The sequence below is a fragment of the Panthera onca genome, chromosome C1 (genome assembly GCF_046562875.1).
Source record: "Panthera onca isolate mPanOnc1 chromosome C1, mPanOnc1 haplotype 2, whole genome shotgun sequence".
NCBI classification, from domain to species: domain Eukaryota; kingdom Metazoa; phylum Chordata; class Mammalia; order Carnivora; family Felidae; genus Panthera; species Panthera onca.
This window is the reverse complement of record NC_138346.1, coordinates 209,298,710-209,353,377: the sequence shown is the minus strand read 5'-3', so window position 1 is coordinate 209,353,377 and position 54,668 is coordinate 209,298,710. Positions and strand designations below refer to the sequence as shown.

The 54,668-nt window shown below is 55.0% G+C and overlaps 1 protein-coding gene and 1 non-coding gene across 2 annotated transcripts; both read right to left on the bottom strand.

Annotated features, from left to right (window-relative positions):
• Window positions 1–6,100: 6,100 nt before the first annotated feature.
• Window positions 6,101–49,313, bottom strand: PADI2 (peptidyl arginine deiminase 2). The gene is made up of 16 exons (XM_078452322.2): window positions 49,116–49,313; window positions 36,060–36,243; window positions 35,055–35,127; window positions 29,483–29,544; window positions 27,275–27,392; window positions 26,696–26,821; window positions 21,372–21,550; window positions 19,549–19,652; window positions 18,723–18,834; window positions 18,099–18,206; window positions 15,205–15,356; window positions 13,163–13,307; window positions 12,377–12,470; window positions 10,586–10,671; window positions 9,761–9,889; window positions 6,101–9,113 (listed from the first exon to the last, which is right to left on the bottom strand). Exons 1-16 carry the CDS (start codon window positions 49,205–49,207, stop codon window positions 8,880–8,882), a joined length of 1,998 nt encoding a protein of 665 aa, XP_078308448.1. The 5' UTR covers window positions 49,208–49,313; the 3' UTR covers window positions 6,101–8,879.
• On the bottom strand, window positions 41,188–41,323 carry LOC132674075 (small nucleolar RNA SNORA72). The gene has a single exon (XR_009608385.1). It is a non-coding gene; the product is annotated as a small nucleolar RNA SNORA72 (small nucleolar RNA).
• Window positions 49,314–54,668: the final 5,355 nt, after the last annotated feature.

The following is a 54,668-nucleotide window of genomic DNA, read 5'->3' as shown; positions in this document are numbered from 1 at the left end:
CAGCATAAATAAGATGCCAAGGGTTTCGGGCGGCTTTAAAAAATTATTTAAAACTACATACGTAATTAAATTCTCACTATGTAAAAATTTCAAGCAACATAGGTAACGTGTAAATCCCCTCGTCACGCTACCTTTCGCAGAGGTGATTAGTATTGTCAATTTCAGGGATTGCTTCCCTATCTTTTTCTCTGCATGTACATACATATGTATGTTTCTATAGAAATCCATGGCTTTGCTTGGCGTTCTTTTTTTCTTTTTCTTTTAAATGCCAACATCACATGCTCTGCCTCGGAGCTCTTCCCGCATCAGTGTCCAAAATCTATTTCATCTCCACGCTGCCAACTGTTTAAATGTAGGGATGTGCCACAGTTTGATCATTCCTCAGGTGGTTTCTTAAAAAATGATTTTCCTATTAGCTTTTAATTTTTAATTTTTATTTTTTGAGAGAGAGCAAGCAAGTGCACGTGTGTGTGGTTGCATGCTTGAGCAGCCAAGGGGCAGAGGGAGAGAATCTTAGGCCCCATACTCAGCAAGGAGCCCATTGTGGGGCTCCGTCTCATGACCATGAGATCATGACCTGAACTGAAATCAAGAGTCAGATGCTTAACCAGCTGAGTCAGCCAGGCGCCCCATCATCGCCATTTCTTAAACGTGTCATACATTTACATCCGGTTGTGTCTCTGCTCAGTTTGCCAGCCCTCCCTTCTCTGACCAGGGGAGGGGCAGAGAGAGAGGGAGACACAGAATCTGAAACAGGCTCCAGGCTCTGAGCTGTCAGCACAGAGCCCGACGTGGGGCTCGAACCCATGGACGGTGAGATCATGACCTGAGCCGAAGTCGGACGCTTAACCGACTGAGCCACCCAGGCGTCCCCACAGCTCTTTGTACCTTATTCATTCCTCCATTCAGCAAATATTTGTCAGGTGCCTACTCTATCAATCTGCCTCCTTGCTCTCCTGTCTCCCTGACTTGGCAGTCAGTTCCTGGGGAAGGGGGTGAGCTCATGTCTCACGCATAGGGGTTTCCAGGGAGAACAAGTATCCTGGTTTACCCAGCACGGCTCCAGTTTTCATCAGTTATCTGGGTGGAGTTATTGGTAGCGCCCCCTTTTCACTCTGGCTTAGATGAAAAGATCACGCGATCACTTGAGTTTTACGCATGATAGACGCTTACCGTAACTGTTCGTTGGAAACAAGAACGGATGGTGGATGAATGAATGTAATTTGCCGCTCGCGATTTGAGATGCCGCCTTACTCTGAGCTGAAGACTGGAGGGAACGCGCTCCATTATGGAGAGGTCATTTCAACCTGGGCTCTGTTGCCTTTGAGGGGTTTGGTTTACGGAATCCTATAATCCCCAGACAGCTTGCTTATAGGTAGTGGGGCATTCTTGTTGTAAGATTCTAACGGGACATGCTGAGAAGTGACTGGCACAAAGGCAGCATTTATGAATGAAAGACGACGACCCATTGAACTGGGGTTAGGAAGCTGTTTCTTTTTTTCTTTTCTTTTTTTTTTTTTAACGTTTATATATTTTTGAGACAGAGACAGAGCATGAACGGGGGAGGGTCAGAGAGAGAGGGAGACACAGAATCCGAAGCAGGCTCCAGGCTCTGAGCTCTCAGCACAGAGCCCGATGTGGGGCTCGAACTCACAGACCGTGAGATCATGACCTGAGCAGAAGTCGGACGCTCAACCGACGGAGCCACCCGGGCGCCCCAGGAAGCTGTTTCTAAGACGAGGTAGTGCAGAGCAGAGGTTCAGCAGGTGAGCTGAACAGTTGTTTCATTGTGTTTCATTCAGAACATATTTGCCGGGGCGCCCGGCTGGCTCAGTCAGTAGAGCGGTTGACTGTCAATCTCGGGGTCTTAAGTTCGAGCCTCACGCTGGGCATAGAGATTACTCAAAAAAATAAAAATCTTAAAAAAAAAACAACCCCAAAAAACCGCAAACGTATTTGCTGAGCACTAGGTGCCAGGAATCGCAGGAGGGAAGTAAAACAGTCTTTGAACATTTTCAGCAACAGGGTAGCAGGGAAGGAGGGCTCCAGAATGCAGGTCCAGAGACTGCTCTGTAAGACTGCCTGGCCGGGGGCGCCTGGGTGGCTCAGTCGGTTAAGCGTCCGACTTCGGCTCAGGTCATGATCTCGAGGTTCGTGAGTTCGAGACCCACATCGGGCTCGCTGCTGTCAGCCTATCAGCGCAGAGCCTGCTTCGGATCCTCTCTCCCCCTCTCTCTGCTCCTACCCCGTCTGCGCTCTCTCAAAAGTAAATATTAAAGTCATCTGGCGGTATGCCCCATGACGGACAAAACGGGCCTTAGCTGACAGAGCATGAAGGGCTGAGGCAGAAACAGGCTTGACCTGAACCTGGCACTTTGCTTCGAGACTGGCAAGAGAAGCCCAGACCTTCGCTTTCTCAAAGATCACGGCTCAAAAGGAGCCTGGGCTGCCCAGAGGTGAAGCACAGGGGAAGAGGCTGATTTCTCACAGCAGACAGGCTCGAGACAAGGCTGTTGAGCTGAGCTTTCTGCCTGGGCATGTCCTTTTTGTGGTTGTCCGGCTGGAGACGAGATTCCACACACTGTCACTTGATGTCACTCGCTATACTTAGTTACCAATAATATCGCCGTTAGGCCCCCTGGACCTGATGCCACTTGCAAGGGTCAGGATCCTGGATAAGTTCCACTTTCAGGCAGAATTCGTCCCTGGCTGCTCTTTTTTGGCGGGTGGGGTGGGGTGGAGGAGGGATCCTGCTTCTACACCTTTCGGCCATGCCGAGGCGTGGATTGGATCCCGTGTGGAATGAAGGGTTTGAGCTGAGGAGGACCTCAACTCGGCTCACCCGGGACTTGCCGCCCACATCCTAGAGTAACACACAGAAGCAAGTTGTATCCCAGGCAATGGTGAGGGGAAGGAGGCTAGAAGTGAGGGAGTTATATTTTCCCTTTCACGGGCATGGGGCCAGTGGGGGTTCTCATCTTGACAGGGGGCAGAGGCGACCTGGCCAAAGGCACTCCCCTGGCTGAGAGAGAGGCCAGTTCGGGCAACACAGCAGCAGCCACAGGCAAGAGGACCTTCTGGAGGGACAAGGCTCTGCACACCAGGGCTCTGGAGGGCTGACGTCTATTGTATACTTCTCTTTTCGGTGTTATAATAATAAATTTTTGTTAGCCATTGCAGTCAGACTAGCCAGACTCTGGGGATTTTAGGAATGTGCCTACTCTTATAAATGGGGCTCAGCCTGGCAGAGAAGATTCTAGAACTATGCTTTCAAACCTGGTAGCCACTTGTGGCTATCGAACACCTAAAATACGGCTAGTCTGGGGGCACCTGGGTGGCTCAGTCAGTTGAGCATCTGACTTCAGCTCAGGTTATGATCTTGTGGTTCGTGAGTTTGAGCTCTACACTGGGGTCGCTGCTCTCAGCCTGTCAGCACACAGCCCGCTTTGGATCCTCTGTCACCCTCTTTCTGCCCCTCCCCCGCTTGTGCTCTCCCCAAAATAAATAAATATTTTAAAAGTATGGCTAGCCTGAATGAAGATTTTAAGTACAAAATATCCATCAGCGTTCAAGGACTTACTATAGAAGAATGTGAAATGATGTGGTTCTGGGGGTGGTCTGGAGTTGACAACCAAGAAAGAATTCTTGAGATGTCTTTGGTGCAAAAAGGTATTGTTTTCTTTTTTTTTAATTAAAAAAATGTTTTTAACATTTATATATTTTTGAGACAGAGAGAGACAACATGAATGGGGGAGGGTCAGAGAGAGAGGGAGACACAGAATCCGAAACGGGCCCCAGGCTCTGAGCAGTTCAGCACAGAGCCCGACGCGGGGCTCGAACTCACGGACCGTGAGATCGTGACCTGAGCCGAAGTCGGCTGCTCAACCGACTGAGCCAACCAGGCGCCCCCAAAAAGGTGGTTTTATTAAAGCACGGGGGGACAGGACCCGTGGGCAGAAAGAGCTGTCCAGGGATTGTGAGGAGTGACTGACTGTATACTCCTTGGGAGTTGGGGGAGGTAAAGGCAAGGGGAGGTCTCCAAAAGGACTTTCATAGGCTACAGAGGACTCACAGGGTCCTGGAGGCCTAGCTATTGTCAAGCTAAGGTGGTTTTTCCCTGGAGGAATGTCCTACTCTGCCTGCCTCAAATATTTGTCCATGTGCTGCAAACTATAAGCAAACTTAAATTTCTCTACCATTTCCTTCTTGCCTTTGTTCCCCACATCACTATGGAGGGGAGGGTGATGTTGGGGCTCCAAGAAACTGAGTCTACAGGATTCTGGAGATGAGGCTATTGGTAAGATTGCCTTTTTCTTGTAATTTACTAAGACATCTGCAAAGTGATGGAGACTCAGGTCCCACATGACTGTGATCTCTATCAATTAACCACTGGTTTTTCCCTTTCCTTTGTTCCTGGGCAGCCAGGAGTGCCTGAGGAACGTCACACAAGTCCCACCTGGGGAGGACAGGGGGTTTGTCGGGGTCAGCTTGCCTTATGCTCCCTCACCATGAAATATTTCGCTGATATTTAAAATTTTTAAAAAATGTTTATTTATTTTTGAGGGAGAGAGAGAGAGAGACAGAACGTGAGTGGGGGAGGGGCAGAGAGAGAGGGAGACACAGAATCTGAAGCAGGTTCCAGGCTCTGAGCTGTCAGCACAGAGCCCGACATGGGGCTTAAACTCACGAGCTGTAAGATCATGACCTGAGCCGAAGTCAGACACTTAACCGACTGAGCCTCCCAGGCACCCCGATATTTTTAAATATTGATTACACGTTGAAATGGTGATAATTTGGATATATTGGGTTAAAGGGAACATATTAACTTCACCTTTTTTTCTTTTTTTTACTTTTTAAAACATGGCTACTAGAAACTTTTAAAATTGCATGTGTAGCTTGCATATTTCTATTGGAAAGCGCTGTTCTAGAAGTCTCAGGGTGACTTCCAGCAATCCTGAGGTAGGTGAGTAGCCAAGATATGAAAGTGTCACTAGACTGGATTTAACACACCAGCATCCTCTGGGGAGTCTCAGAAATGGGTGGGTCAGGAAACCACAGTGAAGATTGCCTTTGCTATGGCTTGGGCCACATTAGTTGGGTATAAAACGGAGGACTGACCTCAGAGGGCTGGACCCATGGGTTAAGTCTGGGAGTATAACTAGTGACTTTCATTTTGCAGTGGCTCCTTAAAATGGCATCACCAAAATATCAGTCCAGAATTCCAAGGTGGGGCTGAGGGGTAAGACCTCCTGAGGTATACCCCCAAAGAATTGGGAGTGGCTTCTAGGCCCAGCAAGCAACTAGGTGGCTTTATTTTAGGGCTTCAGAGAGTTTCACGAAGTTTCACGAAGACCGTGTTAGACCATGGCTATGTAGTATGGATTTTTCTACCATGGGTCAAATCACAAATATCTACATGTAACAATTCCATATAAGAATATGATATTATCTACAGTGGATACTGTTGGTGCCCTGCCAGATCGTCTTCTGGTTAAGAGCCCATTCCCCAGCTCCTGTGACTTTGCTGCTCACTGCAGCTGTGATCCCCTTTAGATGATTGCTCATGGGCTACTGGTGTCCCCTTGCCCATTTGGAGAGCCACAGTCCCCATCGCCAGTGACTGCCTGGTGCAGGTGTACAAAACTCTGCCCCCAGTTGGGACGACTCTGAGCTGCCACGTATGTTCCAGAGCTCTTCCTTCAGTGAGCAGGCTGAGGCTACACCTCAGGTCACATTCCTGTTTGGCTTCTTCCCTTTCCTCATCCTGCTTCCTCTACCCCCTTCCTGGTTTCTTTTGGACGGACTTAATAAATAATAAATCATTTGTTCCCAAATGCTTATTTCAGGGTCTGCTTCTGGGGAACACCACCAGAAAAACATAGCCAGACTTTACTATGGGTATTGGTCTTGACCTTGGGTGGTGGCCATGTAATACATATGCATTGAATGTGTAGGGGGTTCTAAACTCGAGATTTCCTTGCTGAACCCTGACCTTGAGCCCAGAAGAGCAGGGGCTGAGCCCACCAGGACAGGGCCCATGTGTGGACTGCTTCACTCCAGGCTGTGTCCGTGAAACAACAATGAACATCACACCAACACGTGACTTCCCCTCTGATGGTTTATTTTATTGCTATTTATTCAGGCTCTTCCCCAAACATCTTTCGATCTCCATCATGGCCTCGTCCAGAAAGTTGAAACTGTGCCCTGCTTCTTGCCCTCTTCACAACACCCCCCCTTCCCTCTTACACAGAATATTTCAAAATAAAGATCGAAACAGGAACTTAGCTGAATTTTGCAACACAGAAGTGTATCCTAGGCCTACATTTAGAGAAAGTGGGGGGCGGGGAAGAGCAGTGAGTCCATGGGGTGGGGGAGGTGTGCACGCGGAAGGCAGTCACACGGGGTGGGAGGCAAACAAGATAATAGGTATCTGAGTCCTGGGGGCTCCAGAATCATCAGAAATTACCGACTTCCCGATGGGAAGTTTTAGAAAAATCTGTAACACACACTGTCTCCACATGGGAGGCGTTCACTTCCCCTTAAGGTAGACTAGAAAAAAATGAAAGAAACCCCAAACCCCACATTAACCGAACACACACACGCAAACACACACACGACAAACTCTAAGTCTCCAGATAAACTCCTTCAAATAGGCACTCTGGGGTGGCAGATATCTGGGGCTTTGGCCCCAAAAGGCAGGGGGGCACGATAGCTTCTGAAAGCTCTGAGGTCTGATCTGTCGGGGGGTACCGGCCCAGCTGGATGGGAAAGGAAGCTGGTTTGAAAAAGAACCTTCTACCTTCATCTAAAATAGTGACTTACAGGAAGTTCTGTGCCCTGTGCATCTCCTGAATGTAGCAGGTTGGCATTGCTAAAGAGCGCATCACTGAGATGGCAAAAGCTGGCCATTTAGATGTGGGCATTGCATCTGGAGACCTGACCGGCTCCACGAAGCAAGGACAAGGTGCAGTCTGCTGCTAACCACCATATCCTCAGAGCCCAGCACTGTGCCGGGCACTTAGTAGGCCTGCAACAAATGCCTGCTGATAGAATGAATGACATAAGAAGAAAAATCCTGCTCTCTCAAGAAGACAGATGTATAACCTTTTCATGGGTTATAAATTGGCTCTTTTTAAACTCTCAAAGTGGAATTATACTTTACTTATTCTCCTGACATCAGCTGGCCCTACACTTTTTTTTTTTAGTTGAAACTGAGTCTTTCTGGTTGGAGCCAGGGAATTAATCTAGTTATGTCCAAATTAGTGGTTGCTCAGCAAATGCACTGGTGAACTTCCATGGGACAGACGGTCCGTCTGAGGCCAGCTGCTGGCCCAGAACTGGCTGTTCGGCTGGAGGCCAGGCCAGGTCCTTACACGTTGAGTCTAAGATCTGGGGAGGACAGGTGGGTCTTTCACTGTATCCTGGGGGGCAGGGCTGAGCTTGGCTGGTGGTGAAAAAGTCCTTGTCTAGCTGCCTGGAGGGATGGCGTCAGGAATAGGAAGTAGAGGCAGGAAAGGAGGGAGGTCAGGGATTGCCCAGAGACTGGAGAACCAGGAAGCAGAAGGCTATGGTGGAGCCCAGGTGTCTTCACGCACTGTACTCTTGGGCACAAGGATGCTGGTGTGGGGGGATCAAGCACTTGGGGGAGCCTGTGTCCATCAGAAAGACGAGGTATAAGGAGCATCTTGAAAATGGAGAAGGCTGTTCTGATAAAACCCGCTTCCTGGGAAGGTTCTAAGGTAAACGATTGGACCCTCAGGGAATAGGGAAGCTAGTCAATGGTGTCTACACTGCAGAGAGAAAGCCAAGGGGATCGGAGCGAGGCAGGGAAGGAATGACTAATTGGAGGCAGCCACCTGGACACCCCAAGAGTGCTGAATTTGAAATGATGTCAGCAGTTCAAGGTATGTCTGGGGCGGGGGGGCCCAGGGTCCCTTTCCATGGGATCTAACTTGACCTTCAGGGCATGGCTACCAGAACTGGTGATCCCAGAGCCTCCAGAACCTCCTTCCCTTCTCCCCTCTTTCAATTTTGGACAAGAGACTAAGGACTCTTTGGGGGAATGATTTGGGTACAGAGTTTTGGTTTTCTTTTTTGTTTTTCGTATCAGGGTTATACAGACACTGGCCAAGTGCACGGCTGTTTTCAGGAAGGACAGAGTTGAGGCTCACCAGGGTGGTTTGGGTGGATGCTAGGGCCCTTCTGAGAGATGACAAGGTACAGATATCCCAGATTCCTCATCTCTTGCTTCCAGTGGGACAGAATCCTTGTCAAGTCCCTGCCGGGCAAGGGGAAGCTCTGGGGGGTTCAAGGAGTCTGGAGAAGGAAGGGAGGAGGGAATTGTCAAGGCACCTGTAGTATAAGCCCTGACAGTTGGGTTTTCTTTTCGGTGGCTCAAGTGCCTGACTTAAGCTTTGATTGCTGAGGTAGCCACTTTAGAGAAGGCTATCTCCAATAGGCATATTGCCAGCCACAGGACTAGATAAAAAGCCAGGCTTCTTCCTCCCCCCAGGCTCCTTTGTTTTAGATTTGGTTGGTTTCTATAGCTGACCATCTGGGCCCCTGGATTTCCCTCTTCCTGTGCTTTAAATTCCAGCTCTTATGTTTTAAGCTCACCAATAGGAGCGAGCCCGCAAAACCCGAGGCCCCCACCCTCAACCCCCCCCCCCCAAAAAGCAGAACCCCAGGCCTGTGTGGTCTCTCTCTCCCTGTGACCTCGCTGTGTGGCCCCAAGTGTGCCGTCCCGCAGGTAATAATCCTAAAGTTTCCTGACAGTTACTGCCAAAGGGTATCTTGCAATCGTAAAGAACCACGAGGGGGGCCCAGCCACGATACGGGTTATGGGTGAGCTGAGACCCGCACACCGCAGCCCCCTGAGATCAGGGTACCATGTGCCACCACTTGAAGGTGAAGGGCTTCCTGCGGACGTTGGTGCCGCAGTGGACTTCGCCCAGAAACTTGTGGTAGGCCGAAATGTCATCCACGAAGGTGCAGCAGAGGCCCAGGGGCTCCAGCAGGGAGCGCACGTGTGTCTCCAGGCAGCATACCTCCTCCACCTGGGGCCCGAACGGCTTAGGGATGCCCAGGTCCTTGTCCAGCACAATCATGTTCACCTGCCACGGGGGTGAGGCACCAGCTCCGTTTAGTGAGCGCCTACTACTCGCCTGGGCCCCGTGCGAAGCTCACTGAACCTTCCCAGCTACCCTACGATGCGAGTGTGGTGATTATCCCCACTTTACGGATGAGGAAACCGAGGCACCGATGGGGCGAAGCAACCTCCTACGTGGCAGAGCTGAAGTGGAAAAACCAGGCAACCTGCCTCTGCACGCACGCGTGGGAATATGCACACGCACACGCACGTGGTCAAATGTGTACATATCGGCGCGTGAGTATTTGCGTGTGCATCGATAGGTATCTGTGTGTGTGTTCTAACCTCCCTCCTTCTCATAGAAGACTCTCCTGTATGACGACAAGCATCCCTCCTGTCCATAAAGGTCTTTTTAACTCGGAAAGCCCTTTCCGATCTGTTAAAGGATTTCCCGGGACCCCCGTGAGGCAGCTGTAGGAGGGGCATTCTCACCCCTACGAGGGAACGCGGCCCCGAGAGGACAGGTGCCTGGGGTGGATGGGCGAGGCCACGCAGCAGCTCATCCAGGGCAGGGACCTGGACTTCCCGACCCACAGACTTAGCTGAGGGGACCTTCTGGCTCTGGCTGCCCCTGGTTGGCCCTGACGAGGTTTGGGGCCCCGCGTGCCTCACCATATTTGGGAAGTAGGCTCTGGCCTGGCGTTTCTCATCCATCTTGAACAGAGCGGGCAGATCGATGATGTCCTGCTCTGTCAGCCCCAGCTCCTTCTTGAGGATGTCACGGTTCCAGTCCAGGCAGCGCTGGGGGGGGGTGGGGGGGTGGAAAGGGAGGGTAGGCAAGTCCGGGGACACTCCTGCCATCTGCGTCGACCCTGCTCCTGTCTGCAGCATCACACCTGGGGCCCCAGCACTCCAGGGAGACTTCCAGCACCTACCTAGCGCCCCGCCACCTCTCCAGTGCCCCTCCCACCAGGGCTCAGTAACGGTGGGAATAAAGAGAACAAGACAGAAGAAGGTCACAGAATGACGCTTGGTGGAAATGAGACAGGGACTCAGAAGGGGGGATGCATCCATAGCAAACTTCAGGGAGCGCTGATCCCCTAAGAAAACATTAAAATCCAGGGCATATATTTACACACGCATTTCCTAGAAAGCAAGTCCGAGGCTTGCATCATATTTTAAAGGCGTGCGCCTCCCCCAATGTCATGGGCCTTACAGAACCCTTGGTTCTTTAGCGCTGCCTGATGCACCTTCCTTCCCAGGTCTCCTGTCTGCTCCTGGCCTCCGCGGGCCGCCACAGCCTGCCTTTGTCCCTCCATTTAGCTCCCAGCTTTGGCACAGCAGCAAAGCAGGGAGGCTGGACCGGAGGCTCATCGAGGCCCTTCCCTCCGTCTTGGACCCTGAACCCTCGGTCGTTCCCTATGGAAGCCCTGAGGACGTGAGAGGCGTCACTGGGCACAACCCCATCCCTCCCAGGGTCCCCTGCTCTGGCCTCACCTGGAAGTACTGGTTCTCTTGCACGAGACTCTCGCTGGACAGAATCTTGTTGATGGTGATTCGCTTGCTGCTCATCCCGCCCAAGCCTGTGGAAGTCAGAGGTCCCAGGGGACAGTCGAGCCTCCGGTTCCCAGCCTGGGTGCTCCCCTCTGTCAGCACCCACCCCTGCCCCCAGCTATTGGGCTAACTGCTGGGAGGGAGGAGATGGGGCCGGGGACAGGCAGGGACCCAGGAAGGTAACCCCAGGGCAGGGGAGGGCAGCACACACACTTCCTTCTCCAGGACAGGCCATGTTGCTCGAGCCAAGGAAGGCTTTATCTCTGGCCAGAGGGTGGAGTGGTCCAGGTAGGTACCTGGGTCTCCCCCCGCCGGAGCCTGCTTCTAAGGACCAGCAGCTGCCCAGGGTGAGTGTGGCGAAAGCAGGAGGCCCAGAGGTCGCCCTTGCTGTTTTCTAGAGCTGCCTCATGCTTGGCCCCTGCCCTGGTGTGTGCCTGCACCTGCCTCCTCCTATTCCACGCACGGCTTTTGGTCTGATTAGTCCTGCCTAACGCTCGCTGAGCACTCTTCTAGCTGCTTTACATGGATCGACTCAGGAATCTTTCCTGTATTCCTAGGAGGTAGCTGTTCGCAAGAAAGATGAAGAAACTGAGGCACCGAGAAGCTAAATGACTTGTCCAAGGTCTTTTAGCTTTGGCAGACCCTGTATGCAGACCAGGCAGTCTGATTCTAGAACCTAAGCTGTTAATTCTTCTTCTTCTTCTTTTTTTTTTTTTTTGGTGCCTGATCTGGGAAGAGTTGGCTGGTCCATCGCACTTCCCAATCTTGCAGCCTGTCAGTGGCAAAGAGACTGGGGCTGTCACACCCTGTACCTGTGCTGCCTCCACAGTGCCGCTTTGACCTGTCCGTATAAAGATAATGGCTCCTATATCCTATGGGTAGCTTTGGGGGTGTTTTTACTGTATAAAGAAGCCTCTAGGAAATCCAGACTCATGCTGGCCAAGCCAAGAAAAAAAATTCCCCATCGGTTGGGAATAAAAACAGGACAGTGGTCTTAAATTGGCTTTGTCTGTTCTGGCCCCTAGTCACTATCAAGAGCACTGCCTTTGGATACGGAGGGCAGTGATGTACGTAAGTATCAATGAGCCTTAGGAACGCAGACTTTTGGGAGTAGGCAGACTGGAGATACCAACCTGAAAAGGGACAAAAAGTAATTTAAGAAAAACGTGTAAGAAATTGTTACGCCCTCTGTAACCTGGCTCGCCGTCTCCAGCCGATCAGCTTTCCCTCTTTCCATAATAAATTCAAGAGCACACCTAGTCTCCGTCTGCATCTGTCCCAGTTAAGTGCATGCCTAAATTAAGCAGATAATTTCTCACTCTGGGACTGATAGTGACGACGTCTGGCTGTAGATCATGTCAGGCTATTCCCACTTTTCTTCCTGTCCCCCAACTGCATTACGTATATTTTTCTCTATCTCCCTTTCAAGCTCCTCAAATCCAGATCACAGGTCAGTTAGCTCTTTTTGGGTTCTGGTGCCACTTAAAGTGTCCACTTTAAACGTGTATGCTGATAATAGGGAGCAGCGGGCAGCTCGATGGTCCAGCTGACCACGGCGAAGGTCACAAGAGGCCGGGGCTGCTTCCCACCATGGTGACCTCACAGCCCGGAGCCGTCTGGACCCCCAGAAACTGGAGCCGGATGCTCAGGGGCAAAGTGCTCTGCCCCCTCCTCCTGGGCGTCTCTCTGGGGGCTCAGCTCCCCACTCCCCGCCAAGGGGCCGTGGGCACTCACCTTTGAACATGATGGCCTCCCCGTGGCCCTCCCTCTGCTTCTCTCGGAAGAGCTTGTAGCAGGCCGAGGTACTGGCCATGAGCAGCCGGAATTGCTGTGAGAGAACGTCCAGAGGGACGGTGTCCACAGAAGGGAAGTGGCCGAGGAGCACGAGGGAGCCCCCCCCAGGGACTCGGAGCCCTGTCTGCCTCTGGTCTCAGGCCTCCCCGTGCCAAGTGGCACAGACGGCCTGGCAGGGTTTTCTCCGCAATGCCGTGGAGTCCAAGCTCAGAGTCCAAAGTGGCTTCGGGCAGAATGGAAGAGCTTCTCCACGTGGCCAAGAGGCCGGGCCATTTGTATAACATTCCCAGGGTATGCCGCTGCAGCCATTCCTTTCCCTTCAGAAAACAAAAGAGCCCCAGGCCCACGCCCCACAGCTCTCCAGAGCATTACGGTAGCCCCTAGCCCTGTGATTATTGGACACTTGAACTCTGTGGCTAGGTCTGAATTGAGACGTGCTGTTCCGGGTAAAGTACACACCAGATTCTGCAGACTTGGTATGAATAAAAAAATGTAAAATCTCTCATTAATAATTTTCAGATCGATGACATGTTGAAATGCTAATATTTTGGTATATCGGGTTAAAAATTGACCCTGCCACAGCGACAACGTGCAAACTGACTTGAGCCTACTTCCTTCTTCCTCTCTGCGGTGCACTACCTCTAGATCCTGCCCTCTGCTGACGAGAGCTGGTAGCACACGAGTTCTCCACTATCCTATTCACTCAGGCCTCAGCGGCCAGCTCACCTTTGTGCCTGGGATGGGGACGAAGGTCATGAACTCATCGACGTGGCCCACGGTCAGCCAGTCTGAGTAGAGCTCCACGGGTGCCTGCACCTGCTGGGCTTGTAGGAAGTCCCGCACCACCTTGGTCATCCTCCGACCACCGGACCTGGGGTAGGGGTGGGGACGAGGTAGCTCTTCAGGGGATTTCCCGCTGTGCCTGCCTCACCAGAGGGCCTGCAGGAGTTCAGCCTCTGGGACCTAGCCTGTACCGAGGGCGGCATCAGCCAAAGTCACGGGAAGGAGCCTGAGGCTCAGGGCTGAGAGATCCTGGTGCAGGCACAGGAAGGCGTTTGTGCCCAGAGGCAAAGAAGGAGGCCGTGGCTGCAGCCGTGGCCTGTATGAATGGATGGCACGGAGCCCAGCCTTCAGCCCCTTCAGTTCCTGAGGGTGTCACGGGGAAGAAAGAGGCCAGCTTCTGTGCTCAGGGGTCCTGCCTGGACTGCTGGAGGGGGCTAGGGCACAGGCACAGTTCGAAAACCTGCCCTAGCCCATGTGCCTCTTTGTTGCATTAATTTCTACTGATCTTCGATCTTTAATCAGTTTAAGCAACACCTCCTCCAGGAAGCGCTTCCTGTTAGACTCTCTGAGGGCTTCGATGTCCCCAGTACCCTGAGACTATGACTCCAGGCCTTTGCAGTGGCCAAAATTCCTCTCTGATCTGGCCGCTGCCCGGGTCTGCTACCTCCGTTCCCTCCCTTCCTCCTTGCTCTACTCGCTCTGCTCGCTATCCCCCAAGGCTTTGCTTTTGCTGTTCCTTCTATCTGAAATGCTCTTTCTCTCCGATCTTCCCATGGTTGTTCCCTTCTCCTTCAAGCCTCAATTCCCAAGTCATTTCCTTAAACCCACAGAAGCTAACTTTACTCTTCACCACGTAGCCCTATCCTATCTCCTTCATTGCACTTATTAGCCTCCAGAAGGATCTCATTTATTTGCTGGCTTCCGTGCCGATTTTCTGTACTCCTCCGACCCTAGCTGAAAATTTCCCAAGGGCTGGGCTTTGTCTATTTGGCTCACTGTTGTATCCCTACAGCCTAGAACAGTGCCCGGAAGAGGAGGCCCTCAAGAAGTATTTGTCTCTAAGGAGCCCTCCCTGAACTCCCCGAGGGGGACCTATCTTTGGGTTCCCCTGGCTCCCTGTGCTTCTGCCTATCACTGTATATGTCCCTCCTCTGCCCCTTCTGTTTCGTGTCTGTGATCTCCACTGTCTCCCTGAAGGCGGGGCTGGGCTTCATGTTTAGAACGCCATGACTGGCACAGGGCTTGGCACTTGGCTGCTATTTGGAAAATACCTGCTGAATGGATGAGTGACTATGGAGTGGAGGGTGGCAAGAAGCTAGACCAATGGTCACTTCCTGGCCAGTGGCCTCCTCCCAGAAGGTAGAGCATCCTGTGTGGCTCAGAGGGACTTGGTGGCCAAATCCTGGCTGGTCCCATATAGGCAGGTTCCTGGCAGCCCTTTTGTGAAATGAGGACCGATAGCTCTTCATTGTGAAATGAAGACCGATCGCTCTTCCCACTGACTGTCCTGATCAAGAAAGAATCTGCCTTTTCACTGGGAAGTGGGTCACCCGGGGAGGGAGTGATGGTGTTACGGACAGGCCAGGGAGCCAGGGACTGGTGCTTTGGGGTAGGGCCCCGTCTTCGCAGCCCTCTTTTATGCGTGGGCACCCCCAAGGACTTATTGGTACTCTCCCGCTCATTCTCTGTCAATTACCTTCTACGGACTCCTTTGTCCCTTCCCTACCTGGTTTATAGTCTCGCTACACACCCTCCCATTTGGGGACGAGCTATGTATTTAGTTTTATATTAGATCCTAAGTCATGCTAAGATACAAAGGCCAACTCGGTTTCATTTCCAAGCGTGTCTGCATCTTTTCAGAGTTGTGGAAGGGGTTCGTTCTCCCAGCCCATCACTCCACGCGTGAGCAGCCCAGGCCACTCCTAAAGAGAAAGAATAACTCCTCCACCCCTGCTCCCCCCCAGCCCCGCCCTGGCTTCTCTTACAGAGGAAAGCTGCTTCCGATGAGGATCCGGCCCAGGGGGTATGTCTTGCCGTTGACAGTCACTGGTGGACTGACCTCCAGGTTCCCAAAGGAATCGAGGCTGGTAACAGGCTCATAGAGGGGCTCCCGGGTCACGTAGCCGAAATCTGGGCCCTGGGCACGGGACACACACCCATCATTAGTCTCCTGGAGCCCGAGGTCCTCAGCCCCCTCTCAGCCACCATCTGATGACTACTCTTTCACCACCTTATTAATCTGCCACTTAGCGTCTAGAGCCTTGCCCATGGTCTTCTTATTCCCGCCAAAGAGCGGGGGCTGGGCACGGGGAGGCTGAGTTCGTGGGCGCGCTGGTGTAAGGGTGGGCATGCCTGACGGTATACAAGTGTGTTTTAGTGTGTGTGTGCGCCCTGGGTCTCTGCATGTGCCTCTTTTTCTCAGACACAGAGACATATCGGTGACTTCAGAGTTAGTTCTCATTTTGTGCTGTTGAAATCCCCGCTCATTGCTTCATTTACCTGACCCTCGGTTTCCCAAGCTGTAAAAAAGAGGCATCCGATTAGATACCGGAGAGAGAGGGTGGTAGATTGTATCGTTGTTCCCAGCAACTTGCTACCCTTTTCCCAGTGAGAAGACTTTGCATCCTGAGCCGTGGCTGGTATGTGGGTATCTCCCCGTGGAAGGAATAGAATTCCCCGCCTAGTGTTGGACTTGGTCGTGTGACTTGCTTTGGCCACTGGCACGTGAGCAGAAGTATGCGTGCCAGGGCAGAGCAGAGGCCGTGAGATCCACCGCGTGTGCCGGCCGACTCTTTCTCTTCCCCTTGTGCTAGGAGAATGGCATTTCCCAGGCTGGGGGCCGCCCCTGCAGCTGGGGCTCTAGAAGGCGGAAGGCGTGAGGAAGCCGGACTGCAGGTAACCAGCCAACAGTCACTGCCGAGTTCAAGCAGTACATGGACCGTTAGTCGTTAGCCATTAAGATTTGGGAGTTGTTTGTTACTGCAGCCTTACTGAGGAAAAGCTGACCGATACACGCGGGAATGACGGACACGCAACATGTAGACCATCCCACCCATTCCCAGCCAACCGTATCTGTTCACTGAGCCCAGAGGCAGCCTCTGAATCCTTCTTAGCACAGAGCTCCAACGAACTGGAGTTGACACATAATATAGCCCTCTAGTGACTCTTGAATTTTAAGGTTCCTGCCCTGACTTTTTGGTGAAAAAGTAGGGGCCTTGCTTGGAGACTTGCCTTGGGGCCGGGACGAAGCTTGCCTGACAAAAATTCTTGTTTGAAAAGAAAACAATACCGTGGGGTGGGAAGATGTGGTTTGCCCTGGCCCAGCCGAGGGCTCAAGGGACGGCCGTGCCCAGTGGGGTGGATGGCTGCAGCTTAGCGCTTTCTCGCCTGGGAGCCCCAGATGGCAAGGTGTGATTTGCCGGGAGCCGGAGCAGTTGGGTTTTATGGCAGCACAAAGCCGGGCTTGGCCCAGGCCTCCGGGAACAATGCAGCCCGGGGCCTTGGAACCAGGCCAGCCCGGAACAAAGAAGGCAGGTGGTGACCAGGGAAGAGTGTGGGAGCAGGAGCTGGGAGGCCTCGGTTCTCATGGCTGCGGCCACCGTTGCTGGCGGCCAGTTTGATTCTACCCCTCACAGTGTGGGAAGAAGTGGACAGTCCTCACCGAGGACGATGTCTAGGACTGGGGACTGACAGCCATAATGATGGCTAGTAATGACCACTGTATTAGGTGCGCCAGGATGCCCCAGATGTGCCTTCAGTCCTCACAACAATACGGTTTCTATCCCCGTCTGCAGATGCGCGAACTGAGGCTTGAGGAGGGTAAGACGCGAGGCCAGGCTCTACCATTTCACCGTGGCGAGGGCCCCAGGTCAGGGAAGGTTCTCGAGAAGTAGGCGTGACCCTGTGGCCCTCTCGGGACTCCAGGAGAGGCTGCCATGCATGTGACCTTGGGAAAGCCCCCTGACCTATCCCCGTCTCTGCCTCTTGCTCCATCCAAGCATCCCCTGCCTGTTCAGGGTGGAAGGTGAGGACAAAGGAGACAGGTTTCGGTTCTGCCCTTATTCTGCCAGTGGGTCAGGGCATAACTGGGGTGGCGATGGCCTCTAGAATCAGGGGGTCGGATTGCTTTCAAGAAACACATACACTGGGGCACCTGGATGGCTCAGCTGGTTGATTTCAGCTCAGGTCATGATCCCAGGATTGTAGGATTGAGCCCTGTGTTGGGATCGGCATTGGGTGTGGAGCCTGCTTGAGATTCTCTCTGTCTCTCTCTCCCCCTCTCTCTCTCTCTGCCCCTCCCCTGCTCTCTCTCTCTAAATAAAAACAAAACAACAACAAAAAACCACACATAAGCTAAAAAACCACAGCTTCAATGAGCTTTGAAGTTGGAACCATGATTTTCGACAATGGCTTCACTATAATTTTCCTCTTTGGAACTTATTTTTCTGCCAGTGGGGGGTGGGGCAGGGGCAGGAGTTAGGGTTCTTGCCCCGCCTCTTTCCCATAGCTCCCATTTCCTGTGAGATAACTCTCCTACGAGAAAACTTTTTAGCCAGGGGATCAAAAAAGTCACGTCAGGGTGCTTTTCACTCCTGCCTTCCCAAGTGGGTGCAAGCGATAACAATAGAACATTTATCGAGCACTTGGGGTGTGTCAGGCCCTGGGGTAGTGTCGCACTTTCCTATGAGAAAATTCTCCAAGGAAAGGACCTTGGAGGTCACTATCCCAACTGACCCATTCTGCAGGGGAGAAGATGGAGGTGCTGGGCCACAGTCTAATTTGTCAAGGATGCCCAAGGTCTCCTGACCATTCTGTGCTGTAAGAGTCCTCAGGATTGTTTCCCCTGCCCCTCACCCCAAGGTGGCCCTCAGCATCTCACCAGAAGCTGCTTCATTGGGAAGTCCTTCAGGTATCCATCTCGGGGGGAGTCCAGTACCACGGGGAAGCCTTTATGGGGGGCCTCTATGTAGCCAAACTCAACTTCATCCTGTGGGGACACCAAGGAGAGCTGTCAGACAAGCCAGCCTCCCCCGTTCTTTTCACTAGCAAACGACGGCAGTGGTTTCTTACATATCCTTCTTCAAATAGTCTCTGCATGCTCCAAGCACGTTTGTACTCATATCAACCCCACTTCTTAAAACATAATCAATAACATCCTATGTACATTTTCTTGCAAGTAACATCTTTGTTTGAAGTGCATTCTGTATATATAGGTTGGCTTCTTTTTAGCTGCTGTATAGTACTCCACAGTAAGGCTAGCCCATCATGCCATATCCCAGTCGCCGGTGGATAAACATTTAGGTTGTTTTACAGTCTTTTGCTGCTATAAGGAGCAATGCTGCAGTGAATTGCCTTATACATTTATATCTCTGTGCACATGTGCACCTATGAGTTGACAGCAGAATTCCCATACGTGGAGCTGCTGGGTGCCAGGGCCCTGACATGAAGCCAGCTCTCCCTGCGTAGCCATGGCCCACGTCCCTCCCAGCCCGGGGCTCCTCACCTGGATCCAGCGGTCGCCTCGATTTACATACTGGAAGCAGACCTTCAGTTCACAGTTGGTTTTCTCAACCAGGTTCTTCACCTCTTTCAGGAACAAGTAATTGTCCTTCATGCTGAGAAGTTTGGGGCAGAGAGGGAGGCCAGGGGGAAGGGTGAGGAGGGACAAGGGCCAGTCCAACCGAGGTGGCAACAAGCAGCTGGCACCTCCGGGCTGTGCTGGGCAGATGAGGCCACAAATGCGTTCATAGTGACCTTTGCAAAGGCAGAGCCAAGGCCAAGCGAATTGCTCTAGTCGCGGCGTTTGCCAAGGTCACAAACAAATAAAACGAGAAAGGGGACTCTTGCCCCCACCTTCCCAGATTTCCAAAGAAAAGCTGTGTCTAGCTTAGAGGCAGGCGATGGGTCCGGGGCCTCAGGGTCCCATTGGGCTTGATCGGCACCCATGCAGGCCCTGCTTTTCCTTGCCTCTCCTTTTGCTGCAGGTGCCTAGCACATAATAGATGCTAAAAAAAAAAAAAAAAAATGCTGCCTAAGATGAGCTGAACACCCATGGGAGGTTCCCAACCAGATGACACGGGCGAGAATGAGAAAAGAAATGATGGCTATCGTATTTGAAGCACAGACTGTACCAAGACCTTGGATTAATACTTTGCCTGCTTCTTTTCATGCCCACGGTGACTGTGTGATGTCAGCATTTCAGAGCAATGGAGGCACAGAGAGGCCCCGCGGGTCGCCCAAGGTCACACGGGTGGTAAATGACAGAGCCAGGATCTGAACTCAGGTCTGTCTGCCCCCAAAGCCCCAGCGTTAGCCCCTTGCTTGCTTACCAGCACACGAACACTGACAAGGGAGGCAGGATGTTGGGGGTCATGATCCACGGAGCAATCCGGAACACCACAGTGTCCGTGAAGATAGGTGTCAGGGGAATCTCCTGGGCACGGGACAAAGGAGGGGATCACAGAGTCTGGTCAGGGTGCGTCTCAGGCCTGCCTCGTAGAGCGGGTGGAATCGACAAGCAGCCTACATTTGTTGAACACGCGCCGCGTGCCGGGCCCTGGGGTAGCGTCACATGTGCCCTCTCCTTTCTGCCCCACAGCAACCCCAGGGGGTAGATACTATCATAACCCCTTGCTTTGCAGGTGGGGAAACTGAGTCACAGACCTCTAGTCACAGGCTTGTTATGCGGCTGCCCACGGGCACGTGATCAGCAAGGGGTAAAGCCTGGATTTGAACCCAGGCAGTCACTATCAGATCCTGCCCCATCGAAGTCCACTTCCTGAAATTGGCCCACAGGACGGCCGAGCCGGCCCCGGGCCTTCTGCTTCTGCTCCGGGCACCTTGCCCTTTTCTACAGGTGAACGTTTCAAATGTTTGGGGGGAATTTTGCAACGTCCAGGTTGTTCTTTAAGGAAATGTTCAGAAGGCTTGCCTGGAACCTGAGGGAAAACAAGCGAACTCCAGGGTTCCTTTGCGTACTTGGCTTTGAACACCTACAGGAAACGGCGCCTGCCCTTGGCAGAGAAGGCGGGAGCGGACGGGACTATGGGCCTCGCTGGCCTTTCCTGCCTGGGTCTGCTTTTTCAATCTCTGCTGGTTTCCACTAGGGGGGCCGGTCTGACACCCCGATGGTCAGGCTACTCCAGGCACAGGTGGGAACAGAAGCCTTCTCCTTACCTCGTCCGGTGAGCGTCACCTTTCCTGCCTTTCTTCTTCTGAGGGACCTGAGGGATTCTGAGGAATGGGTTCCTACAAGTTTGGATGCTCGCAACGGCTCCAGAAGGAGAAAATTTGCCGTTTGTTTCATAGACGGGGAAACGAAGGCACGGGGGCAAATTCACCCGCCCCGTGTCTCGAGGGCTCGAAGCCGGGCAGTCTGACTCGGGAGCCTGTTCTCAGAAGTCTGAGCTAGACCCAGCCTCACCTTCTACAGAGCCCATTGTGTCCTGGCCCGAAGTGGTCTGGACCTGACAGTGGGCACGAGAGCCAGGTCCCTCCCTGTATCTGAGTAAAGCGGGCTGGGCCCGAGAGGTGGGAGTCTGGGCCTAAGATCCTTGTTAGCAGGATACATCTAAGTGAGGGTCGCTTCTCCTCCAGAGGGGCAGGTGCCCTCCTTCTCGTCCGGTTTCCCAAAACCAAGAACAAAGATGGGTGACATATGTGGCCATAGGGTGGGGGTGTGACCTGGGGCTGGGATTTGGGGTTCAGCCTGTGGGTCAGAGTTGGTGTAACCCACAGTCAGGTGAGGGGAGAGAAAAGCGGGGCATACGAGTAGTCGATAAACCTCACGTGTGTGGCCCAGTTTGCTCCCTGCGCTAACCAGGAGGGATCTGTGCCTCGGAACCACGCTACTGCAGGGGGGAGGGCAGACCAGGGGACAGACGTGGGGGATGTCAGAAACGTCACGCACAGGGAATCCTGGGGAGTCGGTGCGGCAAGCCGGAGGGTCCCCAGCGCACGGCTCCGAGGACCCTCACAGACACGTGTGCCTGGCAGGGCGGGGGCGGGGGGGGGAGCATCTAGGTCTCCAAGCTTGGGGTGGTCCAGGCTTGGAGGGCAGTGGAACGAGTGGGGGCCCCGAGACGGACCCTCTGGAAGAACTCCACCTGGTCCCCGGAGGCAGCCCTTCATGCTGGAGGCCTGGAGCCCTCACCTCGGCCATGTACTCCAGCAGGCTGACGTGGATGGACACCAGGCCCGGGAAGCCCTCGTCGGGAAAACGCAGGCCTTCCACAAAGAACAGCAGCTCTGCGGAGCCGCCCGTGTACTTGACCACGTGGTAGAGCTTCCGTCGGCCCAGGATGTGGATGTAACGCTGGCCGAAGAAAGGGTCTGGAGGGAGAAGGGCCGATGTCAGGTCCCCGCCCCCACCAGGGAGCAGTGTCAGTGGGGCAGGGGGCGAGACGGCAGAGAAACTAGTCCTCTAGACTTAGGGAGAAAAGCACAAGCAGAAAAGGCCACCAGAAGGGCCATGGCCCGTTCGATGTCCCAGCACTGTGGCCCGCTCGCCATGTGGCGTGGAACCAGACGACCTCTCTGGCTCCTGGCTTCCTCGCCTATGAAATGAGCTAGCCCTCCCCGCCATGGTATACACAAAATGCCAGCAGATGATGGCTGAGCAGCTAGCCGCGTGGAGGAAGGACATTACGTCCCTGAGTTACAGATAAGGAACCCGAGTCTCAGGATAGGGAAATGGCTTCTCCGAGGCCACGCAGCCAGTGAGTGGCCAAGCTGGGACACAAATTCATGTGTAATTCTGAACCCCAATCTCCCTTCCCCCTTAATAAACAAAACGTCGCTGTGCCCACTTGCACCCCAAATTCCTGTCTGCGGAACAGAAGTCACGTTGGCATGAAGAACCACACGTGGTCTCTGGCTGTACCTTCTCGTGGCTCTCACGCTTCGTGGGAAGCGTCATAAGTGAGCCACAGGAGAGAGATCCTGGCAGTTACTGGGGTAGGGAGGGTAGGGGAAGGGAGGCAGGGCAGGAAGCATGTGAGCAGAGGAAGGGAGACTTTGAGAGGCCCTTTAGGGTGGCAGAGGTGGGGTGTGGCGAGGAGAGGAGATACTTGCATTGCCAAAGGCATGGAGGTAGGACCCTATGCAGAGCTTCCACAAGGAGTTTCTTTATGCCCTGCAGAGCTGGAAGGGCAGAATCAGGCTCAGCTTAATACTCATCGTCAATAACAATGGTAATGATGAATGACCAGTCACCCATGGGTTAGAACATGTCACCGGGACAGTCCTGGTACAAATAGGTGCTTGATTAAAACGTGTAAATTAAGGGGCACCTGGGTGGCTCAGTCGGTTGAGCATCTGACTTCGGCTCAGGTCATGATCTCAGGGTTCGTGAGTTCGAGCCCCGCGTCGGGCTCTGTGCTGACAGCTCAGAGCCTGGAGCCTGCTTCCGATTCTGTGTCTCTCTCTCTCTCTGACCCTCCCCTGCTCACACTCTGTCTCCCTCTCACAAATCAATAAACATTAAAAAAAAAAACCCTTGTAAATTAAATGGAGGAATCTCCGAAGCCCGGGTTCAGGACAGTTCCTCACATTAGGACAATATGCTCAACTAGACCCTGGTATAGGTCTGGTTAACCTATTTATCTCGCTGAGGGCAGGTGACCCTAGTGGTTATGACCTCCAGAGTCAGAGAGACCTGGGTTCAAATACCGCTCTAACTTCACAAGCAAAACCTTAGGGAGTTCACTTAACCTCCCTGAGCCTCAGTTCACCCGTTTGTTAAATGGGGATAATAACACCGACGCCACAAAGTCGTTGCAAGATGAAAGGACACGGCATCAGTAACTTAGGGAAACCCAGTAACCCCGGGTAACCATCAGTAACCCAGCTGGGGCCTGTTGGCATTTGTATTACAAGAGCCCGTCAGTGAGTTGGCACCGACCTTCCTGCGAACCTCAGGGCCTTTTCACTGAACGGCTTATGAACAGAAGGCGAAGAAATAATACCTCACCTCACCTTGCCTTGGGTGGGCCCAAGAAACGAGGCAGATAGACTCAGACACCGGATGTGCCAAGGAGCTCGTCACGGCCCGACCCGGAAACGACGGCGTGCGCCCTGAGTACCTCCCGATCACCAAGTAGATCCAGATGGGTGCACGTAATTGAGAAAGTTCTCTTCCAGGCCCTCAGGCCCACCCGTACGTCCCAGGTTGAACTTGCACTGATGCTCAGGGGAGAGGGCTCAGGCCTAGAAGCGGACCTGTCTTCGCAGGAAGCTCCAAAGCTTCCCCAGGACTCTGGGCACTTGGGCATTCGGCCTGGGCCTGGGCAGGGAAGGGGTCTGGTCAGGTAGCTGGGTCAGGTGCCAGGACACCTTCTTGCCCATCTGCAGGTGGTATTCTCCCCCTCGAGGCCTGCAATTTATGTTTCTCTCTTTCTGGTGACTTGGGTCAGCGCCGGGCGGATCGATTCCTTGGTGGGAACAATCCAGCCGCTGTCCCAAGGAGCCTCCTTCCCCCCCTGTCCCCAGCTTGGTGCGGGCCGCCTGGGCATGACCGGCTCTCCCTGCGGGACGCCACAATGCCCTTCTGTTGAGCAGCCCACATGCCTCGGGCTGGGCCTGCCAGCCACCCTGACCTCTCCTTGGCCCCAGGCATTGGCCCTACCGGCCGCCGCGTGGTATGGGTTGGCATAACCCTTCTGGTCACTTTGGAGCCACTCCACCTCCCAAGGAGGCTCCTTGATAGTGCGACCAACTGTCCTGGTTTGCCGGGGACTGAGCGGTTTCCAGGAGGAGGGATTTTCTGTGTTAAAGCCAGGAAAGTCCTGGGCAGACTGGGGCACGCTGGTCACTGTATCCTTAGAGGACGAGGTCAGGCCCCAACGTTGGGGTCCTGGGGCAGAATCTGAGGCTGGAACACAGATACCTGTGTCTGCCTGACAGCACTGGGGACCTCTGTCTATGGCAATGATTGTAATGAATAATCGTCAGAATAATCCCAACAGAAGCAACAGGTGCCATCTTTAGAAGCATTCCACGGGCCGGCTACTGTGCTGAGCACCCGACATCTGTTCCTTGTTTAATCCCTGCCGTGAGCAGGGACGGTCAGGCCTCTCATCCCTGACCCAGGGATGTTCATGAACCCGTAGTTCATCCCTACGTCCCAGATGAACTCACAGGGCGTGGGCTTGTGAGCAGACTTGCCCAGATGCAGGGTTTGAACCTCCCAGGCTCCAGAGTTCCCTCCTGGGGTCCCTTGGCCTCCAGCCCGGCCCCCAGCCCTTGGGGGACACAGGTGAAACACCGCATTCATGTAACACAACACGTTCTCACCCATCGCCGTACTCAGATTTTGACCAAACCCGAAAACCTTTGCCCAGAAGGAAAGAAAACCGTCACAGATGGATTATTCCCTTCCCCCCACCTGTTCTTTCCAAGATTCCACATTTTGTGGGGAACTATTCTGGAATCGTCGCCGTGTCAGGAACGGGCCCCCCTCGCCCCTCGGGACAGCAGCCCAGATAAGACAGACGGGGCGACGGAGCCTCAAGGTGCTTGTCTACACAGGGCCCATCTCGGATGGCAAGTGAGGGGCCGCGATGTGATCGCGGGGCCAGACGGCGACCCGCGCCCACTACCAAACAGGGCCCTCTGGATAACGTGCAGGTGTCACCGCCAGCAAATCATCCCGCGTTACAATTCAACGTCACGGTCGAGAGGCACAGGTGGAGGCCCGGTCCCGCCGGCAGCCCCTGTCGCTGTGGCAACCCTGGACTGGACGGGGTAAACATCAACCTCTCCGGCCCCCTGGGGCAGCAGAGCCGGCCTGACTCTGGGGTCGTTCCAACCTGTGTGAGGTCACTGTCCGGGCCCAGGGTGGATCAGAGGGAGGACTGGCTTTGGGTGGCCGCTGTCCACTGCTGTCCTGGTTAAATCACCCCCCGCGGTGAGGGTCCAGGGCCCCCGTGACCAACTCCTCGTGGTTCTAGCAAGCCTGTCCAGAGGCGGGCCCCAGAGGTAGGCCGGAGATCCGGGGCCCCCCAGACAGCTGGGCACACAGGGGAAGCCCCGCCCCACATCATGGCAAATTGCAAAGCAAACTATTTTGCTGAGAGAGGCTTTTAATACATAAATCAGATCTTGACAGCCCCTTGCTTAAAACCCTCTAATGGCTTTCCACTGCACTCAGAATAAAATCCAAGGCCTCTCTCTGCATGCCCTGGCCTCTGCCCAGATCGCTGACCTTGACTCCAACACAGCCACCACTTCTGGTCTCCCTTTTGCTCCTCCAACGCCCCAAGCTGGTCCGCTCCTCTGGGCTTTGTATGTGCTGTTCCCTCTGCTTGGAACACTCTTCCCTCAGCTCATGAATGGCTATTTCCTCCCCATTGTTGATTTGGGTCTCAGCTCAAATGTCACCTGCTCAGAGAAGCCTTCCCAGACCTTCCCAGGCTAGCGAGGCCTCCCCTCTGTCTCTGATGTTCCCTATTACTTGGTGGGTATCGTTTCCTCCAGTTGTGCTCCTTATCAGGTCTCCCTCACTAGGCCATCGCCTCCCCCACGGCGGGCCGGGACTGCAGAGGTCACTGCCAGGACCCCGGCACTGAGAATGGCACTTGGCACTGAGGGGGCTCAACGTGTATTTCTAGAAAGAATGAGACAGAGCGGGCAGCTGTGAGGGCTAGTTCTGCGGTGGAAGCAAGCTCCCTGCACAGCGGGGACCCAGGGTGCCCTGTCACCATCAAGAGGAGCAAGGGGTCAGCTCTGCAAAAGTGCCCAGAACCTCATCGGAGACCCTTGAAAAGTTAGAAGGCAGCCGGGGCACCCAGGTGGCTCAGTCGGTTGAGTGTCTCACTTTGGCTCAGGTCGCGACCTCACGGTTTGTGAGTTTGAGCCCCATGGGGGGCTCTGTGCTGTCAGCACAGAGCCCGCTTCGGATCCTCTGTCCCCTGCTCTCTCTCTCTGTCTGCCCCCCTGCTTGTGTATGCACATGCTCTCTCTTTTGAAAATAAATAAACACTAAAAAAAAAAAAAAAGAGTCAGAGGTCGTTTTCTGCTCCAGAAAGTCCGAGATGGGCAGAAAACACCCAGGGAAGTGATGGGTGCATATCATGAAGGTGATGTGGCTCTAGAAAGGTGATGGACCTCAAAAGCCCTGCCTCCTTTGGTTCATGGGGAAGGGGGGACTCTAGGTTGTACATAAACCTGCGTCACTACCAACTCCTTTGAGGCGGGAGAGGCCCATCCCTGGGGCCTCGTGACTTCACAGGACAAGAGTGCTCCCAGTGGCTATTTCTAAGAGGCCAATCCTGGCCCTCTCCAGTCACCTGCACCCGCAGGGGCCATAACTGCTAAGGGGTGGGAGGACAGGAGACTCCACAGAGGCGTCTGGGGAAGGCCTGGGGCAGAGCTGGGGATAACTTTGGGGAAGGTGGAGGGCAGAGCTGGGCCCCGGCGAGCTTAGCTCAGCGAGCGCTTGAAGGGACGGAAACGTTCAGAAGGGCAGGGGTCACTCACTCTCCACGTAGAACACGCCCACTTTGTCCGAGTCTGTCATGGAAATGTAGAGAACGATCTCATATCCCACGGGGAGGCGGTCTGGGCCTTTGGTCCGCAGGATCATCTGGGACATGTCCTTGAGGTCTGTGGCGAGGGCGGGGGGCGGGGCAGGGGGATGCACGGGGAGGTTAGAATTAAGAGACGTGCGGCTGGACTGTTGGCTCGCAAAGAACCCTCACTTTTCCCATCAAGACAGAACCCGCACCCCCCCCCCAACATGCGTATTGTGGAAACTGCAGAAAAGCATAAAACCCGGTTATCACCTCCAATACCATGATCTCCTGTGACCTCTTGAGAATTTCCTTCCAGTCCGTTCCCTAGGTGTATGAGTACGTGTAACTCCTAAAAAATGTGGTTCCGATTGAACCACATTCGTAGATTTGTCTTTTTTTTTTTTGCAAGAGTGGATACTTCAGTCCACCATCCCCAGGAGACTGAAGGTCGCTCCAGCCTCTGCCTTGGCCCGGCCCAGGACTGAGCAGAGTGTTTCCACTGCTTCTCCCTGCCCCCAACCCCGAGCGTGGGTCCCGCTGGTACCTTCCTTGCTGTAGACCTTCTCGTCGTTCAAATCCTCCTTGGGCAACCAGGGCGTGTCTCGGTCACAGTTCACCAGCAGGATGGCCCCCTGGCCCTCAGGACCCCAGGTCCAGGATGCCTGCGTCGGCAGGGAGACAGGTCAGTGCCTTCTTGTCTACCCTCTGGCTGATTCCCGGTGCCACTGCAGATCCCACGGGACGCCAAAGAGACAGCCCCAGGATGCCAGAAAGAGCAGTCACCGCTCATCAGGGGCAGGGGGCACTTGGCAAACGCGAACTCCCCATCTGATGCCCGGAGAGGGGCAGTGTAAGCACTGGAGGTAAGCTCAGGAGGGGGACGGTGGCAGAGGGAGACCCAGAGATAGGAAAACTGACCGGGGCTTTTATGAGCCTTGTGTCTGGTGTGCCTGTGCCTGGAGGAGGTGGAGGCAGGGAGACGGAGGGAGGCCAGAGAAATGAGCCCGCCGACATTCTACGACAGGCTCTGAAGTCCACAGGGGATCACGGGGAGAGGCCTGGACGGACAGACACCCAGCTGTTTGCAGACATGCTGAGTGGTCCAAATGGGACCTGCAAGGCGATCCATTCTCTAGGCCGCAGCCAGGGCCGAATTGGAACGAGCTCCAACCAGATCATGTTGCTTTCCTGCTTTAAGCCCTGCCGGGGGCTCCCTGTTGACTTAGGATAAAGTCCCGATCCCTCACCGCAGGCTGCAAGGCCCGGCGAGACCTGCCGGCTCTCCTTCGGCCCCCCTCCACCTTCCCCCTCGCTCGCTCTGCTCCCCCAGCTCTCAGGCCTGTGCCCTTACGTGTTGCTGTGCTCACTGCGTGCTCCTGTGTCCCCCTAACCTGGCCAACCCCACTCCTCCTCCTGGTTGTGGCACGGCCATCCGTTCTTCCTGGAGGCCCTTCTGATTCTCCAGCCCTGAGCATCTGCCCTGGGTCTACGCTGAGGGCACCGTACACGTCCTCTCTGGGGATGAACTGGCATATGAAAGTAACATATGCCCCTGGCAAAAATATCGGTGACGTAGAAGGCCAGGAAATGGAAAATAGGTAGGAGCAAACCGCCTGGATATACGCAGGGCGAAACCAGTGGAGCTGAACAACCGGCTTGAGGGCAAAGGAGAAAAGCAGCATGAAATGGACAGCACGAGGCTCTCGACACGAGTTAAAACATACACGCGCACGAACCACACTGTGCGTTCTACGAGAATCATGAGAACACAGGGGCGCCTGGGTGGCTCCGTCGGTTAAGCGTCTAACTCTCGGCCTCAGCTCGGGTCATGATCTCGTGGTTTGTGGGTTCGAGGCCCCACATCAGGCTCTGCACTGACAGTGTGGAGCCTCTCTCTCCCTCGGTCTGCGTCTCCCCCCCTCGTGCTGTCTCTGTCTCTCTCAAAATAAATAGAGAAAATTTAAAAAGGAAAAAAAGAATCATGAGAACAGAAAGAAACACCCTGAGCCCATTAAAATGGCCCTTTGCGGGGGAGCAGAATGGGAGTGTGGAATGCAGGGTAAAAGAGAATAAATGAATGATGAATGAATGAATGAATGAGTAGAACAAGAGAGGCATTGTGTGTGCACCATGAAAAATAACATGCACGGGCGCCTGGATGGCTCAGTTGGTCGAGCATCCCACTCTTGATTTCAGCTTAGGTCATGATCCCAGGGTCTTGGGATCAAGCCCTTGCGTTGGGCTCTGGGCTAAGAGTGGAGCCTGCTTGGGATTCTCTCTCTCTCTCTCTCTCTCTCTCTCTCTCTCTCTCTTTCCCTCTGCCTCCCTCCCCCCACTTGCTCTCTCCTCTAAAGTGAGAAAAAATATATGACTTGAACTGAGAACGATTAATGCAATCTTTCCTCCTGACAGTCCCCCTCGTTCAGTTTTAAAATTAAAAAAAATGGGGGGGTGGAAATAATGAGAGCAAATGCTTTGGCAGCACTTTCTCTGGGGCAGGACGGTCATTATTTCCACAAACTAGTGTCCCATCCTGTGGGGGGGGTGGGGACGGAGCCCGGCTCCCCCGTGAGCTCTGCCACGGGTGTGCCATGTGCGGGAGCCTGTGCTGGGCCTCAGTCTCCTCCTCTGTAAAAGGGGAGCTGTCTGCTGGGAGAACTACGGGATCCATCCTGGGGCTCTGCCCCCAGGCACCCCCCCCCCCCCCCCCCCCCCGCCCATGCCAGCCCCGTCTGCCCTGGTAACTAGATACCTTTCTTGGGTTGTTCTTCTCCACCACGCCGTCCCGGTCTGCGTCCACATCCAGGGAGATCTCTGGGGACAGACACATGGGTGAGTTGTTGAGCCTGCCAGACAGGGTGAGGTAGGCCAGGGATCTCCCAATACTTCACCGTTCCGCAGGCAGTTCTGGGGGGTGGGCGGGTTGAACCTCACTCTACAGGTCTAGGAGCCTTGGCTCAGAGGGGCCAAATTGTGTGCCCTGTGTGAACAGGTTGCATTAGCAGACCTGGGACACACACTGTGTTTGGTCAGATCTGAAGCTCACATTTTACAAAACTTTCACAGGGAGGGTGCCTGAGTGGCTCAGTCAGTTGAGCGTCGGACTTCGGCTCAGGTCATGATCTCACGGTCTGTGAGTTTGAGCCCCGCGTCTGGCTCCGTGCTGACAGCTCAGAGCCTGGAGCCTGCTTCGGATTCTGTGTCTCTCTCTCTCTCTCTCTGCCCCTCCCCTGCCCATGCTCTGTCTCTCTCCGTCTCAAAAATAAATAAACATTAAAAAAAAGTTGAAAAACTTTCATAGGGGTTCCTGACTGCCTTTCCCAGTCTTCTGTCCTGATGGTGCACACACAGGTGGTGCATTTGTATGTGATCTCTTCTAGAACGCCCACCTCCCCCCAGGGTTTTACTGTGGGTGGGAAACTAGGTCTCCAACCCCTCTGGATCTCAGGGTGCCCGAGAAGCCAGGCTGTCAGATAGAAGATCCAGGGTGAGGTCCCTGTTTATTCTTTCTTTTGGGGAAGGGGCGTTTGGTGACCTTAGGCCTGTCCCGGGGACAGGTGTCACAGAAACTGTGTGGGGCAGTGAAATAAGCTCAAGATTTAGTGTCAAGAGAGTGCTAGGTTTGAACCCTGCTTTTCTGCTTACGAGCTGTGTGACTTTGGGCAGGTTAGACAGCCTCTCTGAGCCTTAGGTTCTTTACCTGCAAAATGGGGCCCTTCCTCGTCGGAGGAGGTGTACTAATTGCAACAGTAGGCACTGCTGACATTTCGAGCTGGATGCTTTGTTGTGGGGACTGTCCTGTGCACTGGAGGATGTTTAGCAGCATCTCTGGCCTCTACCTGCTGGATGCCAGTAACACCCCCCAATTTCAGCAATGAAAGCGTCCCCAGATATTGCCAAATGGCCCCTGAGTTAGAGACTAACAGGGAGGGGCAGGGGAGCTTGTCCCAAGGTGATGGGGATGTCACACAATGGGACAAGCTAGTCCAGGTCCCAGAACTGCCCCGTGGGCTTGGCCTCATGCTGAGCATGACTTGGACAGAGGGCAGGAGTTGGGTGGGAATGAATGCATTCCTGGTCTGTCCCCTTGGCAGGCAGGCTCTCTCCCTGGCTCGGGTGGGAAGGAGGGTCCTGGCACAGGAAGGGCACTGATGTCACCATTCCAGAGATGGCTCACCCTGGGGATTACACTCAAGTCTTCCCTTTGCCCATAGCCCGATTCCCTGAATGTGGCTTTTCTGGGTCTAGGAGGAGGCAGCGCAGGGGAAGCTTTTAGGGTACTCTTTTGTTGGGAGAGGCAGCACCCCAGGGTCCCAACCTCTGCCTCCCTAGGGATGCCAGGTGCCATAGGGCATGATTAGGTAAGCTTCTCCCATCGACCATCTGCTCAGCCAATCACTGTTGGTCATCTACTATTTCCAGGCACTATACCAGGCATGGGGCCCCAGCAGTGGGCATTCAGGGCATAGTGCCTGCCCTGGAATCGTCGGTCCTATGGGATAAATATTATTGTTGCCGTTGTACAGGTGAGCAAACCCAACCTCAGAGATGTCACCTGTCAGCAGATGGGGCTGATAACCTGGAGGCTGGTGCAGGGTAAGGATGCTGGGGACAAAGTGGTGAAGGGGGGTGCCCCCAGCTGCTGTTAAGCGACTGAAGTCTCAGATGGAAAAGCAGTATTGATTTTGGCTCCCAGACCTTCATGAACGTTCCAGCTGGACACTCCCCAGTCAATGCGGCCTCTCCTCGAGGTTGGCTTCCCGAAGCTCCGCCCCCGAGAACCAGCCACAGACCCGGGCTCCTTAAGGAATCCCTTTCTTTGCTTTTCAAGGTAACAATCTCTCCTGTGTGCGCAGTTCCCCTTGCCAGAGGCAGAGAACTTGCCATGCAGGGAGGAGTTATCACTCGCCCTGCCACCCTCACCACACAGACGAGGAAACCGAGGCACCCAGCAGGGAAGTGACCATGATGTCCCCAAAGAGTGCAGAGCCAGGCATCCCAGGTGGGCCTCTGACTCCAGACCCCTGGCCTTGGCCTGTTTCCTGCACTGTCTCAGGCTGATCTCCACCTTGGGCTGTTTCTGAAACCCAAGTCCGCCTTCAAGGGGAGATTTGCTCCCCTTAAGGTCATTCCCAGAGGGGCTGGCCACATCCCCACCCTGGCACCCCTGTGGCTTTTGTCTCTGGGTCAAGGTGGCGCCCCGCCATGGCAGTGGTGGGTCCACGAGAGCAGCGGATCACAGGACAGAAATTACGAAGCACTTAATTGTGTTCTACCTCATGATGAATTCCTTAAGTTAAAACATTTTATCGATATAATATTTGCACATAATGCAAAAAAAAAAAAAAAAAATCAAATAGCACCAAACAGCTCCTAAAGAAAAATAAGTTTCCTGTCCATCCCATCCCCTCACCTGCCTGAGGCAATCTCCATGGTGCTAAGTAACATGCTCTGTTGCTTTCCCTCGATTTGTTAACTTCAGACATGTTTCATTGACTTCCTGTTAGGATATTCAGGCATTACCTAATTGGGCCCTCTTATGACCCGCGGCCCAACCGAGGACTTCTCCCCCTTCAAAGCTTCCTCCAAAGTTCAGTTTAACTAGATTCTGACGGGATGATCCTTGTAGGGACAGAGAATAGGGCTCTCATGACCCTCCCAGAGCTCTGCCCTCTTGGGATAGCTCTGTCTTCCCTGAGGGGGGGGGGGGGGAGGGGGTGGAGGGAGGAGAGGAGAGGACATCTGTTTCGGGGCATCTAGGCTCCAGACGACATTTCCCAGAGGCTCTGAATCCTACCTCAGCTCCCCAGAATAGCCCCGAGGTGTCAGGTGGCCTCTGGGGTGTGGGGCAGATTTATGGGAAATGTCACTGGGATTGGGTTCAAGGTAGTCTGCCCCGAGAATCAAGACACGGAGGCTTGACACAGAGGCCTGAGCATCTTGGCAGAGGCCGCCGGCCCCCATGGACAGTGGCAGGGTGCCTGGCCTTCTTACGTAACTGGGCAGCTTGGGGTGTGGTGGGGAAGAAGGACTTTCTCCCCCACAGCCAACTAGGGCAATCATCCTAGACTCTGGGGAAGGGGTACAAGGAGTGAGATCCTTAGGTTGATGCTAAAAATTCTCAGGGCTCGTGTCGTGCTCCTGTTGCCAGGATAGCAGCAAAGAGGAGCCCATCCCCCACCCCCATTCCCCTTAACGGGGGTGGGGGGGGCTTTGCAAATCAGCTGTACCTGGAGTCTCGGAGGCCCTCGGGGACCGCGGGGCCCAAAGGCTTCATTTCACAGCTGGGAAAAAGTGAGGTCTAGAGAGGTAGGCTCCTTGGTAAGGTCACACGGCAAGTCCTTGGCGGGACTGGGAACCGAGACCCGGTTTGGCCGAGGGCACCATGGGTTTATTTCCAAATCCCAGGAGGAAGACTGAGGGGCAATAAGGATCTTCCAACTTTGCTCAGGCAGAGGGGAAATGTGGCTACCCCCAAGCAGAAGGGAGAAAAGAAAAAGTCCTGAGTGAGCTGTCTTCTTTGCACACAGCATCCCATCGGGTCCCCATGAGCACAGCGCAAGCATGCACCGTGAAGAGGAGGGCCCTGAGGCTCAGAGGGGTGACGGTCCCTATGTGGCTGAAGGGGCAGGGCCAGAACTTAGACTTATCTCTGTCTACTCCGCAGCCAGGGCTGTCTCTGCTCAGCGTGGGCTCAGGACAGAACTAGGGTTCAATGGGGGCGCCCGGGTGGCTCGGTCGGCTAAGCATCTGACTTTGACTCAGGTCATGATCTCATGGTTCATGAGTGTGAGCCCCACCTCGGGCCCTGTGCTGACAGCTGGGAGCCTGGAGCCTGCTTCGGATTCTGTGTCTCCCTCTGTCTCTGACCCTTCCCTGCTCATGCTCTGTCACTCTCTCTCAAATAAATAAACATTAAACAACAATTTTAATGGTCAGGCTTATTACTGGCCAGTAATACTGGCCGCTGCCCTTCCTGCTTTGTCACCAGTGTCCCTGTCTCTGTGGGATTAGGTTTCCTCAGGGCCAGTCATCTGAGACATCCTCACGTGCATACACCTGCTGGCTCCCTCCTGCAACGGGGGAGGCGTTGGCGCCTGTCTCCCAAGGCCCCGCGGAGGGCGTCCTGAGGACCCCACCCCAAGGCTGGGCTCTCCCTCATGAGGTGCAGAAAGCGGGTCAGGGTAACCAGCAAAAGAACCCACGGGGGAAAAGGTGAGAAGCAGGGGAGCGCTGCTGTTGAGCCCATTTTGGTGGCTAACGGCACACGGCTGGAGGAGGCGGCCCTGACGCGGGAATGAATTGTTTTCTGGGGGCAGTTCTGAGACCCCCCCCCCGTCGATCCTTGGGACAGCTAGGAGAGTAGATGGCAATCGTGACAGTAAAACGTCTAGGATTGGAGCCTGGCACACTGTAGGTGCTCAATAAAGCTCAGGAGTCTCTCCTTCTCCTCCTCAAAGCACCCAGCACAGGCCGGGACACAGAGCGGGTGTTGAAGAAATGGAAGACATTATTCCTGGTTTTAAAGCACTCAGCACAGAGGTGACTCTCAGTAACTGGTGGTTCTCGCCCCCTGCCATGTGGCAACTCTGTCAATGCTACATTAAGGCTGGACAGACAGAATGACCCCCTGAAATATCCTCCCGGAAAAAGCATATACACGTGTATGTGGAACACCTCGACTGCAGAAGAAGCCGACCTGAAGGACTGGAGAAGACCGCACCCCATGTGCCCTGGCACCCAGGCAGGGGAGTGCTGTGCAGATGGGAAGGCCCTGGGAGGGGAATAGTCCTGAGCTCCGGACTCAACCTGCTGTGGAGTTGCTGTGTGACTTTGAACAAGTTCCCTAACCTCTCCGGGCCTTGCTGTGCCAAATGCCAAATGAAGGGCTTGGACTAGGCGAGTTAAGGACCCAGGCATCTCTGTTTCCACGGCTGGGTCCAGGGAGGGCCGGGGGGTAGCTGGGATTATCAGGAACAGAGCAGACTTTGTAGAGAGGCCATTTCCCTCACTGTGAGAGGCCGACTCTTCTGCAGGCTGCAGGGGAGAGGCAAGGGAGGAACAGACTTTGCTCTTTCTTCTCAGTGGCCCACAGAGCCCGGGCTGGGAATGCCAACACTGGGGTGAGTTGCTGGCGGGCCAGGGCCTGCCTCCTCCTGCAGGACACCCCCCCAACCCAGTACGGAAGGGACTGGGTACTTGTGCATCCCTTCTCGGGCCCGCATTATTCAGAGGAAGCTCCGAGTGCCAGGTCTGTGGCACTGAAAACAGGCCAGGTGCCCCTGGGGAGCAAAGGCACGTGGGCCACAGCCCCACCAACTTACCGATGGCCGTGAGGAAGAGCCCAGCCTGGTCAATGGGCATGCTCCCCTCCTCCTCGTAGTAGTTGACGGTGACCTTGGCAGGGAGGGGCGCACCGGGAGGGAGAGAAGAGCAGAGATCACAGATCACAGGCAGCAAGGTCTGCAGGGACCGCCTTCCCTGACTCATACCTCACGGCCCGTCAGGCCAGTTCTCCCCTAACATGCAAACCGTCTCCTCCAGGAAGCATTCCTGGGTTGCGGGGCTGCTTCTGTCCAATTATCCAACCGGACAGGGGCCTCCCCTCCTCTCAGAGGGCATCCGGGGTGCTGACTGCTTACCTGTGTGCCCCGGTCCATTCTGCTGGGTCTACCGTGGTGTATGACTAGCTTCTGCTAAGCAACCAGGGCTCAGGACTGAGGTTGTTTGCTTTGAATAACGCCCAGAGCCATCACTGCCATGGGGCACATGGCAAAGCTCGTAATCAAAGGACCCAGCGTCGAGACATCTGGTCTCAGCTCCGGGCAAATCACCCAGGGGCACTCAGCGCCCCATTTAGACCGCGCTGAGACCGAGGACGTTGCGGGGTGTACCTTCCACCGATTCTAATAGATCACTCGGCAGCCGACAGCCTTAACCTGCCACGAAATCATCACTCGGCCGTCTGGCACGGAGCTTCCAAAACAGGAGCCACCAGCCACACGTGGGTACCGAGCACATAAACGTGGCAAATCTGATTTGACATGCGCCGTGTGATACAGACTTGGTACGACAAAGAATGTGAGCCAGCTCCTTAGTCTTTCTTTTATGTTGGTATCACGTCAAACTCGTAAGACTGTCCTCTACGGTGTTAAGGGCCACGCACTGCGAAAATTAGGCCCACCTCTTTCTTTTCGCTCTTTCACCGTGGCAACTAGACAGCGGGCAAAAGGGGGGGTGTGGTTCCCACTCGCTGTGCGCTGGGATCGCGTGGTCTAGCTGGGCCCCTCGTTCCCGCCGCCCTCAGAGTACCTCCCCAGCCGCGGTACCTTGTCGCTGCTGGCCTCGGTGCTCGCCTGGCTCATCGTGACCCGCAGCGTGGTGCTGGGCGACAGAAGCCAGCGCTGTTTGCCGTTGGCGGCCACCTCCTCGGCCTGCCCGTCACGCACCACCTCTACCCGCACGCGCTCTGAGTGCTTCAGGCTGAAGGTCTGGGCCTCGGCGGGGGCCGCACTGGAGGGAGAGAGGAGAGCGGGTCGGAGGAGGCGATCCCCGGACAGGTGGGACAAGGGGCTCCAAGAAAAAATTCCTGGGGGGCCAGGTGGCAAGGGCCCTTCTGGGGGATCGGGTCTGGGGGCCCCCACAAAGGACCCCGCTGTACTACAATCACCTGGTTGTGAGGAGGGCCCTCGGTTAAAATACAGATTCCTTGGGCCCGTCTCGTACCCACTGAGTCAGAACGTTCGAGGGTGGGGCCTGCGGCTCTGAATTCTTAATGGCTTCCTCATGGCTTCCGACGGGCAGCCGTGTGGTACCTTACGGGTCCAGGCCCAGAGGCCTGGACCAAGGAATGAACTTGCTCCAAAGGCAGGGCCCGCCCCCCCCCCCCCCTCCCGTGTCTGAGCTACAGGCAGAACTTGGTGGAAAGGCCTCAAAGCGGCAGGCGCCCAAGTGCGGGGTCTGTCCAGGGAAGGAGCCTGGAACTTGGGTCCTCAAAGGGCAGGGGTGGGTTGGCTCTGTCACAAAGGCCCCTCCCGCCGTGACTTTCTTTCCCGGCTTGGAACTTCCCCTCTCACAGTCATTCCTAGGGGCTCTGGGGCGGCCTTCTATGAAACGGTGGTACATCTGGAATTCTTGAAAAGCCATTAAGATTTCAGGGCAGGAAGCGAACTGGTTTGATCTGGTTTGATCTAGGCACATTTGTGTCCCCCCACAGATACACATGTTGGAGCCCTGCTCCCCAACATGACTGCGTTTGAAGACAGGGCTTTTAGAAGATAATTAAAGTGACATGAGATCATGCGCACGAGGTCCTGTCTGATAGGGTTGGCCGCCTTACGAGAAGGGGAAGAGAGATCTTTCTCCCACGCACCGAGGAAGGCCACAGCCAGAGAGCGGCTACCCGCCCGCCAGGAAGCATTCCCACCCCAACCCGACCACGCCGGCCCCTGATCTCAGACTTCCGGCCTCCAGGGCTGGGAGAAAGAGTTGGCTCTTTTCAAGCCCGCCAACCCGCGGTATTTTGTTACTGCCTGAGACACTGGTTTAAGGGGAGGCCACAGGAAGGACAGGGAGACTGGGGGAGGAAGGTGTCCGGGGAGGACAGTTTTGCTAAAGCCAGCGCCCAGTCTGAAGAGGGCTCAGAGGGATTTAGGTGGGATTCCCCTGGGCTTTGGGACTAAGACATAGAGGTAAGTGTCAGCTTTGAAGGCACATCTGCCGTCCCGAGGGCCCGGCACTCCCGGTTCCTGAGCCGTTCTCCACTACCGCTGGGCATCAGAATCACCAGAGGGTGCGGTCTAAATCCTCAGGGTTTTTCTTTTAAGGCTGGAGATTTGCGGATCCTCTCCCCGGAGCGTCTGGCTGGCAGAGCGGAGGTCCGGCCGGGGCAGCTGCAGAGGTGAGCAGCGGCCAGAGGCTGGGTGAGAGGTTTAGGGCAGAGGTTCTCAAAGCTCAGCAGCATCACCCGGAACACTTGTCTAAATGACGATCGCCGGGCCCTCCTCAGAGTTTCAGATTCAGACGCTCTGGAGTGGGGCCCGAGACTTTGCATTTCTACCATTTCCTTCCTTTCTTTTCTTTTCTTTCTTTCTGAGAGAGGGAGGGCACAAGTGCGCAAGGGGCAGAGAGAGAATCCCAGGAGGTGCAGAGAGAGAGGGGGAGAGAGAGAGCAGCAGGGCTTACCCGAAGCGGGGCTCGAACTCACGAACCGTGAGAGCACGACCTGAGCCCAAGTCAGATGCTTCACGACTGAGCCACCTGTGTGTCTACTGTTTCGGGGACCTGTTGGCGATGCTGCTCCAGAGCTACACGGGTCTAGGGAGCCACTGGCTTAGACGCCCGGCAGTGCAGTCTGGTGGTTAGAGCCCTGGGGTGACCAAGGTTGCGAGTGAGTCTGTAGAGGCCGCCAGGCAGGGTGTCTCTGAGCCAGGCCATGGACTGCAGGGGCCGCTGGCCAAGACCACTGGTCCGGGGCACTGCAGGAGAGCGCGGGTCAGGGTCTGGCCGTCCATGCCCGGGGCTGGGAAAGGAGCCTGAAAAAGCTCCAGGGCCACCCTGTTTCTTGTCCGACTGCCCCCTTCTGAACTCCTGAGCCCATCTCGGGGTCACTGAGCTGATCTGAGGCTGGACGCTTGTTGGCGGTAGGCTGCTGTCCTCTGTCCACACTCATGGTTGGGAGAAGCAGAGTCGCAGCAAAAACCCGGATTGGGGGTCCCCTTGCTTGACACGTGGGCTTGAGCCCAATTTTGCCACTGAGCTGCTGAGGGAGGCTTGGGCGTGTTCCTTGCACCTTCTGCGTGTCCATCTGCCCACCCAGAAGACACCCACCCACGCCTCCTGTCCCTCGGGCTTTGTCCGTCATCTGTCACAGGGCAGGGACTGAGTTTTGTCTCAGGGTGTTGCCACGGGGTACCTGTTCTCTGGATGGCAAGCCCCCGAGGGCTTCAGGGGCGCCCCGCCTCCTGCAGAGACCAGCGTAGGGCTGGGGACATCACACACACCCCAGCAAAGACGGTGGAGCTGAGCAGGACAGAGGTGAGCCTTCTAGAAGTGCCAGGCGGCATCGCCCAAAGGGCACGCGCGTAAGACGCTGTGAGGTGACACAAGGATGCACAATTGAAAAGATTTATGTATTTATTAAAAGTGTTATCTTTTCGGGGCGCCCGGGTGGCTCAGTCTATTGAGCGTCCGACTTCGGCTCAGGGCATGATCTCGCGGTCCGTGAGTTCGAGCCCCGCATCGGACTCTGTGCTGACAGCTCAGGACCTGGAGCCTGCTTCCGATTCTGTGTCTCCTCCTCTCTCTGCCCCTCCCTTGCTCATGCTCTGTCTCTCTCTGTCTCTCAATAATAAATAAATGTTAAGAAAAAAAATTTAAAAAAAGCGTTATCTTTTCATGGCAATTGATAAAGGATTGCCATTTATGGTAATAACATAAGTTCTCCATTTATTTATTTTTATTAAATTTTTTTAAGTTTATTTTGAGAGAGAGAGAGAGAGAGAGAGAGAGACAGTGCAAGTGGGGGAGGGGCAGGGAGAGAGAGAGGGAGAGAGAGAATCTCAAGCAGACCCTGAGCTCTCAGCACAGAGCTCAACTCGGGGTTCGGACTCCCGTGAAATCATGACCTGAGCCAAAACCAAGAGTCAGACACGTAACTGATTGAGTCACCCAGGAGCCCCTATTTACTTATTTTTTAAAATAGGCTCCAAGACCTCGTGATGGAGAGTCACATGCCCTATCCACTGAGCCAGCCAGATGCCCTGCAAGATCGCCACTTAAAGTTAGGGGCGCCTGGGTGGCTCAGTCAGTTGAACATCCGACTTTTGATCTCAGCTCAGGTCATGATCTCATAATTTGTGAGTTCGAGCCCCGCATCAGGTTCATCCCCTCTCTCTCTCTGCCCCTTCCCTGCTCAAGCTCTCTCTCTCTCTCAAAATAAAGAAATAAACTGAAAAAAATTAAAATAAGATAAAGTTATAAAATGTGAATTGATGTAAAGAAAAATGTTAACAGTACTACAGGTAGAATACAGTGTGGGGGAAAAAATCACAAGTCTGGGCAATTGTGGTCTCAGGTCAGGAAAATATTCCTCTGGCCCAAGTCCCAGCTTTGACCATCAACTTGCCAGATGGCTTTGGGCAACGCACTTTTCCTCTGTTTCACCCAATGGAAAATGGGAGCATGGCACCAGCGGGAGGTGGCTGGCACCGGGGGAGCGCAGGCCCTGCACCCAGGGGTGAGGAGGGAGGCACTGAAAAGCTGGGGGTCTCTCGGCTGGGTCCCCACTTCCCTTTACGCACAGCCACTATGATTTCATCTGGTTTTATACGTTGGGTTTCTGCATACAGTTTAGAAAAAAATGCTTTACAAACTCACAGGGCAGGATGAGTTTTAGGACCCGACTTTGACAACGGCTGCTCTAAGTGATGCTTCCTGCCACCTTTGTTCCTCTGGGCCAGTGAGAAACTGGAGGAGGCCCCAGAGGCTCAGGGGGTTAACGCCTGGCCCTGGTTGGCATTGGAGCTCCAGGGCCCCATTCCCTCCTACCCCAGCACCAGCCCTGCTCTGAGCTGAGCAAACAGCTATTCTTGGAGCGGCTCTGGCAGAAGCAACAAAGGCACCCATTGTCCCCTGGAGATCCTGTTGGCTGCCTCCCTCCCCAGAAAGAACCAACCTCTCAGAGCTCATCCCCCAGAAACCCGAGAACCAGGGGCTGTGGGCACCTTGATTGTCCCTGGAGAAGGCAGGGAGGGGCCCAGGACGGTATCGAGGGACCGAGTGGGGAAATTGGGGGCGGCCACGATCAGGTCACGATCTCACGGTTCATGAGCTCGAGCCCCACGTTGGGCTCTGCACTGACAGCATGCAGCCTGCTTGGAATCTTCTCTCTCTCTCTGCCCACCCTCCGCCCTGCTTGTGCTCTCTCTCGCGCTCTCAAAATAAATAAGTAAACTTAAAAAAACACTGCATTTCTTCCTCCCCCCCCCAAATTTATGGAGGAACAACTGACAAATATAATTGTGCATATTTAAAGTGTCCAACATGATGATGTGCTACGCATACACGTTGGGGAATGAAACTGCATGTCTTTTCTTTTTAAAAAACTTTGTTTAATGCTTATTCATTTTTGAGAGAGAGGGAGAACGTCAGCAGGGGAGGGGCAGAGAGAGAGAGACACAGGATCTGAAACAGGCTCCAGGCTCTAAGCTGCCGGCAGAGAGCTGGATGTGGGGCTTGAACTCATAGACTGTGAGACCAGGATCTGAGCCGAAGTCCAACGCTCAACCGACTGAGCCGCTCGGGTGCCCCGTGTCTTTTCTTCGTTTCGTTGTTCATTTTGTGGCAAACTACCGACGGTTATCTTTAAAAGTTATTACAGCAAAGGTGCTATCATTTCTCGAGGTGAATGGGAGACCTAGGATCACAGACCCTTCCCACCTAAGAGGCATCCCTGGGGTACGTCACCAGCATTTGCAAAACCAGGACTAGGGACGGGACAGGGGTCTGGGGACACATGCGTGGTCTTAATACGGTGAACGTGTAGCCTGGAGACTGCCTTTCTAACAAGCTCCCACAGTTTGAGAAGCAACGAATTGGACACGGAGAGGAGGAAGACGAGCAGAGGATTCCCGGCAGCACGGGCAGCCTGGGTGGCGACTGCAGTGGACGTTAGCCGATCGCGTTGGAGAGATGAGGGAGAGCAGCGTGGCCGCGGTTTGTGAGCAAAGGGGAGGGGGGTGGCGGGAGGAGAGGACCTAGCTCATGGCGAGGAGCTGGCCTTCCCCCTGCGTCCCCCCCGAGGGCACTGATGGCTTCTAGGCTTCGGTGACATGATCGTTTTTGCGCTGTAGACAGATGGCCCAGGGTGCGGGGTGGGGAACGCGTTTCAGGAGAGCAACAGCGCAAGGTGGCGGGGGGGGGGGGGGTTCAGTGAAGTGACTGCCGCTGTCCAGGTGAGTCAGGATGGCGGTGTGGGACAAGGTGATGGCCGTGGGAATGGAGAGTCATGGCTGGTGTCACACAAAGGAGCTTTGAGCAAGACTGGAATGCGGTGTCAGATGTGGAAGAGGGAGGTTGGCTGAGCCCGGCCCAAGGGAATGGACTGCAGAGACCTAACGTGTGCCCGGCCCCGCGAAGGTTTTAGGGCGTCCGAGGAACCAGTCGGTTTCTCCGATCTTTGCTCAGTCAGAGGGAAGGGTCACCAGCTTGGCCTCGTGGGGCTGGGGTGCCCACTCGGCCCCAGGCGTGAGGGCACGGTGTGCCCGCTCCTAGCTGGCATCTGGAACTCTCGGCTTATCCACCTGTCCCGGGCCTCGTTAACACCAGGCGGGGATCACCCCCACAGGGAGCCCAGCTCCTGGCGGTCTGAGTGCGACATCCTGCCCTCGGGTCTCTGCAGGATGGGAGGGGGTTCGTGGGTGCCAGCTTGGCAGGCAACACCACAGCGAGCACCCTCCAGACGGGAGGAAGGCAAAGCCTCAAGCTGGCGTGATGGGGGCTGGGGACGGGGATGGGTCTCTCTTCAGCCACCCCCTTCTCTGCCTGGTGACCTCAGCAGCCTCTCTCAGTAGGCACTGGTGCTTCCAGCCGCCCCTCTCCTTAGGGCAGAAACAGTCTCCTCTGTGGTCACTCCCTCCCCAGACACCTTCAGTGGCTCCCCACTGCCTACGTCACAAAGTCTAACGTCTGAGCCTGGCAGTCAAAGCCCTGGCTTGAGCTCACTGACTCTCTAGCCTTACGCTCTAGGCTACGGAGTCGATGCCCTTTCTGCCCCTGTGGGTCCCTACTGTCTTGCCAGGTACCTTTGCTCCTGCATGGCATGTCCTGGTCACACTGTGCACCCTGTCCATCCTTCAGCTTGGCTGCCTCCTCCTCCAGCAAGTCTTCCCTGATGCCATCCGCCAGGATTCCTCCCTCCCCCCACTTTGTTGGTGCCTCAAACGGCACTTAAAACAAATGCTCAACATTTCTTTCCCATGCGTCTCATGGATGTTTTGAGGCCATAGCTCGTTATCGTTTTACTAATATTACAATAAGCCCAACGGTCCTTCACGATAACGACTTACTGAGTATTTACTATGCGCCAGGCACTGTTGGAAGCCCTTGACTCACGGGATCTCGGTCCATCCTTCCGACACCCCATGAGGTCTGTCTCAATATCGTCCCATTTTACAGGGGAGCATGTTGAGACCGGCAGAGGGTGAGCACTCGCTCCGAGTCTCAGGGACGGTGTTGGCAGAGCGTGGGGGTAAATTCAAGCTCTCTGAGCTCTGGGTCTGGCGGCTCCCTTCCTGGGGGAGGATCCACAGGTTACAGTCTTCCCTAAAGGTCCTCTGGTGGAAGGCGAGGGGAGAATGTCAGGCCTGGCTCAGGACAAGAGCAAATGAGAGGCCCTTAGGGACCCCTAGAGCTCCCTGCTGATTTTGTAGGTGGGGTCAGAGGCCCAGAGAAGGGACACCGAAGGCTTGGGTGAGTGGCCTAGATAGTCAAAGCCCCTGGCCATGGAGTCTGGCATGGCTGGACAGGCAGAGCTGCCTCTGAAAACTGCCCCCCCCCCCCCGCCCCATCTAACAGGTGTCTGTCCAGCCAGGGGAGGGGGGAGAGGAGAGGACAATGGTGGTGAGCCCCTGTCACCATGCTCCCAACCTGATGCAGGGCCCTGAGGGCAAGGAGGGAAGGCTCTCGGGGACCCCAGCTATGCAAGCTGGGCCGGACACACAGGGTCCTCCTTAGAACGCGGGCCCCCCTCCCCCAAGCCCCTCCCAGGAGCTAGCCTGAAACCAGAGCCCCCGAACCGCTCCTGGCGAGGCCTCCTCTTTAGGGTTGAGAGCGCTGGGTGCTGTTCTAATTTATGAGGCCTCCTGACTTGGCCTGATTCCTCCTACCATCATTCTCTTAGGAGCAAGCGCTGCTCTGGCCAAGCTCGGCTACATGCCCTTGACCTTCCACTGGCCAGTCCAACGGTGCTCATCCCTTGAGGCTGGGGGTGGGGAGCTCAACCCAGTGACAGGCCAGTCTACATGCATCACTGGCCACATCCATCCATTCATTTACTCAATGAAGGAGCCCTTCATTGACTCGAGGGCTGGAGGTGTATGGGAGTGAGGAAGGCAGCCGGTGTGGAGAATGCTGCTCAGAGGAGGTGATATCTGAGCTAAGCCTTGGTGGATGAAATGTCAGGCTTGCAGGGGTCTGGGGGATAGTCCTCCAGGCAGAGGGAACAGCATGTGCAAAGGCCCTGTGGTATGAATGAGCTTGGTGTGGTCGAGAGCTAGTAGGATCCACAAAACCAGTGTGGCCAGAGTGGAGTGCGTGTAGGGTCGTTGGCCGGAGATGGGATCGGTGAGGCAGGGCTTGGCACTCTAAGGGAAGGGGAGATCATGGCACACCAAGTCTCCATTGCTTCTAATGGATCGCAGACCCTCCCTGGCCTTTGTCCTAAGGATACTTTCTAAAACACTCATACCAACCGAGGAACAGGGAGGGAGGGAGTCTGAGAAGAGTCGAGGGAGTGAGGTGGTGAATTTTGAGGCTCTGGGCTCTTCCCCAAAGTCGGATACAAATCTGTACCCCTCCCTATTTTCCCAACATTTTACTGTGCCTGCTTCTCCCGCCCTGGCACCCTCCTTCCTATCTTCTGCCCGAAAGTGATGGTCAAGATCCTGCCAAGAGACATGGCTGGTCAGCCTCTGCCCTGGGGTATGCCAGGGGAGGGCGCGGGGATCATTCCCACCTCCCTTCTCATCCTGAGGTCAAGAGTAATTTAGGAGACCACTCTGCAGAGGCAAGAGACAATTGTTCACATCACCTGTGCCCTGAAGTTCCTGTGGACTTCAGGATACGGATCCTGAACTTTCTCCAACAGAGTGAGGGGGCCACCTCTCACCCCCCAGGACTGTGTAAACAAAGGGAGGGGTAGGAGAATCTGCCTTCACAACTTGGTCTGTGGGTCAGCGGGAGAGTCAGGCAGAGTGTGATCACCCCATTACTTGACCCCGCGGCTGCCCTTTCTCCAACGCCTCCCAGCTCTGGGGGTGTCCCCGCTGGGAAACCAAAGGTGAGTGGGGAGGAGGGTGAAACCAACATGGGAATGTCACTGCTCTGTGCCCTCACTAGCTTCAAGCCAGGATCAGGCGGGGGCCCCGGCAGCCCCAGTGAGGAAGCAGCTGCCAGCCAAAGGGAACATCGGGGGAGATGGTGCGGGCGAGGCGTACCTGTGCCAGACCTAAGATAAGATGCTTGGGTGTGAGAGAAGGAAACAGAAAGTGCCTTCAATAACTATGGCAAAGCAAATCTCTAGATAAAAATCCCCACTTCCCCTTTTCTGTGTGTTTAGTCACAGCTCGCTAGAACCAGCACCCAGAATGTGCCTGGGTCAGGGCGTCCACCCCCAAAGGGTCAGTGTGGCTGGGGAGAGGGGGGGTCAACCATAGGGTCTGCTGAGTAACGGGGCAGGTAGGCCCCCACCGTGTGTCTGGGAGGGGAGCCGCGTGTGCGTCTTAGGAAAGGGGGTGTGGGTGTGGAGACTTGTTCATTCTCTTTTGTCACTCAGGAGTGAGAAGTCAAAGATACTCCCTTACTAACTGAGCGCAGGGTCCACCAGGCCTTGTCCCTTGATGCCTCCACAGAGACCCTGGCGGGGGCGTGGGGGAGGGGGGGCTCAAAGGGGGGTCTGGCGTCAGTACCTGTGTCCGGGTCCAGGAGGACTCATTGGGAAGTGCAGGGTTGAAAGGGGGCGAGTGAAGTGTCTGGGGGCAGCGGAGGGTAGAAGGGACACAGGCTGAGAGGGTCGCCCGGTTCAACCTGCTAGTTTGAAGGTCACACAGGATAGAGTGGAAGTTAAGTCAGACAGACCTGGCCCGGAGTCCTATGTGACACCTCTCTGGGCCTCACTTTCTTCATCTACAAAATGGGATGATCTCAGCATGACCCCCAAGGTCTGTGATGAGGAAGATACAAGATAATGCATTTGGTTTCTCAGTGCTCCCTAAAATCTCTGCCATTATTAATACCGACAGTAACTCTTAATGCTACCGATATTAGGCGTGACAACAGCAGTAATAGCTCCAGCTCCTTTGTTCTAGAAAGGGCTTCCTTCCACTAGACCAGTGGTTCTCAAACCTGGGGGTGACTCTGTCCTCCCACCAGGGGACTCCTGGCGTTACCTGAAGACGTTTTTGCTTGTCACTTTTGCAGGGGCATTGCTACTGGGGTTAGAAGCCAGGGATGCAGCTAAACATTCTACGAGGCACAGAACAGCCCCCTCCCCACCCAGCAAAGAGTTATCTGGCCCCAAGTGCAACGGCATTGAGGTTCAGGACCTCTGCTCCAGACTTGTGCTGTTCAGAACAATGACAACCGCCTACCTGGGGCTCTGGGCACCCGATGCTCGGTGAAAACTGAACTGAGATGTGCCGTTAAGTATAAAATTTACACACTGGATTTCAAAGACTTAGTATGAAAAAGACAATGTAAACTATCTCACTAACAAGTTTCATACTGATTACATACTGGAATGCTAGTATTTGGGATATACTGGGTTAAATATATTATGAAAATTGGGATGCCTGGGTGGCTCAGTTGGTCGAATGTCCAACTCTTGGTCTCAGCTCAGTTCACGATCTCACAGATTTGTGAGATAGAGCCCCGAGCTGGGCTCTGTAGAGACTCATAGAGCCTGGCTGGCTAAGATTTAAGAAAGAAATGTTTGCAGCCTGGGAAACAGCTGGTTGAAAAGCAGCAAAGCAGACCAGGGAAACCAGGTGTCCTTTGAAATGTCAAGCCTGGAAACAGCCAGACCTTGCCCGTGGATCAACATTCCCACTGTGTAAATGCTTAATCTAAGGTAGAAAAACAACCCCCTTCCTGTGATGTATACACTGCCCCCATCACGTTCCGCTCGCCTGCCTGCACGTCACTACCCTGATTGTACTCATCAGCCAAAAACTTAGGAATAAGCTTTGATCCTGCTTTTGATATTTCTTTCCCCTGCAGCCTTTGAGATGCACTGATAAGATTCTCAATAAAAACTAGGCAAGAGCTTTGCTCCGGGCCATCACCACTCGAGGTCTTGGCCCCCTCGCTCTCTCCTTTCTCTGATTCAGGATTCTGGAGTAATCTGTCATTTGCTGCCCCAGGGTTTGCTGATCAAACCCGGCAGGGCTCTGTGCTGACGGCCCTGCTTGGGATTCTCTCTCTCTCTCTCTCTCTCTCTGCCCCTCCCCAACTCATGCATGCGCACACTCTCTCTCTCTCAAAATAAACATTTAAAAATATGTTTTATGAAAATTAGTTTCACCTCTTTATTTAGTGTTTTATTTGTTTTTGAGAGAGAGAAAGAGAGAGGGAGAGGGAATGAGTGGGGGAGGGGCAGAGAGAGAGGGAGATACAGAATCTGAAGCCGGCTCCAGGCTCTGAGCTGTCAGCACAGGGCCCGACGCGGGGCTTGAACTCAGGAACCACAAGATTGTGACCTGAGCTGAAGTTGGATGCTTAACCCACGGAGCCACCCAGGTGCCCCACACCTCTTTCTTTTAATCCTAAAAAATGGGGCCACAAGAAAATTAAAAATTTACACTTGTGGCTCAGTTTGTAGCTGGCATTCTGTCTCTGCTGGACGGTGCTGGTCTAGACTGCACCTCTTCTCTCGGGGGTGGGGGAGTCTTAAGGGAAGTGCAGTTGCGGGGTGTGGGTTGTGGTGGCAGTGGCCGCTTTCTTGAGAAAGGACAAAGCGGATCATCACAGCTCTGCCCCCTGGCAGAGGGAGGGTGAGTTCACACCTCCCCGACTCAATGCCCGCCCCACCCCCACCCCGCCCGGGGGCTGGGCCTCTCTCTGCCAGGACAAGGTAGGGCAGGAGGCCTGAGCATGGCCCCTCTCTTTTCTCCCCATCCCCCCTCTGGAGGCACCATGCCAGTCTTTCAGGCTGCGGCAAAAGGGCCCCAGTGCACAAACAGGCGGGTATGGGGACAGCTGAGGCTTAGAGACCTAAGTGCCCTGGCTACCTGCCCACCCCCTGGCAGTGCTCAGATTAGGACTGGGGGTGGGGAAGGGAGGGGAGCTCTCCCAAGCACTGAGGCCTGGACCACACTCCACTGCTGCGTTATGACCCTCAGAAACCACCCCTGGAGTTTCCATGTGGACAACCGAGGCCAGGGGCAGATGCCTGGGGAGGGTCCCTCATCTGCGTGGTGACCAGGACCTTTGCCTTCATGGAAGGAGGCTGGGGCTTAACGGTATCAGGGTGGCCAGTGCCTGCCCAAGAGGTGGCAGGCGACTGGGTGGGCAGGGCTGCTGGGGCCACCGGAGACGACAGAGGATGGGCTGGGGAGGGTGTGTGGGAAGACACAGGGATGGGATTGGTAAAGGTCTGGGGAGGCGGGTGGTCCAGAGGACAGGGCAATTTGGGAGCAACACGTCACACTGGCACCTCCAGCTCAGCTCAAGGCACAGGGAGGTTAGGGGACCTGCCTAAGGTTATCAGCATGGGGTCCCGCCTTAGAGTCCGGCATGCTCTCTCCTGTTGGCACTGACCCCTCCAACTCTAGCAACGAGGAACATTTCACATGCTTGGAATAGAGGGCTGCTATGGCAGAATGGTCATAGAATGATCCTACCTGGACCCCGTCCACCTTTTCACTCACACCAGCCACACCTTCGCAAGGATGCCCCACAGAATTACAGGAGATGGACCACTGGCCTTGCCTGCTTCCTGGGGGCTGGGGGCCTTGGGGGGCATGGCCTCAATCCCCCCACCCGATGTCCTGCTGTCTCAGAAATCCTGCACCCTGCCAACATTTGTGGGCAAGTGAAGACGGGGAGGGGACAGGGTCTAGAATCAGGGACGCTCTTCGGACAAAGACCCCCACCTCTGCACCCTCCAGCCTGGCAGAATAAAGTCCTTCTCAACCCCAGGGTGAAGTCAGGGGAAGGCATTTGGGGACAGGAGCTCACAGCCAGTGCCTGGGGACAGGCAACCACGGGCAGCCCCCACAGGGCGAAATTGGAGCCTGAGCAACCCCCAGGGCCAGATTCCACCCCAGGGCAGCTCCCCTCTGGCCTGGCCCCAGCCCCCCCCCTCCCCCAGCAAATCCTGGAGAAAGCTCAGCTGATTCGAGGTGAGTGGGGAGTCGGGAGGGTCTGAGAGGAAGGGGAGGGCCTGGGGGGAGAAGGGAGGTGCTGAGGGGAGAGGATGGCGGGAGGACTAGGGGTGTCTCTGGGGTTGTCCTGAAAGGGGCTGGAGGGGGTCAGACCGTGGGAAGATTGGAGTACAGGGGAGGGGCCCTGGGAAAGGGGTGGTGAGGTTGCTGGGTCTGTGTGAGGGTCTCGGGATTTGGCGGGGCGAGAGGCGGGGGGTCTCGGGCCGTCGCGGTGGCCCTGCTCACCTGTAGACATCGGTCCAGAGGTGCGTGCCCAGCACGTACACCGCCTCGACGCGGCTCCCGTACTGCAGCCGCACGGTCCGCTCCTGCTGCATCGTCCCCCAGTGGCCGGCCCTGCGCCGGTCCTCGCTCGTCCAGGTCAGGTCCGCCCCAAGCACCTGCAGCAGGTGAGTCCCCTCGAACCGCCTGAGCCGCTGCGGCCCCGGGCGGCTTTATCTACGGCCGGTGGGCGGGGCGGCCGGCCGGCCTCCTCTCGCAGTGGGCTGCGGGCCCGTCCGTCAAGCGTGGCCACGCCCCCACAATTCCCGCGCGCGCGGCCCCGCCCCCTCGCCCCCGGAGCCTGTAATCCGGGTGAGGTCAGCGGTTGCCAATTTCCTCCTTTCCACGCTTGCTTTGCTGGCTCGATACGCTTGCAGTGGGCTCCCAGCTACCCGCGCCAGGACGCCGGGGCCAGTCCGCCCTCCGGGCGCCCCCAGTTTTTCAGGGCAGATAGTGCAACTGTGGAGCTGTCAGAGGTCAGAGGGGCGAGGACAGGAAGCGGCGGGAGCCCGGAGGGAGTGGGCGCCCAAACCCAGCCTGGGGGCCGGACCGAGCCTTCTTAAAGGAGGCATTTGCAAACTCGGGGGAAGGGAGGCGGGGGAGTCGCCGGAGCAAAGCCAGGAAGCCAGATACAAGCTGACATGCCTCCGTCCACGTCCACCGGACAATCAGGGAAAATGGGGAGGGGGTGGCAGGGGAACCCAGCAGCCTACAGGGTCAGGATGCCAAGTCAAGGCATTGGTGAGTGGGTGGGCGGTGGGAGCCTTGGCGTGGCTTCTTCAGCGAGGAGTGGTTGGGTGTGGAAGTGAAAAGGGCCATTCTGGCTGTGGAAGATGGAGGTGCCCTGGGGCAACGGGGGTGGGGGTGGTGGTGGTGATGAAGACCCCAGCTGGGGCTGTGTGAGTGGGGGCCGGAGAGGAGGGGATCGACGACGTGAGCAGCGGTTGTGGGGTATTGACGTTCTGGGGGGAAGGGCAGTGAGGGGTCCCGTGCTGGTCTGGGCTGCAGGGCCAAGGAGGGTGGCACCGCAGGGGTCAGTTCGTGTCTTGTGGAGGCTGAGGTGTGGGACAACATCCAGTGGGAGCCCAAACCGGTCCCCACCCCTGTCTCAGACCCTCCCGGCTCCGAATCTGAGCCAGGGCCTATGCCTATTCAGATAATTCAGCCAGCTATGAGTAAGTGTTCCTTGGTAGAGTGGACAGGAGCTGGGGGGGGGGGGGGGGCGGGGGGAGTGAACAGAGGTTACAAGAAAGAGGGGGCAGGCTGGAGGGGGTGTGTGTTTGAGGAGGGGGCAGGACTGCTGGGGCATGGGAGCCCTGGGAGGGGGTGCACTTGAGTGAGAGGGTTGAGGCTTAGAAGTGCCCAGAGCTGAGGCACACCCAGCCCCTGACCCCATCAACTTTCTCGACGTGGCCCAAACTAGGAGATGCTAGAGCCCAGCTGCTCGTGGGTAGAGCAGGATCTGGGAGGAATGTGGGTGGCGAAAGGGGAAGGCCTGAGTTGGGCTAGGGGGGCATGTGCCCCAAAGGGCTCACAGACCCAGGGAGACGCTGGTAACTTTTAATAGGCTCCTGGCAGTGCTGAGGGAGTGCACCATCCAGTCAGGAGACAGCTCGAGGGGAGCTACCTTGTGCACCTTGGCGCTGACTTTGAGGGTCCCCCCAGGTGGGACCTTGTCTGGGCATCCCTCTACTGGAGTCACTTTTGCAGCCCCTACCCTGTGGCAGATACGGGGCATATGCTGGGGACCCCTCCTTCCTGGAGATCGTAGGGCATGGTACCCTTATCTCACCCACCAGGGAACTAGGGCCCAGAGTGTGTGTGTGTGTGTGTGGGGGGGGTAGAGGAACATTGCACCCCCACCTAGGCCCCGGGAGGTCACGACAGCAGCCGCGTAGTGATAACGTCAGGCAAGAGGTGGTGATTGCCAGCAGACAGAAAATAACAGCGGGCCCTTAATGCGTTCTTTCTGGAGTGTGCCAGGCACGGCTCCAGCGGCACTTTTCATGTATTAGAATTAGATCATCGGACCGTCCCAATTAACCCTGCCACTTTACAGATGAAGAAAGCGAGCAGCACAAAGGTTGAAGAATTTGCCCTCAGTCTCCTAGCTCCCGAGAGTGGCGGAGCCAGGGTAGGACTTGTGTGGCCCCGGGGGTGGGGGTCGGGTGGGGGACAGGGGAAGAGCAGGCAGGAGCAGAGAAGGAACGTCGGCTCTTAATTGGTAGACGAGGAAACCCAAGTTCTAGTCCCCTTGTGGAGCCTTGGACAATGCGCCCTGCCATTTGGAGCCCTCGGTTTTGTCATCTGTGAACGGCTGCTCTCTCCGCATCGACGGGAGGGTGGCATCACATGAGACAATATATGGAAAACACTAGCACGAGGTCCCTGGCGCGAGGCAGAGCAAGAGATGAGACTCCCTCTCCTTGAAAAATTCCAACCGGGACCCGGTGGACCCACACTCAGGGTTCCTGTCCTTGGCTCAGGGCCTGGTTGGTGTTAAGATTGGGGGGGGGGGGGGGCTCCCGGTGCCCAAGGGTTTAAAATAGCTGAAGTGGTCACAGCTGTTGGTGGATTCAGGGCCGGAGGTCTCACGCATCCCTGCTGCTCCCACCGCTCCCCTGGGGGCCGGAAGAGCCGCAAGGCATCTCATTGTGCCTTTTGGGGAATGCCAACAAAGGACAGGCTTAGCGTGGGCCAGTTCCTGGCACTGACCCGCACCCCACACCCCTGACTCCGGCTCCTGCCAAGCATTTGGCTGGAGAGTCTGGGCTGGAAGGGCTCCTCTGCGCTGCTCTGTGCTACGATCCTTTCCTGGGGGTCTCTGTGCCCGCCTGTGCCAGGCCTTGGGGAGGTGACGCAGACATCTCATGGGCCTGCTTTGAGCTCACTGAGGGCATCATTCACGCTAGAGTTTAAAAAGAAAGAAATATATAAGCAAGACCTGATGAGCATAGAAAAAGAAAACAAGTATGATCACCCATGACCTCAGGCCCGGAGACATCACCGTGAACTTTTTTTGAGGAAGGTCTTGCAGGGCCCGCCCAGAGGCGGTCCGGTGCTGTTGTGGGTGACCGCACTGGCTGAGCCCTCAGGCTCTGCCAGGAGCCGCTCTGAGGGCTTTGCACCTCTTAGCTCATTTAATCCTCCAACAACCCTGTGAGGCGGGAGCTATTATTATTCCCAATTTGCACAGAGGCACCAACTGGTCTGGCGGTGAAAAGCACGCATGGCCTTCGGACTTGGCAAACCTGGGGTCAAGTCCAGTTCTGCCCCTCGCTAGCTAGGAGACCTCTCTGAACCGTAGCTTCTTGTTCCTTATAGGGGAAACTGGGGGTCCCCTGCCCACAAGGTTGTAAGGAATAGTGAGGTGATACACACAGGAAAATGTTTAGCGTTATCAGAGCCCAGCTCAGACTAAGTACGATAGATGGAATTATATATTAACTCCAACCTGGATCCAGTGGACCCACACTCGGGGCTCCTGCTCCTGGCTCAGGGCTCGTCATTTAAAATATATGAATAGATTTTAAGTTTTTGTGAAAACAGGCTTCTGAGTGTACATGCTGTTCTATAACACACTTTAGAAATCTCTGCGGTTTGTCAAGAGCATGCGTTCCTAGGGTGCGATCATCACTCCCCCTTCCTATTGTCCAGAACTTCAGAGTTTGCAGATTAAAGCAAGGTTCTGATTCCCCAAGGAGGCTCGGAGAGGGGAAGGGACTGGAGCGAGGTCGCCCAGCCAGCCAGCAAATGGAAGAACGCAGGGTGGGGAGTGGACGATATTTAGCGTCACCGTGTGCCTGGCTGTACCAGGCACCAGGTGGTCGGAGATGTAAAAACGGACAGCTGTGGCCATTCTTAGGAAGGAGAGGGCAGGAGCAGGGGAGTGTTCTTGATCACTGCTGGGGTGGAGAGACTTTTCTCTACCTTTCAAGGTTCTTGTAGCTGGTCTAAGAATCAAACTGCATGAGACAGATTAACGAGAGAAAATCAAAGTCTAATAGTACGTATACCTTCTGTTTACATGGAGGAGACTCAGGAAAACGGAGTAACTCCTGAAATGGCTGAAGCCGTCACCTTAAATACCATCTAAGGCTAAAGACAAAAGAAGAGGGACGCCTGGCTGGCTCAGTCAGTAGGGCATGCAACTCGATCCTGGGATCATGAGTTCAAGCCCAACATTGAGGGTAGAGAAGACTTAAAAAAAATTAAAGAAAGAAAATGGGAGTCAGTTGTGGGAGGTGACCGGGAAAAGCACAGTCAATAAGGGGCAGGTTGTTATGCAGATTTAAGTCGTGCCTTCTCCGTGGATAGAGTGTCTAAGAGATTTAGAGTCCTCCCCCTTTTCCTGGCACAGTGAGGGAGACACCCTTACACATAAAGATTTCCCGTATACATATTAAATGTCTCTTATGAAATGGTAACTTCTGGTTTTTGGAGCCTCTTTTGTGCCTGCGGTTTCTTAAAAATAACCAGTTTAAGGTAACCAATATGCCAAAGAGGCATATTTTGGGGTGGCCCCCTAAAGCCTCGCAAGCAGATGTCTGAATCTAAAGCTCTTCTACACAGAAGTTCTTTTCTTTAAAATACATTTTCTTCTTCTTCTTCTTTTTTAAAGTTTATTAATTTTGAGAGAAAGCGAGAGGGAGAGAGAGAGAGAATCCCGAGCAGGCTCTGAGCTGTCAGCACAGACCCCGATGCAGGGCTCGATCTCACGAACCATGAGATCATGACCTGAGCCGAATCAAGAGTCAGATGCTTAACCAACTGAGCCACCCAGGCGCCCCTATACAGAAATTCTGGAGAGGCCTCTGAGCCAGGGCCTTGGGGACCCAGAGGAAGGGAACAGGACCACCTTGTAGAATGAGTTGAAAGTTGGAGGGGGCGCCTGGGTGGCTTGGTCGGTTAAGCGTCTGACTTCGGCTCAGGTCACGATCTCACGGTCCATGAGTTCGAGCCCTGCGTCGGGCTCTGTGCTGACCGCTCAGAGCCTGGAGCCTGTTTCAGATTCTGTGTCTCCCTCTCTCTCTGCCCCTCCCCTGTTCATGCTCTGTCTCTCTCTGTCTCAAAAATAAAAAATAAACGTTAAAAAAAATTAAAAAAAAAAAGAAAAAAAAAGCAAGTTGGAGGATGGTCTGGAGATGAGAAAAGTGTTTCAGACAGAGGCAAGTGCACGTGTGAGGGTCTAGTGAGTTCCATCTGGCCAAGGTTTGGGTAGGGCAGGGGCTGGCCTGGCCAGGACGAGGTCACACAGTGCCTTGTAAATCACAGGAAGGACTTTTGGCTTTACCTTAAGGTCACAGGAAAGCCTCACAAGGACTGATAGATGATATGACGGAAGCTTTAGGAGAATCACTGCGGAGCCAAATTTGGCAGGAATTTTGATAGGAGGCCAGAGCGGGGAGGTGATGGGCCATCCAACCTCAAAGCATCTCCTTTATGCCCAGGGATTGCCCTCTACCCCAACTCTGCCCCCAAGAGCAGCTCCCCACACTCTGGGTCTTTCCTTGCTTC

What these genes read in the sequence shown, in the direction of transcription:
- PADI2 (XM_078452322.2), bottom strand. Translation starts at nt 49,207, where the DNA reads ATGCAGCAGGAGCGGACCGTGCGGCTGCAGTACGGGAGCCGCGTCGAG. An exon ending in CCGAGGCCAGCAGCGACAAG is followed by an intron (nt 35,128 to 36,059) that starts GTACCGCGGCTG and finishes CTCCCTGCCAAG; the next exon opens with GTCACCGTCAACTACTACGA. An exon ending in GAGCCTACTTCCCAAATATG is followed by an intron (nt 9,114 to 9,760) that starts GTGAGGCACGCG and finishes CCCCCGTGGCAG; the next exon opens with GTGAACATGATTGTGCTGGA.